The 72089-nt window shown below is 39.0% G+C and overlaps 1 protein-coding gene across 1 annotated transcript; it reads left to right on the top strand.

Moving 5' to 3' along the window:
* Positions 1-24491: 24491 nt before the first annotated feature.
* LOC124291838 (neuropeptide receptor 15-like) lies at positions 24492-50607 on the top strand. The gene is made up of 2 exons (XM_046728911.1): positions 24492-25838; positions 49331-50607. The coding sequence occupies exons 1-2, from the start codon at positions 25363-25365 to the stop codon at positions 50052-50054; spliced, it is 1200 nt and encodes a 399-aa protein (XP_046584867.1). The 5' UTR covers positions 24492-25362; the 3' UTR covers positions 50055-50607.
* The last annotated feature ends 21482 nt before the right edge of the window (positions 50608-72089 follow it).

Genomic DNA, 72089 nt, shown 5'->3' with positions numbered 1-72089 from the left:
GATACACATGGTGACATATGATGTTCATAATACACATGGTGTCACGTGATGTTCATAATACACATGGTGTCACGTGATGTTCATAATACACATGGTACTCTTCTATGTTTATACTACACATGGTGACATATGATGTTCATAATACACATGGTGTCACGTGATGTTCATAATACACATGGTACTGTTCTATGTTTATACTACACATGGTGTCATGTGATGTTGATAATACACATGGTACTGTACTATGTTCATATTACACATGGTGTCATGTAATGTTCATATTACACATGGTGTCATGTAATGTTCATAATACACATGGTGTCATTGGATGTTCATAATACACATGGCAAATGTATACTGATTTTCACATGCTGGTATTTAGTTCGTCACTGCATTTCCATTGAACAATAATTGTCATCCCTGTAAGAATATTATGTTGTGTTGTATTGGTGTGAAAAAGGAACTGGCTTCTTCTTAAAATATATATGACTGTCTGAGTGAGTGGACCAACTTGTTCGAGAAACCGTTGTGCCTTGAATGATTAATGTTTTCGTTTTCCTTGGTTTATCAATATTACAAGCACCTGTTGTGTTAGCATGTTATTTTTGGCATAAGACAAAGTGATAAGCTGCACAACTGCTTTCAACATGACATTTTGTAGTGTGATAATGTTTTCAGTGACGTAAGCTTGGATGAGAGGTGACGAAAGCTTGCAGCGGAAAAGGATATTTACACACAAAATCTGCAATGTTCTAATGTACAGAAGAACCAGAAATTATTGAGAATTTAGAGATAATAATTTTTTAAATTTTTTCACTCATTACTCACGAATTAAATGTGAATATTAGCAGAACATAACTCCAGATTCAAAGACAGGTGAACAGTTAGTATTTTGTCATGTCACCATGGGCAGCAATGCAGGCTTCAATGCGGCGGGGTATACTACTGATCAAAGAAGTTAGAAAGTCGTGGTCCATGCTGTCCCAATATCGGACCACCTCTTCTTTCATTTCAGCAATATTTGTCAGATTTTTCTTATTGACACTTTCCTTCATTAGTCCCAAAACATTTTCTATTGGATTTAGGTCAGTGCTATAGCTTGGCCAATCTAAATCTGGAAGTAAATATCTGTGTACCGCTCACTGTTCATATTCCCTTCAAATACACAGCGAGGCCTTGCCCCTAACACAGATATGCCACCCCACAAGTTAAATTTCGGACTGTACTTTGGGCGCTGATACAAAGGTTTTTCAGTTTGTTTGGTCCAGAATTTCAGTGTATTAGGAAACAGCCACACACAACTTTCATCTGAGAAAATCACATTGTCCCACTTAAAATTTCTATGCTGTAAGCACCAGTTCAACCTTCGCTCCTTTTGTTCAAGTTTCATGATCGGTGATGGAATTCCTCGACTTTTCTGCCAACCCATTGCATGCAGCTCAGTTCTAATTGTCTCCTTACAGACAGCCACAGTTCCTCTATCAATCATATCCAGTTTAAGTTTTCTAAACTCCTTCGTTTGTTTTAGAAACAAGAATACCAAGCCGCCTCCTTTCACCGACAGTCAATTTTCTGGGCCTACCTGCGCTTCCTGCTGCTCAATGCCATATCCATTTGCAATATTTTTCAAAACACGATAAACAGTGGACAAAGGGATGCCTGTTCTACTTGAAATCACTTTAGCTGATCTGATGTCCTTGTTATAATACTCTAAAATCAGCTTCCTCTTCTCTAAATCATCCATACTGAGGATCACTGAAAATGTCGTCTGCTAGCAAGTAAACAAAGGGGGATAACTCTTCACAAACTAATGAAAAGGATTAACGGAGTTGTCTCTCTTGAATGAAACCAAGCACTTGATAGCTGGTCAAAGTTGTTTATACTAGAAATCCAATTAAACATATTCCTAAAATTCTCAATAATTTCTGGTCATACTATATATGACCAGAAAATTGGAATTCAAAACACGGATGATTCTTTGCCATTTTAATTTTGTATCAGGTGTGAAGGGATATTTCCTTTACATTCCTGCTCATCTGTTGAATACAACCGTCTGTTGTATTGATAGTGCTTTGTTAGAAAAAATATAGCTTAGATAGCAGCATCAAAGGGGCGACTAAAGGGATGGAATGGTCAGGCTAGCTAACTTGCTTGCAACATATCATTGTATCTAAATTGATGTTCATGATATCAATGACTGGATTCTCTTGTCCAGACTCGATATGTGATTTATACCCGGAGTGGCCTTTCCCACAGCGGCCCTGTGTTTTCACGCCTTGTTAACAACTCATCCCAGAGTGGCCCCTGGACACGTAAGTGTTCCCGCACTGGCCTCTCTTAATCAAATCAGCTTAATTACTAATTACGGAGGCGTGATGCTTTGAAAGAGCTCAGAGTACCATGATGAAAAAGAAACACAATAAACCACAGAGTGTTGTCCGAAATGGAATAGGCATCCTCTCAAATTTGGAATCAGTTGTTCAGAGACATTAAGTTTTATCAAGTTGAGCGCAACTCGCTGCTCACAGTAATTTTGGCATCAAGGGGAATAACTCTATTTGGGCACGTTATGAGCGGAAGTTGACGGTTGAGAGGAAGACGCGCGGTCTGCGTCATGAAGTGATAATTCTGAACGTTTGTCTTGCAGAAAACGGCAGGTTAAAGTCTGTATTCGCCAGGAAAGTTTCACCTAACCTTTCAAATCACTTTATTCTAGGACTCGCGAATGTTATGCTTGAGTTTCAACACAGTAACACCTATTTCTCATGAATGTTTCATTAAGTCGCAACTGACTTTCATCTATGTGTTGCAACTGTGCTGTAACAGTGAAGGTCCGGATTAAACAATTGAGACTTCAAATTGATATTCCACGAATACGAAAAGGCTTAGCCATACTCCCACCTCGCAAAACATTACAGTTCGGCACAACATTGTGCACAGCTAGTCCACAATAATGGCGTTGGGCGCAAATGACATACCAAAAGATTCAGATCTAGTCTTAATCGAGTAGAGGAGGCGATGATATGTAGAACTCTTCTTGTCTGGCAACAAACAGAACAACTCAGGGAAAGATTCATTGGCAGTGTGGGGATGAACAGACTGCAGTCATAGAGCTGCAATGCTGGGTGCGGCATTAAACAACACTCACACATTACCATGTAACTCTGCAGTTTTGTGAGTACAATGTTAAGAGTTAATGAAATGTATGAGCAAGACATACACTCTTCCACTTTGTATTACGACATACCGCACAGTTATATATGACTTTATCAGGATCATTGCCTGACGCGAAGCCTGCACGTAAGTCCAATTTCGATTCGAATGCACGTCATATCGATCAAAAGGTTTGTTTGAAATATCTGAAAAAGAATACTTTTGTTGGTAAAAAAAATCTACCGCCAGACTCATCAACTTAAAATTTTCCTCAAACAAGGTACAGCATGCTGGAAATACACAAATTAGGGATGTGCATGTATCGCCGTATGTACGTCATATCTTATATTGCCACCAGTGAACAGCCTGTTTCTTGATCTGGTCTAATCAGATGCTTCTCAAAAGATTATCGATTATTTTGAATGTCACGTTCCAGCCCCAAATGGAAAATGGCCTTTCCCCTTCAGTAATTAAACTTGCCTAATGTAACATATTGAACATGTGTCGTCGTTTCGAAGCCACTTTGATTATACCGAATGGCAAGGTTCAACCCGGTAACACATGTATTGAACAATTGCAATAGGCATGCGTTTTAAAAGCAGAAAATGTCAGTCGCTCCACTGTTTAGTCAGATTTAGAAAAAAAAAGATTATATTTGGGCATATGTAGACTGGGAAGCAACTTGAAAGTTCAGTTAGTGCCACATACGTATTAATTGATGAAAATGTTATTATCTTTAATATTTGAGCGTTGTTTTGTGTGAATAAATATGTTCTGATTTACAAGGTCAGGAAGCAATATAAGTATCTTTATTTTTTACCCTATCTGTTACGTTAGTTTTTGTGCTATCAAAATACGAGATCGATAACGTATTTATATGGACATGTGATCAAAGTAGTTCTTCGGTTTTTTTCTTATATTTTCACATAACAGGAAATCTTAAAAGGTCCGTTATAAAGGTGTGAAAGAAAATTTCAAACAAGTGTACTGGCAAAATGCGCCAAAGAAACTCCGTGCCTTGCCAGTCTGCCTTCTGACGTCCTTTTATTGATGGGGTGGTAGGTTAGCCTAGTGGTTACATTTGTCACGCTGAAGACCCGGGTTCGATTCCCCACATGGGTACAATGTGTGAAGCCCATTTCTGATATTGCTGGAACATTGCTTAAAGCGGTGTAAAGCTAAACTAACTCACTCATTCACTTTTTATTGAACATCCAAAATGTATAAACAGTATTTTAAAGCCAATTATATAGGGCCAAAATCTGTTATTAGTTACGTGTAATAAGGTCCCGCAAGTATGAATTAAGTCTGAAACAAAGACAGACATTGAAATTTCAAAATATGTGCACGCATGTGACACATCAAAACAGGAATCTGTTATAACCACATATTTGGTTCAGAATTTTGTCAGTTCTGGAGATTGGCTTGGGTTAAGCCGCTTATAGCAGTAATTGAAATATAACCACTGACATCGTCTAAACTTTCTAAATATCAAGCCAATACACAATGACTGTAATTTGTGTCACGTGTACATTATTCTAATTATACACGCACATATACACGTCACTTGTTTCAAGATGACGAAGTGCACAGCAGAAGGTACATGTTTCCCCGCAAGCAAGTGTTAATTATGGGTTTGGGTACATATGAATATTCTGTACATATGAGTTACAACCATTGGTTCTGGGTGACTGAGTGGCATTTATAGGCCGCATTGGCACTTCGAACGTTTTTCACAGCATGCTAGCTAAATGTGAGATGAAAGCGAAAGGTTTGCTGGACCTGGTCTTAAATGTTTACAACTTTTGTCGAACACCAAGCATATGTACAGGTATTTCGATGACACACAAATGGGCCAGGGCACAATATGAATAGAAAATCCGTCGATAAAACACATTGGTCAAGAGGAACGTGTTTTTGTTTTCGATCAAGTGCAAATGTTGCATCAAGGTGGAGGTTGATGAAGTGATGGAAGTGATGAGGTCAAGCACGATAGCTGCATAATACCCACTGCCGGGTATAACAATTACTGTAAAGGTGCTGTATAATTACATTAAGATAACCTTAACCTCTCATTATTAGATTGTACTTCGTAATTTATTAATCACACACAACCTGCAACAACTCAACTCAACAATACCCTCCACTAAAGCAATTCCAAACTTAAAGTCATCCCGAGTGAGACGAGTTAAGGCGATACATTATTGTTGACGCCAGGGACAGACTTGCTTCCATAATGAATACCTTGTGGAACAAGCTCTAGTAGATCTTGACGACATTTTCACGTGGTGTTTATGATTGAACTATCGATTGCAGCGCTATTTAGACAAACTCTCTGTACCCTTGAGTAGCCATGGAGTGCGGAGCTAATATGAAGACGCCGACCTCTGGGACGATTTGTAGTTGAAGCTTATTGACGCCATGGCATTAGAGTGCTCTTTGGCAGGGGTCACTCATCAGATTAAATGAGCCGAATAGTTTCTCTCTAATAAACCAGTCTGACAACAAGACAGATCAAATTATGCAGAAAAAAAGTCGGAACCGGGAACATGAGCACTGGGTTTTATTCAAGTGTCGTAGGCACGTTGATGGGGTATGTGTTTTATCGGGAAATATAGACATGTTTGTATATTCTCTGAGTTAAGTTAAAGTTGTGTTATCTAAATCTAAATCACAGTGCTGACAATATACATGACATAATAGCAGCTTATTATCATGACCATCAGCACAGCCATGTACAGATCAGCTGCCTACGTGTAATTAACCCTAATGAACCTTAGAGTATGGCCGGTTGGCTACGGAAGTTTAACATTGTGGATGAGGTGCATGCTGGATACTGCAGGTTGACCATACATGTATCGTAATACGATACAGGGCAGCCTGACAGTCAGTAGTATATAGACAATGAATTCTTAATGTAACGGGACTTGACCCTCGGACAGCGGCGAGGCAGGTGGGCTGACGATCGCCTCTGTGATGCTGCCTGGCCGTTGCTGCACTATCATGTAATTGCACAGTTAGCTGCCGAATAAAGTGTTGTGGACCCACTGATGGACTTCTATGCTTGAAGAGACAATTTCCCCAAAACCTTTAACCAGCCCGGGATACAAGCATGAATCGGGCCACCCCTGAGCATAACTTCTTATGGCCAAATGTACGTTAATATTATCCGGCAGTGTATTGCCGTATTTATTTTACATTTCAAGTTCACGATTCGGTGAAGTATGAGAATGGAGTTCCATTTCCTAAGCTTTAGGCCGTGTTGTCCGAACAGGGCCAAGTCAAGGCCAGAATCCGCTCAACTGTATGCAACTTCTACATGTACTCTTGTGTCATTCAAAGCGATTGAAGATCCTGGTGAGAATAAGTGTTTGTCTTCAGCAACCCATGCCATAGTCGAGAACTAAACGCCATCATGTAAAACTTGTTAATTTTCTGCAATGCGTTGAAATAAAGTTCTGTTCCGTTCTGTCGGGTGTATTTTCTGTTCCGTTCTGTCTGGTGTATGTGATCCTCTATCCCAATTCAATGCATGTAGGGTCAATCTCTGGATTTACTGGTTCAGACTCGATTATCTACAAACTGTCGTCATGTAGGTGGAATCTTGCTGAGTGCGCCGTTAAACAAGCCGTCACATAAGTACATGTATACTGTAAGCCATTAAAAACGCAATTGGTATTTGTTGTCCTGAAACTCACAAAAGTTCTATTGACGATTTTTGCCTGCGATACAGAGGATGTAGGGATAAAAGGCTGTTATTCTGGCCCATTTCGAGTTCGAGTCCCGGAGCATTCCTCTCACATGAACTTTGATACTTAAAACTGAACCTTTGACATTTCTCGTTAACACAACCACATTCATGAAACACGTTGTGCACATGCATTACCTGCACCCAGGCCCTGTAAAAGCACAAGGAATTGTGGAACGCAATCACTTTGAGAAAATGCCACACTTGACACAAGACGAAAGGAATCAGTTTATCGGTATGGTCAGCCAAGGTGCTTCAGATGTGATGATTGCCAGGCACTTTAATGTGCATCCATCCACTGTAAGTCGACTCAGACAACGTTTCGGGCTACCGGAAGTGTTGCTGATCGTCCGCGACCTGGTGCACCACCTGTGATAACAGCTCGACAAAACCGCAATATCCGAGTTTCACACTTGCGAAATCGGTTCGAAACAGCTAATGATGAGGCAAGGAAGACAATTGGGACAAGTCAACGTCATTTCAGCGCCCAAAAGGTGCAAGGACGCCTTGCTGCCTTCAACATCCGGTGTCGTCACCCGTACCGTGGTCCAACCTTATTGCATCGCCACAGACTTGCCAGACAGCGATGGGCAGCAAATGGGGCCAATCTTGGCAACAGGACATGGCCAGATGTCATTTTGTGAGATGAATCCAGGTTTAACTTATCCTTTGCAGATGGACGTCCACAGATTTATCGACGTAAAGGAGAAAGACTTGCGCCAAACTGTGTCCTTGAACATGATCGTTTTGGAGGGGGTGGAGTCATGATCAGACCACAGACCATCAGAGGCTGCAGACCATCCAACAGCTGTTCCTGAGAAATGTGTGTCTTCCAATGCCCCAAAGACTGCGAGCATGTCTTGCAGCGCACGGTGGACACACACGATATTGACTGCAAGTGACCCCTCCTTTGTTTGATGTCGTTGTTGCGTCACAAATGTTGTTGTTGACTGGACATTTTCAGATGAAATTATTCACAGATGTTCACTTAAAACATATCTGCCAGTTAGGTTTATATATGTTGAAATTGGTGTGAGTAAAGAAAGTATGAATGTCAAATTGCGTTTTTAATGGCTTACAGTATATGTTGGCACTGTATCGATTGGAACTATGGAAATCATGATTGAAGTGCTCAAGCAAGGTAAACTGAAATCCTGGAAACACACATCTCTACAACACAAGTATAACTGGGTTTTACTGTTTGGTATTTCCAGACCTTGGCTAATCTATAAATTTCACTAAAACGAAAATCAAAGAAAGGTTTTGTAAATGTCTCCTTCTGCGTCGTCTGTCGGTCCATCCGTTGTTAGTTAGCATCGATTTGTTTCTCAAAATGGGGATATAATCAAATATTAAAAGATATGTGATGAAGCTTGAACTAAATGAAGATTACAAAGCTTCTGCAGAATTTTTGAGATTGTCTGGCACCAACATCTGCACTCAGTTTTGGCTGTTATTGCAGTTCGAAATGCCATGATACTTAAACGGATTTGTAACGATAAGTTTACATCCTCAGATCTTAACGGGTAATAACGTAGTCGTGAAATGGGCTATAGTCCCCTCTCCTGGCAACACTGTCGGCAACCAAAGTGTCAAGCCATCAACCATCAATTCAAGAAGGCGTAGCATGATGTTTTTCATTACTATACTTCAATGATACTATTGTTCTGTTGTTTATCTATTGTTTCATTAGACGCTCCTTTCGATAGATAGACATTGCACGTAAGTAATACCTAGAGGCAAAGCCGTGTGTAATGAATGACTGGTTACACAGTAGATTGCTATAATCCAAATGGATCATGGATTACAACTTTGAAGAATACATAAATAAAGCATTATGACCATAGTTGACGTTTACATGGTACAGTGTACATGTGCATTGACTTTATAATATCCACAACACAACAACACTCACGTGAAATGCATTTATGTGACGTTAACATACTGTGTAAGTCTTTCATTAAATAATGGTAAGGGGCACTTGAATTGATTCAAATGAAGACGCTTCCAGTGAGTCCCGGTTTTGTCACTGTGACAGTTGTTCTTTGGCTCCACCAATAATAACGTATAATAGATCATTGTCACATAATTATGTGCTTCCTCAGGAATGAATCCGAGATACTGTTATATGATTGATGTATGCGCCATGAGTGCCCTGTGCGGTGTGGAGTTTTGCGCCATAAAAGTGTCCCTGTTATAATGTTATTTACAACAAAGGGGCGATGGGGTAGCCTAGTGGTTAAATCGTTCGTTCCTCACACCGAAGACCTAGGTTGGTTTCCCCACATGGGTACAAAGTATGAAACCCATTTCCGGTGTCCTCCGCTGTGATATTGCTGGAATATTGCTAAAAGTGGCATTAAATACAAACAATTCAATTATTTACACAGCGAGGTTTAGAACTGCTTGGACATTCCTTGAAAAAAAGGTGCCATGCTGGTAAGGGTCGACTAAACGGGTCGGCGGTCAGGTGATTTAACTGATTTCTTGTCCTACCCAAGTGGTGCTCATGCCTTCCTACACTGGTTTTCTTGCAGCCAAACAAGATCATTTACCATCAGTCGCACTATACCGTGAACGTTGCTTGTTGCGGAACAAAACAACATTCACTCAGAATTTCTAATTGATTTCCAGGGCGTCTTTTATAACAGATGCATTGTTCAACACCAGCCGTTTTGTAATTTCCTCAGTGTACATCAGCCATTACGTCACGGACCAGGAAATTAGGTTTGTTTACCCATTTGCTTGCTTCTTCATGCAGAAAGAACGTGTTGACTTTCCTGCATTCTGATCCAACCCTGTGTTTGCTAATCCATTACCTAACTCTCGGATGCATCATTTTGGCTCAGAAACCTTTACATATGCTTCCTCTTGCATATCAGTGATGCAATCATAATCATAAACGACAGTTCTTAAGCGCTTTAATTCAAACCCGATGTAACTTTATCTACAGTGTTAGACAAAGCGCTGACTCGATTGACCTTCGATTATATAGTGGTTCATTTTAGTCCCAGCTCTTCACAAAACATATTATACATGTGTTTACATGGATGAAGGCTAAGTATTTTCTGAAGATTATCAAAAAGGTAAAGACAGACATGAGGATCGAGTTCTCTCAATGTGTTGGTATGCGCTGCAGGAATCATTTGTAATACCGATGCATGTGTAGAATTTGGTTCACTGGTTATGACATGCACCTAACGTACTCCCATTCAGTGCAAGTTTGGAGGTAAAGTTGGCAACAAGAAGTCTTTCTTTGTAAAATGTGGTTTAAAGATCAGCCATCCATAGTGTGTTTATAGCGCTTGACATCACAACAAAGTGGTTGTGAATTTGAATTTAAGATTTTCCAACTTGTACCTAACTTAGTCTGCATCTAAAGTTAGACCTACCTTCCTACTTAAGTGGAATTCTATTCCGTCTGATTCCCTCTGAGGGTGTTTCTGAAATAATTGCCGTGACATGTATGGGTTTTTATATACTCCATCTCATGCTTGATGCTGAAGCAGTCTGAGTGCAAATACTTGAGGGCACTATTCTGTGAAAACATTTATACATATATAACATTTTCATTTCATTCAGTTGGTTTTGTATTTTGTGAGAAGTTAATCCCACATGTAATTCCTTATTAACATTATTCGCATAAGAATCTAAGACCATTGAACAAAAATAGCGAAATGGTTCTGTAGCTTACCTGTCTGAAAACATGACTACAGAGGAAATCTGCTGTCACCATTCATGTTCAAACAATCTCTGTAATAACTAATAACAAACGATTGAATTAAAGCTAATTAAAAGACATGTGACGAGGAGAATTCATCACATTTATGTATAACATCCTCAGTATGGCAGATGTTACAAAGTAAAATATGGAAAAAGTTAAAACTGACAAAATAAGATAAAATGTACACTTCTGGAAACGCATTGGCAATTTATTTCATCAGGAAAGCGGATTATATGTGTTGATCGCCACTACTTACTATAATATTATCCAAAGACAATGAGTGCGTAAGTGAGATTTGATAATATTCCAGAACATTTTGGGGGACACGAGTAATGGGCTTCACGCATTGTACTCATGTGGGGAATCGAACCGGGATTTTTAGTGTGAAGAGCGGACGCTGTAACCATTACGCTACTACACCTCCCCTCCAAAGTCTGCTAACGATTTAAACGTGTACAGTTAAGAAAATTTGGGTCAGGTGATCAAAGAGAGAAATATTCCTTATAAAAAACGGAATTTATATATTTACATTTGGAATTTAAATACATAGGTTTAAACTTTACATCACCTCTGTTTGATGTTATTCTCGGATCTGTTGTTTGTCATCGTTCGAGTACAGCTGAGACACAATGGTTTGACTGAGGCTTTATTGCATTGGTAGAGCCAAAGGAAACCTTTCCGGCATTTGTCGAAATTGACGTTGAAAGCACGACAAGGCTTAAGGTTGACGCAATACATCATTCTGCTTCCGCGTAAAATAGATAGCATGTGCGATGTTTAACAGTTCAATCGTTATTTCACTTTGAGCAATGCATTTAAATCTCTATGCAATGAATGCTTCAAACAGTTATTTTTTTTATGTTCAAGCTTCTTGTTCATCAATTAAAATACTGAACTCATCATGTGGTGTCATTCTTTTGCGTTCTCAGGTGACGGTTTGATTTCCTCGTCAAATTGAAGGAGTGAGTGAATGAGTATGGTTTTACGCAGCTTTGAGCAATATTGAAGCAAAATCAGGGCGAGGGACACCGAACATTGTACCCATGTGGGGATGCGAACTCGGGTCTTCAGCGTTACGAGCGGACGCTTTAACCACTTGGCTACCCCACCGACCCTTGTCACATTGAATAATGGTTGTTGAGGACCCGAGGTTTGTTGCTGTACCTCCTGTCTCATGCACCTAAGTATAAGAAACAAATGGTGACATATTTCTTTGGACCACCATATCGAAATTCATCCATCCTTGATTAGCAGTGGATTATATCAACAATTTACTATGATAATACCCTTCATCCAATTGCTGCCATATCTTCTGTTCATTGTGATGAATGATTGAAGGAAGCAACGTCACATCTAGTTCTTGTATCGCGTTGTTGCTTGCAGTCAAAATACAATGTCAGCAATGTCTTGTAACACTGGGGATTCCCCTCTACTTTTCAGCCAAACATTCATTTATGATTATTATACACAATCGTGTAAACATAAGAAACAATGCTTTTCATGGTTGATCTATGCCCAAAGTCAATCTAACTATGTGTTTTATTTGAAGATATATTCGGTGAACAGTGAGTTTTAGACGCTCAAGCCACTTCCTAATCGAAGTGAGTGAGTGAGTGAGTATGATTTTACGCCGCTTTAAGCAATATTCAAGCAATATCACTCACACATTCACACAATCGAACCCGGGTCTTCAGCGTGAGGAGCGAACCCCACGTTTAACCACTATGCTACCCCACCGCCCCAAAAGGTTTGGTGGCTAAAGACCCCGGGTTTTATCCCCCAATGCTGATACATAATTCATCCGCTTTCGAAATGATGTGACAAGTATACTCACTTTGTTAACCGTCTGAAGACACACTGCGAAAGCTTGCTCAGTGCTACAGGGCCATGCATGGCAGCGTGTATCTATAATCACAATACAGTTGAAGGCATTACAGCCAAAGTCCTGGCTTGAAATCTGTTTCTTGTACAAAGTAAGCAGACATGATGACGTGTTTCCACAACGTTGCCGTGGTTCTATAGTATTATATGATATTTATTTAGCGCACATATCCATGCAACTAGTACATGCTCAAGGCGCTGTTGTTTTTTCCCTCAATCACTGGATGTCAATCACATCGTATCATCAATCTCAACTCCCTGGGGATCATACAACTCTTGCAGCCACTATGGGAGCCAGGCTATTGGGGCTTTCCCATCCTTATGAGGTACCCATTCACAGCTAGGTGGACTGGGACACTTAGTCACAGTACTTTATCCAAGTTTACTGCACGTTTCTGTACCCGCAACTGGGTGTTTGCACCTATTCATGCGGTGACCATCTCGTCATGTACCAACGGATTCGTGGGTTTTTGTAAGTGCCCAGGGTTGTATACTGTACAATATTAACATTATATTACTACACAGCATTATTCACACGGTTTCTTTCAATCATCGTACATGCAGAGTCTTTATAAACCATACATGTACACACTTCTGAAACTGGTGTCTGAAGATTTACCCTGTTCATTTTTACAAAATCAAACTGTAGTGATCAAGCGATTAAATGGCTTTCGAGTGCCGAATTTTCTATCAATTTCCGTGGTCTGACGAGATGGAACATTATCACATTAATCAACGTCCCTATCTAGGTCTATCAGTATCTGATTACTGTGCTCGAAGTCGAACAAGTTTGTAGACTACATTATCTATCTACAGATCAAGAGTTCATTCTTCCTATTGCTGTCTGCCTGGTTCGATTGAAATATTTTATTACCGGATTATCTGGTATCTGTACCAGAATGCGTAACTATGCGGTTAGTGTGAAGTTGAAACATTCCATAGATCGAAATTCCATTACGCACATAAGTCAAAATAGCTGTGAAAATTGTATAATCACAAAAATACAGCAGTACTATTTATCCGTTGCAGAAGCTCACAATGTTGTGTTCCTGACTTATATGGAGCGTCATGGTTTGGGAAACATTTTGTAGCGACGCGCGGCCTCAATGTATAGTCGTCCTGGGGAATCTTACAGCCTTTCTATATCGGGACACCGTTTTGAACCCAGTCCTTCTGCCATTCGAGCAGCTACATGTTCATTGACAATGCTTCGTCTATTACTGCAGTTCTGGCTGGCAGCTTCTTACATAACGCCAGAGCTGATGACATGCCCTGGCCATCCCGTTTCCCAGACTTGGACCAGATCGTTCGCATTTGAGATGAGCTGAGATGACGTGTACGAGAACAGTTGATTCAACCTATGACCTTGCAAGAACTGTTGCAAGCACTCGTTGACAATGGCTAAAAAGGGCTCCTGTCAATGAAGAAACGCTGTGTTGCAGTCACGGCCAATGGGATCACACACGTTTATGACTACTTTTGTTCCCTCAGTGTGAGTTCGGGGGACGGTATGCATTATTTTCCAGTAAAATGTGAGTGAATGAGTTTAGTTTTACACCGCACTCAGCAATATTCCAGCTATATGGCGACGGTCTGTAAATAATCGAGTCTGGACCAGACAATCCAGGGATCAACAGCATGAATATCGATCTACGCAATTGGGATACGATGACATGTGTCAACCCAGTCAGCGAGCCTGATCACCCGATCCCGTTAGTCGCCTCTTACGACAAGCATGGGTTGCTGAAGATCAATTCTAACCCGGATCTTCACGGGTAGTAAAATGAGACCGCAATCTACTTTTCATCGTCTGTAATCATACCGGGATAATGGCATCTATTGCCATTATGGAATTCAATGTGACAAGTTTAGTTAGGTTTATAATTTAGTTAAGTACAGTATTCGCTTTACACTGCGTTGGTGAAATCTAAATTTAGTTTCATTTTGCACATGAAATATTGTATCCATTGATCCATGAGTGGTCCCTGAGCGTGTTATTCTCATTTCTCCTGATCGTGTTACGAAACGCGAGAATGTATGAGTTAGTGAGCATTGAACAATGTTTTTATTAAATTGTTTGTTTCATGAGTGCTAATCAAGGGTATTGTATATGAATAACACTGTTATATTCATAAAATGAAAAGTGCAATCAAATCGTCAATTTTATTACTGTATTTCTAAAAATCATTGATGACACACGACTTGCAGAGACAGCCGCCTCTCACACAATTCTAATTAGAAATTGTAAGTGGCTGTGGGTAGGCAAGTTAAGATAAAGCCCATAGTTAAAGTTGTTCACTGAAAAAAAAAAACAGTAAAGTATTTTGAATGATATACTAAGACATCGTAGAGTTTTTTGAATGATATACTAAGACATCTAAGAGTTCGTGTGAGAAAAACACCAAAAGTATTTTGAATGATATAGACATAAGTTCATGTGAAAAAACACCTAATGTATTTTAAATTACATAGCACATATGTTCATGTGCCTACTAACCTATGCCTCAGCTTCGCTGGTGGATATTGGACGTCTTGATGTGATCACTTCCAGACCCTGCTCGGCACTTTTCAGAACTCAAATATGTAAAATTGACCATGTCAATACACATACACCTTTACCGAAAGAAACCATGGAACGAGGGAGGAATTAGAATATGATGTCAGACCTATTACATTCTACCACCATACGTTGGATATATGATAAAGCACAGTTGCTGGTAATTCCGATATTAATCTGACAAAATAGCTACTTCTTTATTCGTTAGTACAGTAACCCGCTCGCATGCCTATACCTGCTATGCTGCTTGTCTCGGGAGTGTGTTTAAGCAGCTGTATACACACTGGCCACATTGCATTTACAGAGAAGACCAAGACATTTACTGCAGCGTTTAAGCCAATCTTCTTCAGATGCCGTCTTTATGGAGGTGCATCGCGACATCAAAGGCATACGTGTTGGTAGGAATTAGGTCAGATGCTGAGGATATGATTTAACACTGGGTGACTAAAACCCCTGTTATTGCACCATTCACACCGGTTCCTCGTGTTTTTGTGACACGTTATACCATCTGGACTTTCACCAGTAACAATGAAAGGCCTCTAAATGAGTAGTCTGGTAGTCATGCGCGGAGATTTAGCGGACGGTGTGTCATCATGTTGATGATACCAGTAACTTCTTTGTCTGTTCCGGGCTCAATTATTACAGACCGCAAGACATATATTGACATTCCTCACATTATTTCCGGACCTTCTTCCCACCACATCTGTAAATAGAACCATTACAGTAAACGGTATGCTATCACATAGCACACACAATTCTTAACCTTTAACTTAAAAAGTCACTCATGATCAAGGTATGACCGTAGGCGTCTAATTTAATCCATAAGTTGTCATAGTAATTCATAAGCACATACTGAATTCGGAATCATGCAATGGACTCTTTTGGTAGAGATTTCGTTCGGTTATGTAAATGATTTATGTTGCTTTTATTTATCCAGAGTAAAAATATATATTAATTAAACCAGTCTTGGTTATCCGACGAAACATTCAACTGAGTGCAAAAGGCAACGTTGCAGTGAAAAGTCACTTAAGATCATTGATGACACAAGGTATCAAACCACAACAAAATACATGTTTAAGTAGTTAGGTAATATCAGAAAATAAGTTGTGAGTTCTATTATTTCTACTGTTTCGAGAACCTTACAGTTAATCATTGAAGATTCATGTAGCAATATCCTGGAGTGATTTGTCCCTCTGCAGCCAACTGACTGCAATTAAGTAACATTACCTCAGGATGACATATCGTGTCTGTTGAACAATGTTTTACATAGCCACTGGTGTCAGCGAGAGATCAAACTGACCTGCCTAATTACGCCACAGGGTTCAGATAGATTATGTTATCGATTTCACGTTGCAGCAGGGATGTCTTCAATGCTACAGTGATACTGTGAAGATATTTGTGCCAGGAGCCACATGTGAAACATCCTTCCTAACTGCAGTAAGAGGATTCTTAATTCTGTGTCCTTCCGTAACATCAAAATTTACATAATTATCCTTCTAATGTACCTTAAACGTATACCCAAGTAATGCAACTTCAAAATGAGATTTACTGATCTTGGAAAAGACGGTACGTGTCGAATAAGTATACTAAGTAATACAAGTTCATTTATTGTATGTCGATCTCATACTAACTGGATCAAGATTCGTCGAGTTATGAGGAAAAAGCGTATATTTTTGTTTTTCGTTTGAAGTCAATTTCTGGTCTGAACGGAGTAAAATACGTGTCACTCACTCATTTTGACCGAGTGTCATATATATGAATATTCATGTTTCGTACGCCACACAGACATCTTTCATAAGCAAGTTTATATGTACTGAATACAACATGTACACAAGATCCATTTACACATTTGGAATTTGTATCTTCCAGACATAGGATTTATTATGTTTTAATGTAATTTCATTCTGTTTATAATACTAGCTTATGTGTCATCCCATAAGACCACAGCATACATGGCTATATGAACTCTTCACCTATATTAACTGGACAGTTTATTCCCACCCTGATACTAATCGATGCCCGTCTTTACGGACCATTACTGTAACAATAGTTGTTTTTGCGCTTAAAGTCGAGAGATGATGGCACCACACCCTGATATTTACCTATCCTGCGAGAGCCGTCAATTGATGTTGTGCTAATTTTACTCTCAGCAGTACGGTTTCTGTGGGCAAAAGCTCCCGTCGGAAGCCCTACCACTGCAGCCATCTTCTATTCAAAACAGTCGAAACTGCCTGTAATTTAGGGCTTTAGTGTCTCTTGAAGCACCCACGTGATTTGGCATTCTAAGTCTTCTCGACGACGCTTCCAGAAGACACGCCAACATCACCGCCATTGGGTTAGCGATCAGGCATAAAAACAAAATGCGCATTGGTTCCAAAGACATTGAACAAATAAATCGTGCTAATAAAGGTATCACTTTGGTCTGGAAGGGACACAGCTTGGTACGCTTACTCACAAAAATAGGAATATGACATTTGTAGTTTTTCTTGCCTAATCGTAAGAGTCATGATCGGGCAAAACGTCGAAGTTACATGGCAATGCCATTTGTATCAATATTTGGACGGTTATTGTAAGGATGAAATATTGAAGACATTTATATAGTTATTTATAGTAAGTTTGCCGATGTTTTGCATAGTACATTTGTAGATAATTATAATTTCGTTTAGGATCGCTAAAATTAATAAAGAAAACACCTAATATATTACGGTACAATTTTATATTAACACATACCATTACCCATGAAATATAGCACCGATCTTACACGTTTTCATGACAGCGACCTGTCAGTGATCACGTCTGGACCAGACAATCCAGTGATTTATCATGAACATCGTTCTACGTCATTGGGATACGATAACATACATCAATCAAGCCAGCGAGACTGACCACCTGATCTTGTAAGTCAAGCATGGATTGCTTAAGACCATCTGGAACCCGAGGTTTGCGGGGCTGGATCATTACTAGCGGTATTCTGCAACATGCCCTCACATCACTCGTTTTCCCACACTACAGCTGATCTTCATCAACACTGTATGTGACCTGTTGTATTGTTAACTTTTCTAATTTCCAGACTGGACTAAACTACCTTCCTTCGTCATTTTAAAAAAAATCCTTACCCACGCTAATTGGAATGTCACCCCGCTTTGGATTTTCCAAATTTCTCATTTCATAAAAACACCCTCTTTGCATGGTGCCGGTAGTATACTTCATGACGAAAAGTGACTCGCTACATTTCCTGCATGCTTCGTTTTTCTGCCTTGAATGTCTCCGTGGCCTTACCAATACAGTTACTGTTACACAGGGCGTGAAGCACCAACACGATCACTTCCTTGAGAGGCATTTAGAAGTTGGTGTTTTGAACAACGAGGAGAGTTCTATGGATATACAACTTCTTTATTACTAACATTACCGACGTTTCGGTACAACTACTATCAGCCTTATCAAGCAAGTGATGTCACTCTCCTCGTTGACCAACACGATGCTTCAAGTTTATGAGCAAACAAACGCTTATGCGCAAATAATGAACCGTTTTTGTTCATCTCATTGTTTACAACAGTTTTATTTTCAACGATTATTATTTACCTATACTTCATACATTGTCGGCGGTCTGTCAGTTGGGTAGCCTTCTGGTTAAAGCGTTCGCTCATTACGCTGAAGACCCGGGTTCGATTCTCTACATGGGTACAATGTGTGAAGCCATTTCTGGTGTTCCCCGCCGGGATATTGCTGGAATATCGCTGAAAGCGGCGTAAAACCACAATCAATCACACCATTTCCGTTCGATATATTGTGGTAAACGGAGATGACACCCCAAGAACCTCAGAAACACTGAAGCTGATTATGTGTACGAACAGATGATCAGATTTCCCAACAACAATTATCTTGATGGCAGGGCTTCGAGGATTTGTTGCTGGACATCATTGCTTGGATGCCATATTTTATGGTAAATGCAACCTCCTGACATCTGTTTGCTCGAAAAACATTGTAAAATGGCACTGGATCCTGGTATCTTTGTACTTTGTGATAAGCATTAATGTCATCTTGAAGATTATTTGTGCATTCTCAATCACAAAGACAAATATGCCATTGGTCTTAGGTAAATGGATACCAAATCAATCAAATATTTAGTTTGATCAATATTTGAACAATATCCACTTTGTTGGCCTATCCCAAATTCTGCCAGTTACGCGCTCGGGTTCAGGTAACAGTTACTTAATTAATTATTTAGCCGAGGCAGTGTTTATCACAATAACAACTCGGCACAATCGACTTAAAAATTACGTTTTTTCAAGCAACACATTTACTGTCGTTGTAAAGTTAAATCACATTTGCCTTTAGATTTCTTCATATGCTTTAGTAATGTTTCTCAAACCGTAAGGTGGCACTAGTATATATCACAGTGCACCACTGCTTGGTTACTGACATATTAATGAAATATGGTCACGCTGCGTGGCGTCAGTTCTAAAATAACTGCAACCATCAATGAAGTTCAAAGTAACCTGAATTGCTACCATTCAGAAACATAAGTTAAAAGTTTAACAACATGATATGTCCTTATTTTCCCTTGTGCTACTGTTCTGTTTAAAGCGCATGGTTGCGAACTAAAAATAGCCCAGATAATCGCGTAAATTAATGTGAATTAATATAGATACGTACAGCTCAAATTGACATTCCCTCTGACAAACTGAACTAACGTTTCGAAAAAATATATCCCAAACAGAGTGTACAAGCAAGTCATTATCTACCACAGTTTGTTTGAATGAAAGGTCAAGCTGGTATGTTGGATTGCCACATAATGAGTCACTCAGAATGTGAATGGACTTCATATCTTCCGCGAAGCATTTTGACCCGAACTTAAAACGACTGACAACTTTATTATGTTCGGGCATTTATACGACAATTTGTGTCTGTATGTCATGCTTTGCTTCAAATATATTGAACATGACACATTTCCGTATTCATATATCCGATTTACAACAACGATTCGTTTTGACGTTTGTAAAAATATATACATTATACATTGCATTATGAAAATACAGCGCCCAAGACAACCTAGTCGTCTCAGGCCTTGTCGTCTTAGTCTTAAGAACGTTGTTTTAAATCCATAATCTTGCTATTTCAGCTTACATTTCTCCAAAGTGGGTTTTGTTTTTGGAACTTGTTTCATTAAGAACTCTTGTTTAATCGACAATATACCAACTCTATGACAGCGACAAGAAAGTTATATAATCGAATATGAGAAAAAACCGTAATATATATTATGAGCGCTGATCCACACTGTCGGGTATAATGACACGTTATTAATAAAGTGTGTTAATAGTTTACGACTTGCATCGTTGTAGGGTTTCTTGTAGGATTAAGATTTCTTAGTGCCATCCCCGTGCATGTTGGTTTCGCCAAGGTTTTAAACGTATACTTCGGCAAATTATTGATGGATTTCAAGACAAATTCAATTGGAAAGAAACATCGTATTCTGTGACCACAGCTCATGATCAATAATAAGCCAAATCGATGTCACGGATCAAATTATATTGCACAAAACAAGCAGCGGACTGTTTTCTGATGAAAAAGTTGATGGATCGTTCAAATATAAACTTAATACAAATCCAGTTCGATATTTCGTCAGGTCGTTTAATATAATTTGTAATCAAATTTTATGATGAATTAGGCCTGGCCCGGTACTGCTCATATGAATTACGTCCGGCCTGGTACTGCTTTCGAAAGGATTTATTCAATATCTACATAATCAAAATTAGACTAGTCTTTCTGTCTATGAAGTATCGTAAAAGAATCATAATATTGATTAAATGTCATATTTGACTTTTATCAACAATAAATATAAATATAGATTTGTGATTGCCTCTCTATATTTACAAAGCCAACATAAACATAAGTAATCAGTCATCCTAATATCTATATTGTATGAACATGTAAGCATGTAATATATTGCAGAAGATCAACTATCAATAATATCTGAGTCTAAGTGATAGACAAATACATGATAAATTCTCTCTCGATTTTTAGATGAGAAAACTTAAATTTGGATTCAAATTTATAACAGCCGTATGTATTCACACAGGAGGCCATGTTCCAGTTTACACTACGTTTATCTAAACATGAGTTTAAATTAAGTCCCATGATCCGGGGCGTTACGCTTAACTACTTTAGATATATGGTAAGAGAGGATAATTACAGTAATTATATGGTAAAAAGTCTAATTGGACTGTCTAGATGCAGTGAAGGTACTACTGTGGTACTGTCCTCTGGCAATAAAAATATAATATTCATCTGACTCGTGACAATGTAAAAGAGGGAGCATTGGGGGCGAGGCAGTTATTGACCATCACTTTGAAGATCATTCCTAAGTAATGATGCAGGTCAGAGACAAACAGGAGAATGCCCACATGAAGGACTTCGGGCAGAAAACAAAATGTACATGATATAAATTCTGTTTATGGGCCTGTACCCCACAGAAATGACTGTCAAACCGAGCGAAATACTCACTGGAAACGGCATTAGCTCGATGTTTCAACGGAGGAAACACCACATCGAGTTTAAGTCTGGCTGACCCTCCACACACACACACACACACACCCCACCCCACACACACACACACCCGTCTCAGAGAGAGAGAGAGAGAGAGAGACAGCCAGAGAGAGACAGCCAGAGAGAGAGAGAGAGAGAGAGAGAGAGAGAGAGAGAGAGAGAGAGAGAGAGAGAGAGAGAGAGAGAGAGAGAGAGAGAGAGAGAGAGAGAGAGAGAGAGTCCTTCGATTGGATGAAGTTGTAGCTGGTGCCTTAGATTTGGTACATCCCAATCTGACTCACTTTGGGAGTGCTGCAAGACACACAACCCTTTTTACACTCCAGGTTATGTTGAAGGCATCAGTGTTGTTTGATTTGACATTCTCAGACAAATATCTACGTGTGTTCGAGCAGATTATGAACCAAACATCACGACTGTAGGAGGATCGTACAGATCCTTGCTGTACTTATAATTGTCTAACTCCGATATTGATCAGGTCATTTATATTCCAGTGTATGTCTATACTGCATATTGACATGATCGCATTGCTACGTAATTCTTACGGTCAGTGAATCACTGCGCACCCGAACGTATTTCGTATCTGCTTAGGGAGTAAACAGTTTAAAACGTGACAAAACACCTCCTTGAGGAATCTGTGTCGGTTGTAGGTTGTGTTTATGAATCACTATAAAATAGTGGTGGTGGTAGTGGTGGAATTGGGTTTAACGTCGTGCTTGAGAATATTTCGCTCATATGACGACGTGCATGCGTGTGTATGTGTATGTGCGGCTGCTTGTACTAGCCCAGACTGAAGCTGGTTTTATAGTGCTAGCCCACTGAGATACCATGCCGCAGTGAAGCATGAATACCCCACTCAGACACATTATACTGACTCCGAGCCGACCAGTCCTTGATGTACCCATTTATGCCGACACCAGGCAGGATAAAATAGTGATGATACCAGTCCAGGTGACCGTATCCTGCCCCATCCGACACCCATCACCCGTCGTAAACAAACGTTAGGGCTATTCAATTGTCCTCCTGGAAAATATGGGAACATGTGGCATAAGTCAAAATATGCATTTGCATCTGATATGAGATTTGTTACTGTCACTGGAAAGGCCTTCCTCATGTCTACTATAAAACGTTTGAAATCCTATACTGAGGCATTCAATGCTGTTACGTAAAGACGTTCCATCACGGTGTTAAATATACGGATATTCTGCAAATATGCTTTACTATGACGTATTCAATAATGCATTCGAAACGAAACTTTATTATCAAATTAAATGGGCGGATAAAGAACATTGTGGTATTTTACTGTTAGGTTCGTTCACCAATTCTTTAAGCATGAACGTCATAGGTTATATTCCGTATTCATACCATTTCCATTCCCATCGTGCGATTTCGACTCCATCAGGTGCACGTCAGAAACAAAAACAAAGGCAAGGCACATCTTCACCTAAAGAAATAGGTCCGGGTATATCACGTGACATAATAAGGAAATGACATCGGACATCGTTTTTTGTCACTGAATCGTTTTTGAAAGATTTACTTGGGGTCTTCATTGTTGTGACCGTGAGTAAAGCATTTGTGAGCAGAGTGATTTGACGCTCTTAAAAACCTTCGCTCAAAGAGCATGAAACTAGACGCTACCCTTCTTGTCATACAGTTTTGTGGAGAGTTGCATCGTTATAGACAGGCATGCCACTTACGGTAGACCCCAAAATTTAGCTGGACCCGTACTGTACGTCGTTGGCAGCGACTTGACTGGCAGACGGTCGTCTTCACTGATGAAAGCCGGTTACGAACAGCGGAGTGGCACATTTAGGAGGTCGTGGTGAAATGTGGATGTGGTGATATGGTGTGGGAGGTATTTGTGGGCCGGAGAGAACACCACTGGTCATCGTTAACGTTTGACAACTCATCGCTTCATGGGTGACATTCTTTGCCCAATTGTTATACGTTTTGTACAACAGCTGCCACGTGATGTCCGTTATCAGCATGACAACGCCAGAACCCATACCTCCAACCACGTCAACGTCTTATCGTGGCATATATATATGTCCCCATAGACCACCTCTGCAATGTCATGGATCGTTGTGTGGGACATGGACCGCATCATGCAGCCAGTCGACAATAACTGATCCAGAAACCTAACGAGAATGGCGACGTATCCACTGTGACGTCATCAAACGACAGACTTAATAGGAGAATCGTTGCATTTCTTGTAGCGAGGGAGGCGTGTGTGTCGTGTGACTGTTAATGTGACGAGTCGTTAAAATTAAAATATTTTACATGTGTGTGCATATTACGTCGAAAGCGTGTTCTTGAAATCCCACCTCAAACTGGGTAATTGTCAGAATATAGGCGTCTATATTTCGAGGTTTGTAAACTAAATTGATTTAAGGGTATGATAAAGTTTCTTTTGGTTGTTAGGTTATTATTCTTTTTGACTTCCAAGATTCCTTTTCCATGTATGACCGACAAATACCTCATTATCTATAAATCAAATATTCGGGAGTAGTTAAATAAATCAAATACGCTTTCCTCTATTCACCATCACGTGTGACCCGGAGATCGATAGATAAACCCAATGTTAACACATCTCACATGATAAAGTTCTTCTAATCGCAATAAACATGTACTAAAAAAATCTTATACCACCGGTTTATGACAATATTAAAAATCTCATATCCGTGCACCGACAAAATTAATGAACAGCATGTCTTCAGAATTAATGAAAGTTCTGTGCGATTTCAGCCATCCATTATGTCAAGCATTTACGAACCTATCGGCAGCTCAACCGCATTGCAAACCGCAAATCTATATGTACTGTAATCGCCCTCGGCGGAGTGTTATGTGCAGGACTAAAACGCCCTGACTGAGAGACTCGCAGAATGGGTAGGTTGAAGGGAGGGAAGGAAAGAGACGCTGACAGTATGTTAGTGGTAGGTGGGCTTGGCCGGGCTTGGCGTGGGTCCGCCTCGGTTCTATTGGACAATGGCTGCCTCAGCACACACGCCGTGAAGCGGCATGTGATGACCAATGCTCGGCCTTTTCTACCTTAGAGTTCAATAAGACGTAATCAAAAGGCAGTAATATAGGTTTTGTGATCTTCAGAGGAACCAACAGACTCTCGTGGGATCTGGTTAGTGTTGGATGCACAAAACAAACACGTCTCATTTATTGTTCTTACGTGCTAGCGAAAGTTTACTGATGTCAGTTAAACGTGGATACGGATAATATCAGTGCAATAAGGATCACTGCATGATTAACTGACAGTGGAGTGCTGGACTGTTAGGCTGTAATTCCATTCTGTTAAAACACGGGAAACTTCAGCGCTCACAGTAGCACCGCCAAGGCCACAACACCAGCCCTTTCATCGAATTTTCTTGCCCACGTGGTTTGGGTACGGACGTCTTTTATCTGCAATTTGCATGTGTGGCGAGCGGTCTCGGGAGATACAATGTCAACACGACTGATACGAAGTCTGGCGCTTGTGAATTTGTATTGACAAATACCGAGATGTAACATGTGGTACAGGGAATACAGTGGCGGAGTGTTATTAAAAGTAACGAAAACATTCCAGTCCCGCTGTGGTTGTGAAAGATTGTTGTTTTTGCCTTTGAAATGCAGTTTTCATTCGGCAACGTAATGTTCAAGTGATCGAACAGTTTGGTTATTTAACAACGTGTGTGTTTAATACCCATTGGAACTTTCGGACAACGTAACTGACTTTGATTCCGACTTGAAGTATATTCATAAACAAACATGGCTATGAATGTCAGTTTTGATTACACAACAGCACCACCTGACCTGAACACACCATATGTGACTCCAATGGCCATGTTTGTGTCTGATGACAACTTGACAAACATCACCAACTCTGATGTGGGTACTGGTTCTCACCATGACCCGATGTCTCCAGCTACCACCAGTCTGTGGACTATTGTGGGATTGTCTGTCGTCTTTCTTATCATTGTCATCATTGGTGTCATCGGAAACGGATTAGTTATATTTGTTATTCTGTTAGATAGGAAAATGCGGCAGTCAATAACCAACTTGTTTATAATGAATCTGGCGATAGCGGACTTGTTGATCATGATGTTTGGAATACCAGAAATTATCCAGTTCATGATGAGGACTGGTTGGATCCTAGGGCCGATTGCTTGCAAGTCTAATCGGTTTATAATGACAGTGTCCCTTTACGCCTCTGTGCTCTGTCTTGTGTCCGTGTGCATCGAAAGGTAAGTAGAACATAGATATTGTACGGGTCAATAAACAAACCAGTTGTTTGTTTCTTGTTTAACGCCGCTCTCAGCAATATTCCAGCTATATGACGGCTGCCTGTAAATAATCGAGTCTGAACCAGACAATCCAGTGACTGACATGGTGAGCATCGATCTACCGTTCATTTCTTATCTGACTATCAGTCTGCATCTATGTGTTAACATACACAATACCCAAGATAAATAATGTATGCGGGCCATGCCCACTTACATAGAGAGAGTACTAAACGACACAACTGTTAAACATATGGATGTAAAATATCATATAAGAGATATAGTGAGTGACTGAAATGTTAAATTTCACATCGGAATAATCTTTGCTGTATACGACCTAAATGCACATTCTATTTATTACTGTTCCATTAGAATATATGACATTCGATATATTCACAATTCTGCTGAAATATACCATTTTCACATTAACGTGTATCAACATTATTTCTGCTTAAAGGAACATTGTAAACGAAACCGACGTTATAATGAATAATACAATGGTTATTTTGTAATTCCATACACGTATGTACGAAACCACATATCTGAGAGCAAAACAGGATTAGGATATAAGTAAATACGTAAGATACTTTATGACGATGGTATTATGTCATCGGGTTCTATTGACTTTTCAACAACTATGATTACGTATCAAAGCATCTTTCTATAAACCCTTTTAATGGAGGACAAAATAAACATGCAAAGTAGCGTGAGGTTATGATAGAAATGCTTTATTAAGCAGAAGGGCTTTACATAAAAAAGGTTGTCATATTTTCTTTTCAAAGGTGCCATATGTTACAAGTATCTGTAATTAGTACGCAGTACAGTTCTTTCATTACCTGCCTTAGCAGACAGTGGCATTAAGTCTGTGACGTTATTGCTGATATTCATTACTGATGTGTGTTCAGTCTGAGAAGTTGTTCATTAATCTTAAAGGAACCTTTTAATCCCTTAATCGTTGCTCTATGGTTCTAGACTCGTTTTCATACGTGCTTGTAGTTATAAGGCTCGTTGATTAAAACATTTTGGTTTAATCCTATCTGTGTAGCCATATTTGTTTACCCTTCGTTATCAAAGCATATACAGTATCCATCATAAAGTACGAATGAACAGTGTCTGTAGGTAACCGGTGGTGTATTATTGTGCTGTAAGAGCTATGCACATGTAGCCCATGAAACAGAACAGTTATATACCTTGCTAGAATAGCTTACATTGAAACAGCTGTTGGGCGAACCTTTCCAACAAAGCAGAACATTCCATGTGCATAGAATCAGATCGAAACTTTCATGGAATTTATAGTGTGCGAATATTTAAAAGGTTCAGGTCTGAAGTTTTGACATGGTATATGAGCCATCATAGCTTATAAAAGTTTCAAGTACATTCTTGGTATATCTGTTTCAATTTATTACCTTTAAGAGTTTGCAATACAATATATCTCACATATGACACAGTCCGTGTTTACAGAACACTCACATTGGTTGACAAAGAGAAGTCATAATCTAATATACTCCTGTTCAGGGAGACTGGTTGGCTCGTTCAAGTGAAATGCACTGGTTTTTGTCAACGAGTACTTCTTCAAAGTTAACCTGGTATCAAGTACTTGTGCAAAGATTAATATTAAGTGAAGAGTAAATCAAGTTTCAATAATCGTACTTTTTTCGAAATGGGATTGAAGAGCGGTGATATGAAATTGCTGTATTATTTTAAAAGGCACCAATACTCCATGTACATGGCTTCACATATAGATCGTTCTCTGATCAGTGGTTGTCTTTAGTTATTTTTGTTAATAGTTCGTACTTTACACCCTTGTCGTCATCTTTCTTTGCAATTTGACAACGAGTTACATAAATAACATTCGGAATTTCGTATTATTTCTACTTCGTAGATGCGAAAGTCTGGGACTTCATTTTGGGCAGACAATCCTAAAGTCTTCGTACTTTGGTGGTTCTTCTCCGATATTCAGATTCAGTCTACTCATTGACTACCCTAACATTTTGTTTTATCTTAAGTTAAAACACTACTGACACGATGATTAAGGCATATGGTAAATTTGACGTTAGCGCGTTCTTTCGGGATTACGTAAGGATATGAATACCCCACCCTTGACATGGCACGCGATATTGCGTCTCTATCTTCCTCAGTAAGATAAATACATATGCAGATGAATTCAGGATAAACAGTTATTGAACGCCTCTCGACGCTTTGCAAATCGCCTTACGGACTAAATCATTTGCGCGTATTATCTGCAAGGACAAGTATGCATCTAAGTTAGAATGAAACACATGAGACCTACGTGTCATATTTAGCAAACAGAAAATATCCCTTATATCACTGAGAACGATATTGAGCTGACTTGAATTTGGGTTTGTCGGTTAAGCGTATGTCCTGGTTGTATATTACTGGAGGATGGCTGTCTTGCCCATTTCTCATGTCATCAACGTGTGGTTTTGTCAGCTTCTCTGGCCGAGAAGCCCTTGTTGGTGCAGAGGGGTTAAAACTGTTGGGTTAAGATTGGTTTGAGCAACTCGAACAACATGCTGGGTTTTTTTTACAGATCTCTTCATTCATTCCATAACCAGTAATTTATCTAACTCCACATACTATCACATGGCCTTCAATATGTGTGTGACTAAAGTGTTAAACATTGTTCTAAATACATTTAAAGGATTCAGTGCACGCTTTCAAAGAGTGTACCCAGCTGGACATATGTACGCAGTTGTCTAACACACTTTAAGATACTTTCGGGAAACTTTTGGAAAACGGCGGTGTGTTGTTAGACGCAAAGGGGTTAATGGTTCGGTGTTGGGACAACGCATCTGAATTATAGTGACAGGTCCCTCTTATGAGATTTATATTTTGCAAATTACGTCATTACTGAGGGTTTATTGGGCCGAATGATAAATCCATTATAAGGACGATAAGGCCATAGCAGCTCTGTGTCTAGCTGTTTCTGGCAAGCTAATTTGAACGTAACCCTTACATAGCCTATTCTACTGCTGGGAGGCTATGCCAAGAAGATCGAAAGTTCATTACTGCCCACATGTACGGATCTGGAGTGTGATGGTGTCCATGCGAAACAGATGGCGTAAAGTAGTGTGTTCAAATTGACCTCTCACAATCACACACGTTTCCCTATATATATATATATGTATATACATATATATAATACATATGGAGACACACACACTCTCTCTCTCACTCACACACACACACACACACACACACTCTCTCTCTCTCTCTCTCTCACACACACACACGCATAAACAGGGAGAGCGAGCGCAAACATTTGATTTGATCACACCAGCCCCTGTATGTTAGTTATTGATGAAGGGACAGCTTGGTGGACCGGGCGCTATTGTTCAAATTATGGAGGAATCCATTTGTCAGCATGTTCGCTGAGTTAAACTGGAATGGCTTTCTTTGAAAGCAACGGCTTGTTATTTAACGTTGAACCGATGATTATCAGCTTTCCCTCGCATTCTACTTCATGTCTCGGACAGTCCGATAGTCCCACTTCATGTTGTTAAAGCAATATTAATCACCATGTATCAAACTGTGTTCTCGCCGAGACTTGCATTTAAACAATTACAATCGTGACATGTTGCAGCATTGTGGGTAGATCTATTACCGCACACTGGCGTAGAAAGATGTTCAATGCGCGGCACACTATAGACAGCGGTTCTCTGTGGAGCTTTTCTTCTGAGGGCGAGGCACTGGAAGTTATAAAGTTCCAGCACTCTTGTCTGTAAGTGGATTCGTTTAGTCGATGTCATAGTAAAACCTTTAACAATAAAGTGTGCCCAAAGCATGAAGGTGTTTCTAAGACCAGTTTTTCATGGACTCTATCGGGTTATGTGCTAGCAGACCTTTTGGACGATGATAAATGGATCAACTGGTTTCGAGTCTAGAAGAGGCGCATTGACTGTTGCAAGGAGCGGCCAAATAAATATGAGGCCAAGTTAAAAAATGGTCGATTCACATCAAACCCTTTTGACGACTGCGTTTAAGTAGCAATTCATTTCATGAGGGCAGCTCTACACTCTAAGTACTATCGTAACTGGTTAAAACTTGTAGTAAATCCTGTATGTTTGTAAATGTTTGTAATCGTGTGCCATGCGTGCGTGTGTATATAGTAACATGTTAATTTTGAACTGTTTGAAACACGGGTATAGGATCATAATAACGAGTACCAAAGTTAGGCAATTAGCCAATTTCGAGTTTAGAATTATCTCCCCTTCAATCGATTTGCATTCGCAAAACATCGGTAATTTCCGTACATCATATGTGACTCAATTATTCGAGAAAAAGAATTACTAACACGAACTACCAAACACAGTTCGGCATTGTTAGCGGGGTACAATCAGAAGACGAAAGTACCAAAGTAAGGCAATTAGCCAATTCCGAGTTTAGAATTATCTCACTTCCATCGCTTTGCATTCGCAAAACATCGGTTATTTCCGTACATCATATGTGACTCAATTATTTGAGAAAAAGAATTACTAACACGAACTAACACAGTTCGCCATTGTAAGGGGGATACAATCAGAAGACGACATTTATGTGTGAGGTAAGATAAGTATCAATCACGATTACACCTTTGACCAAGCAGATAGAGGTCAGCACCATCACATAAGTATATACCGGTTTCTGTTTGGTCAAAAGTGTAAGCATGAAATTTGGGGGATATTACCCACGGCTATTAACGGTAGTATAACACTCGCTGGATGTCGAACGTGAAACTGATGTCCCTGCTTGACACGCTGTCCCAAGGCATAATGATAAACGTCGCAAGTGAACACTTAAACTACTACATCATTCTACTGACATAATGTCTGGCGGCGTAAAGGCCCACAGCAAGGTGGCATGGTTGTATTGATGAGTTTTTTTCTATTTTGCCACAAAGAACTGTCGATTCAGAAAATATCACGTGAAATTGACATATGTAATCATGACTTCACATATTGTGCCCATGTGGGGATTCGAACCCGGGTCTTCTGCGTGACGAGCCAACGCTTTAACCATTAGGCTACCCCACCGCCCCCCATGTAATCATGAAAGCTAGTACATATATTATCTATCCATCTAGCAGTTATGTTACGGCTTTTAGAGCGAGTGCATGAGTTTAGCTTTACGCCGCACTCAGCACTATTCCAGCTATATGGCGGCAGTCTGTAATCAAACGAGTCTGAATTAGACAATCCAATGACCAACAGCATGAGCATCGATCGACGCAATTGGGATATGATGACATGTGTCAACCAAGTCAGCGAGCCTGACCACCCGATCCTTACACGACCATGGGTACTGTTCTAAAGACCAACTCTAACCCGGATCTTCAAGGATCAACTGCTTTTAGACTGAACACCTTGACAATTGACAATTCCCTACCTTATCCCTCAACCAACTCCCCCAACACAATCACAAACGTAATTACCTAAATCGCAGGGGAACTCTTATTAGGTATTTGGGGACAAAGCGTTGCCTTGCCAAAATATAACATCCAAAGAATATAAACACCTTTAAAATCTATGTACACTGAAAACAAAACACCTTTCAAAATCGTTTTACACTGAGAACAAACTGCGCCTTCGAAGATAAGAAAGAGCCTTTCCATAAAACGTATTTAGAATAAACTCCATATACCTACCGTAGACAATAAGATTAGATTTGACTTCCACAAGTCACAAGACACAAATTCAGATACTTGACGTACAGCATGCATCTAGTAATAAATCGACAATTCCTTAGTGATCATTCAAATTTTAAACATTGTCCCTGTTGCGGATTGTTTTACACGAGGAACACACCAGGAGCAACCCAAATGGATCCTTACTAAATGTTTATTATTTCGCAATTACATTAGGAGAAAAACGCTAACGAATCGAGCTCCCTGAGAAACATGCTAATGGCGGTAACTGGTACGTGTCAATTTAATGCAATTTCTATCTCGTGGGTAGAAACAAAGGTCTAAACAGAGCACGGCTGCGGAATAAGATGAGCCATCACACAAGTGTTAATTTGGGACAGTTTCAGGAAGATCCTTTGGGACTCCAAACTAACAGCGGATGCCAGGAGATGAATAGTTCACAACTGCTTGTTGATTTGGAAGATTACCATTGACTTTTGCGTGACTTGACACCGCAGATGGTATTGTTCGCTCATTGGCAGACACAATAGGAACTGCCATGTACTCCATACTAGGAATGACAGTTATTGGATACCAAATATGAATTACTGTAACTGTATAGGTGAATATGACCGTGTATGTATCTTCTAAGATCCCATTTTTCGTTACATCATACGTGTATATGATATGAGGAGTTGAGTTTCACGCCGATTTGAGTAATGTTCCAGCAATAACACAGGAAACTGGATACAATTGTACCTACAGCTTAAATCAAACCCAGGCCGTCGACAAGTGAGACACTGCTATGTATCTCAGTCAGATATATCTGATCGGAATTGGTTCTCGTTTTCTGTACGAAATTGTTTGTGGGTAAGCATGACGGATAAAGAGAGCTCCAATCAGTACATTATGCTTGGGTGTTCTTAATGATAAAATTCCCCGCTTTGGTGGTGCTGGAATGTTGCTTAGCGCGTTAACACAATACCCACACACTCAAACCTAGCGATATCACGAAGCGGTAACGATGCTACCTATTGACTTTTTGAACCCCACCCCTTAATTGTAATGTCGGCCCCAAAGTTATAATCGATGTATGATGGGACAATTACAGTGCATAATTCCATATGCCGATATAATCAGACCGAGGCAATGTTAGTCCGAATACATCGAACTCCAAAGATTCCTTAACATTTTACAACTGGGGGAGTGTTGCACATTACACAAGACACACTATCCAAGGTGGCTCAGTTGCATGAGTTCACAACGTCTAAACCTTGTTCGAACCTCCAACTCACTATAACCAGAGAGTAATATGATGAGAAATTGAACTTGTCAATTGGAGCAGAACCCTACTGTGGTTAATTGAAGGAGTAGGAACTCATTTCAAATAGTAACTCAAGTGTAATGCCTTCAGGCTGGAACATCCCTAAACCTTCTTCACAGTACGAGGATTGAATTCTATAAGTGCAGTGAGGTTTAATTACATTAAGATATGCAGAATCGGTAAGGAAAAAAATAATTGCATCCTTGTAATTCTTTGATGTTAAAGGATAGATGGTCGACGGCGCGCCAGAAATCCATTAGGTGCACAGCCTTAAGTTTTAAACAAGTACAGTGTTGATTCAATCCCCTACGTGGTACACACGGTAATATGATTAACAACATTTGATTTAATTCTTTAATGCCTGGATGAATTACTGTTTTAGTGAAATTAAGCCACTTGATCAGAGATGCAATTTTCAGATGTATCTGGATATGCTTAATGCGTGCTCACAGAATTTTTCACTCAGAAGCCGCATGTGCTTTACAGGTTTAGATTTGGTACGTGCTCTGGTGAAAAACTATAATTTCACAATGCAAAACAATGAGTTCAGAAGAGTACTGCCATCATTAAATGTTAAAAATTGGTAATATATTGCCTCGCTTTTGGAAATGCAATGTATTTCATTTACTCTGAATACCTCGACATGACATATCAGTTGAATAATTTACGTATACTAGTAGTTAAATTACATGAAAGTCGTTGCGTTGTGTTTGTAGTCGCGTTCACGTTCGCTGGTATTCAACTCGTGCATTCATATCTATGGGCGCATTATGCCTTTAATTACCCTTCTTCATGGGTTTCGCAAATGTGATAAACGTCTGATATCTTCTTCAACTTAGGATTTCCTCACAAATGCCAGATACAACCGAGATACTGTTCAACGAGGCTGTGACATGAAATCGACCTCACTCAAAGAATTCCGACAATTGTGGGAATTGTAACTAGTAAGCATCAGGTGAACTCCATGTATCAATTCACCTTTCATTGCCCTCAACAGGTGAACTCCCTCTATAAACTCGCCTTTCTTTGGGGGCTGTGGGGTAGCCTAGCGGTCAAGGCGTTCGCTTGTCACGCTGGAGACCGGGGTCGACTCCCCACATGGGTACACAATGAGAAGCCCATTTTTGGTGTCCCCCGACGTGATATTGCTGGAATATTGCTAAAATCGGCGTAAAATCCAACTCACTCACTCACTCACCTTTCATTGACATTAACAGGTGAGCTCCCTGCATAAATTCCATTACATCATAATGCATTTTAGTCCACATCGGGTGTTCAGTTTGGGCGTTCTGAGATAGTCACGCCGAAAACCCTGGTTCGATTCCCCACAAAGTGTAAAGCCAGTTTCTGGCATATTCCAACATGCAGGATACAAACATACTCACTCATTCACAGTTTGATGATCATGTCCAACGTCTGCAGCGATGAGGCATTCAACCGTGCACACTGAAACACTACGTAGCCTGTTTGTGTTTTTGTAATCTGTACACCTTGGTAGTCTGAAGGAAATCATCGTCTTAAGATAAACAAAAACGTTAAGCGGAATGCTCGTCTTTTGCGACCACGACTGAAATTCATAAATTCATTGGCGATACATGTGAGTGCAGCCTCTTGGTTACTTGGTTATGATCCCACGAAGCTGTTGGTCGTCAGCTTGGCTACATTTGACACAGTAACGTCGGCAAAGTAATGAGGTAAAGGACCGGAAAAGGTCTGACCAAAGACGGACCCGTGCGACATCAGAACCCGAGGATCGCGACCTCCTTTTCAGCTTGGTTACCCGACAACCTTTTGTCACCTGTCTGAAGAAGATTTGACGGCCCTTTAGACAACTGTCATCACGGATATTACATCAGAGATATTAAGTCAAGAAGGCTATTGAGATCATTGCATGGACCGTTTGGCATGGTATTTGGCGAGGCTAAGCTGAAACTGAAAACATGAAGGAAGATCCACCAGACGGATTAGGGTAAGTTCTTACTGGTATCAAAGACAGACGTATCGGAACTCTGACCAAGCACACACAGTAAGGTTCTACCAACAGTCCCTCAGTTGACAGTTTGATTATTAGCCTGTCCCTTCTATTCAAGCTTGACATGGACATTATGAAGGGTGAAGGATGGATGTGTCAAAACCTGGATCCGATCATTATATCACATTTTGAAAACCCCTCTGGCTGGCAGACACTGCACCAACTCGAGAACACGCCGCTTAGGAAAGGTAACATAGTTACAGAACACCATCACAAACAAAAGTCACAATCCGATGGAGCCCATCATGGACGGCCTGAAGCTCAAGATACAGAGCGTGGACCATCAAAGACTCAATTTCCAGGAGCTGGTACAGCACTGCATCGAGAAAGAAAACACATATCACTGGAAACTATCAGACTTCTCACCTCTGTCATGAGAATGGTTGAGGCGATATTCAGGGAAGATTCCAGTCATAACGGTCATTATAACTATTAGCAACAGTTTAGTGGACACGACATTCTACGGCACCCTTGGCCTGTAGTTCCATACGTATGGCGCGTTGCAATTTATGCAGTCGAGAAAACAATATTATGAATATTAATTCCTGAAATGTCCTTATTGCTCTCCTTATAACTATTACTCTTTTAGGAAATAACACTTGTTCGGGTATCGTTGCAACTGCATGCCCAAATCAGCAATTTTCAACGTTTTCTAGGTGCATGTATATGGTCCGCCGACATTCCCCAGGATAACCAATCTGCTGTTTTGGAAACGTTTACCTTTGTATTTAGATAAATACACATTCATAAGGGTTGTTTCGTCGTGACTTTTTATGCGAACCTAAACGCATGATGACAAGGCCGACGAAAAATGCTATCATGTTGTCAGGACCTGAAACCAATCGCTTATTATCGTAGCTCCAGTGAATGGAACGTTTCCGTAAAGAGACAATTCTAATCATCATGTTGTTGAAAAACATTCCATGCTTGCATCAATTTACATATTGATATTAGTGATCTACCTTGATATAATAATAATAAGGTAACTGGTATTGTCATAAACTACGGGAAAGAAACTGCATTAATTGCTGTCAACACTTTCGAAGTTTCTACCTTTTTCTTTTCTTTAGTAGTGGATGTTGACATTATGTCCTCTTTCTTAGCTTTTATATATCAATACTCATTCACTTAGTGTTGTTCATTTCAATTCGAGGTTTGCAGAATTTACCGATCTGAAAGAATTCACAAAAGGCATTTAATTAGATTTTACGAAGTATACTTACGTTGGGAAATTACATCTATCTCCAAGTTGTCGCGTCCTTCTTTCAGTAGGGTCACTAAAAGCTCGGGGAAGATCAAATATGGAGTGACCAACAAGTGATGTCACATCGGACATTATGATATCCTTTCAGGCCGCCTACGGGGAGTGGCCACTCAAATTTGCTGAGTGATAAATATATATCATAAATTATTAAGGCGATGCATATATTTTACTAAGACCAATTTTCTTCTTCTTTTTAGTATAGTTCCAGTTCAAAAAACTCAATATGGAATTTGATCGTGGGCTCCTTAAGTGTTTTAAGCAGAATTGATTGCGTCCTAGCCATGAATACACCATCTTCCTCCATTATGTCATTACATTGATTCTTCACAAAACCTCTCAAGGACATGTTGCACTGCCTACTATGAATAAGCCTACTGAGGCGTCGAGAATGAACCCTACATGCCCACACTGGCTCAGATATAGAACTCTCAACGAAAATGCAATTACCGCTTCCTTGTCCTCGACCGGCGTTGACGTTGACATGACGTCATGTTTGACCAAGCAGGATTTTGACAGGCGGATGAAAAATAAATTCCGCTTTCTCAAAAGCGGCTGGAATCAAATCATCCCCCGAACACATGTCTACAAGTCCCGCCGTTATAACAGATTAGTGTGTGCTTGAGTTGATTATAAGGTCACCCGTTCACCACAGGTCTGGTTCAATCGCAACGTTGAAGTCTTCCGTTTGCTGAGACTGGGGGGATGTTTGTTTTGACGATTTGTAATTTGGTTGCACATTCCATGTGTCTGGCACCGTCCTTTTTAATTTATAATAGAAATGCAACTGAAGTCAGAGAGCTCTCAAGCGAAGTGGGCATGTTTCCTACTTCATGTTAGGCATGTCTCATCACCATAAGATAACTACAGTCATCACCACAGCTGACCGCTGCTATTCATCATGTACCATGTCGACGATGTCCACGTAGATTCAGTAGAATATTCATGCTTGTACCAAAGGTGTCTACATATCTCAATGGATTATGTCCTTTAAAACAGTAAAAATGAATTCAATTCCTTGGAGAGACACATTTTGTTAATAACTCAGCTTCTCAAAGTTATCCACCAAAGTCCCAGTTAGGCCTTGGTCTCCTGTGATTATTAGATCATATGTCATTATATATGACCTGTGTACTCTCATCTTCTCGCACTGACAATTAGATGTTGGAAGCAAAATGTTTGGTTGCTATCTATATACAGAGCAGGTCATGTTTACCCTTTACGCGAACGCTTGATGTTATCACAAATTGGCAGTTATCCTTTCATATATATTTCGCTTTTTACGCCCAGTTGTCCAATCGTTTCAGGTTGATATTTGAGACTGATTATTCTCTCGCTTTGACGTGTTGAATTGATAAACGAGGATTGGCAAAAATGTGAAAGTTGTAATTCTATAATTTACGAACCAGAATAACTGAATCAACACACCAAATAATTATAGATATCAACCAAGTTCTATTAAAGTGGCACAAGCACAATTATCAGTTACTGTCGCCTACTTTTTCCATAATATATATTAAAGCGGCAAAAAGCTTTCCACAATCAGACGAAGAATAATTCATTCCTTGAAGCCTAATATGCATCGACATATAGTCTATTACGCTTTCTGAGAGTGTCCAGTCTCCGTAAGCTCATCCTCGTCGTCAAACTGTAATGTTCAATCTTTCAGAGCATATTCCATGTTAGCCAGGCGCTGCAAGTAAACCACCGCAGGTCATAAACACGACGTTATGACCTTCATTCTAATACCATACCGCCTCGAACAGATACTTTACGGTCCTATCTAATATTTAAGTAATGATGTTAGAAGATGAATTTTTCACATCCAGTGACATAAAATAGACAGTGAAGTCACAACAGTGTACTCTTCGATTATTATCACACAAGGGTGATTTCTTCTTGCTGTGAAAGGATATCCTTAAACGTTATGACTGCATATCACCCGCATGTCCGTCCTTGGAGAGAAGGTTGCTTCGTTTTACGAACAGAAAAGCAATGGTTTGGTTATTAATCCGTCTGTGGTGTCTTCAGGACAGATGGTGTATGCAAAGAGATATCAATAAATAGAAAGCTATTACATCTTTGTGATGTGGGATCGCTGTTCGCAATTACAGAGTCATATCAAATCAAAGTTGAAGCTTACTATTCACCATGAAATTATGCCCTTCCAGTAATGTATTAGAAAACCAATTTTCTGCGTATCTCTATTTTCTATTACTGCGTGAGTGACAGATGACTAAGTTTGATTGACAGGTTGTACAATCAATGAGGCAATGTACATATTGAATAAAGCTTCTGGTACAGGCCTGGGAGTCCAAAGCCTAGGTCAACGTTTATCTCCCCTCTACAGTACGTTAATCAATGTTTTCGTCCCAGTGTAACCCCACACCTTTATATTGAACAAGATCTAGTTTATTATTGAAGAACAAATATTGATACATTTCAGTCTGTGTGATATATTTCTTTTCGTCTGTGAATTTATTAATACTAACGTGGCTCTACCTTTTCCCACAAACAGATTTAGAAAATTAAAACATATTACCTTTCGTTACTTTGGTTCAGTATTGATATATTTTTTTACAGTAATTTATCCTCGGTATATCCGTTCATGTCGTAAGGAGTTAATAAACTCAAAGCACGTGATAGTAGTAGGAGCGCACAAACAATTGACCACCTATGAGGACTGTTCCGTCTTATTTCGTGGATTGATGATAACGCAGTATTCAATAAATTCTATACCATTCATCCACGAACACACAGACCTTGGAAACTGAATTGATGACTGAATCTGTTCAGTGATTACATTATTTTCTATCATCTCGCTCCAGTGTTCCTCAATACAAGCGACAACCCATGCTTGTCGTAAGAGGCGACTAACGGGATCGGGTGGTCAGGCTCGCTGGCTTGGTTGACACATGTCATCGGTTCCCAATTGCGCAGATCGATGCTTGTGCTGTTGATCACTGGATTGTCTGGTCCAGACTCGATTATTCACGGACCGCCGCCATATAGCTGGAATATTGCTGAGTGTCGCCTAAAACTAAACTCACTCACTCACTCACTCAATACAAGTTCAATACAATATGAGATATAATCAGTTTAGATTTTGCTATCTCACCATGTCTCATACCCGTTCAACCGGATATGTATTTCGTTGCATACGTTGTTATTTTCATCACTGATTTCGTGTTTTCGTATGACTGCAAAAGTTGTGTTCAGCTTCTGAATGTTTTATTATAGCCACGTGCACGAAAATATGGATTCCTGTCTGTGTTCGGCGAGTTGCTATTGGATCCCCACCCTGTACCCATAAGAAAACGTTATGGTAAAATCTTTTGTAGTGAGATATGACTCAGAAAAAATAGTCATCTGTATAATAGTTTTAAGGATGTTTACAACTACCCACGTTACCTCTTTATCATGAAAACGTTGACAGTATAGGGTATCATAGTGTCCAGGAACGTAAGTCCCAATACATTCATAGTAAATTTAAACCTACTACTATTTTTAATCGTAGTATATATGTTATTTTAGTATATGGCTTGATTTATTTAACTTGCTAACAGCTGACGGGATGGTGTAAATCCAGCTAGGGTCCATGCAGGAAGCAAAAGAACTGTAAGTCCCCATGGTCCCTAGCATGGTGACCTACTTTCAGTTGTTGGCAATATGTAGCCTATGTTTATGTTGTATTGTCAACCATAGTTAAAATGTTTTAGTGTTAATTACTAGTTTTAAATTTAAATCTGTGACAATCTAGTTCTTTTACTGTCCTTCGCTGACAAGATTTTTATAATTTACTTTCTTGTAAAATTATAACTTGTTTATAGTCACGATATGGCTAAAATATTGCCGATGTGACTTAAAATCTTAAGTCACTCACTCACTCACTCATAGTGTCCAGACATGAAGCTTTCATTGTTGTCAATATTTCAGTAATTGAATGTACCATAATTTAGAGCTAATATTCCTCACTCACAGCACCTTCAACGTACAACTCTGAAATATACTGTTTCAAATCATGATAATCGTGGTTGCGCTTCGTATGTTTCATTGTTTTCTGATTCATTGTTTACCTTGTTTGAGACCGTGGCGACGCCAATATAATATCATATTGCCAACACCAATACTAATATATAAAACGTCGAACCAGAAGGGAGGTGGGGTAGCCTAGTGGTTAAAGCGTTCGTTCGTCACGCTGAAGACCCGGGTTCGATTCCCCACATGGGTACAATGTGTGAAGCCCATTTCTCGCGACCACCACCGTGATATTGCTGGAATATTGCTAAAAGCGACGTAAAACCAAACTCACTCACTCACTCGACCAAGAATATAGCCAAGGGAATATAACTACAATGTCTTTACTTATTAATCATCTCCCTGTATCACCATAAAGACACAACAAACAATTGTTCGGATGCATGCGGAATAAAGCTGTGTACAATATTAACAAACCAACAATGCCGCGTTCACGTTGCACACACGTGCATGACCAACTACCGAGCTATTCATTCCTTTGTTATGCGCTACAGGTTTTTGTGTAGCAGGAGTCTGGCTGCAACATATGTGTGTATTCTTGATATGATCAAGGACTCTGCTTACATGTGTGTATACGTGTATATAACGGTACTCAGTTTCAACTAGAATATCTATATATTATTCAATAAAAGAGCTATGGTTCAACAATCTTATTCAGTCTTTGTTTTTAATGACGTTTATAACTAGTCAGTGACAGCCTGTAATGTTTCTATATCATGATAATAGTGAACATGTGTGTAAATATATTAAGTAAATCATATTTCTATTGACGTATCGTCTTGCTTTGTGTATTTAATTCAACCAACACATTTTTTCGCGAGATCTATTCCTATTTTTCGTAGCATACCAGACAGTTATCGGGGTCGGGGCGTCTAATTTTCTACCATCTTCAATAAATTACCATCTCGACAGTCTTAAAGGTCAAAATGTCTTCCTGATGTTTTCCACGTGTGCCTTAAATACGTTAATGTTGTCAATCAAGAATTTAGATTCAGATTTATAGGTCTTGAAGTGTCAAGTGTATCTGTAATTGCGTTGATATCGTGCTTGAAGTAGTGCCTTTACCTGCTTTACCCTACTTATAGAAATGCAGATAGGTTTGATGGTTGTTCTAGACATGTGAAATCTCTGAGACTTGGTATCCGTTCTACATTTTAAACTGGACGAAGCAAATTGAATCGTATCGACTAAGACTAATTGTGATACATGGCAACTGTAGTTTTAAAGGCATTACATACTTTGCAGTAATTGTCCCTGCTCTGGATAAATTAAATTAAATTATTTCATATAATCTATTTGGGGTAGCCTGGTGTTTAGACCCGGGTTCGTTTCCCATGGCAACAATGAGTTGCGCTCATTGTTGCTGTTTTCCGTCATGATGTTACTGCAACATGCTAAAATCGGCATGAAAGCACACACAATGCTCAAAATCATTATAATTGGTAGGAGCAGAGCCTTTACCACGTCCACAAAGAATTTTTAGAAAGAGTGATTGTACGATTTTGACTATATCATGAACATGTGCTTATGAATATATAATCAACAGTGATGGTACTAGGTGATGATACCGAACAATGTCAATGTAGTACCATAATAACAAACAGTGACAACTGTATGTTGTCGGAATCTCGCATATCCCCCCAAAAAACAACAACAAAAAACAAACAAACGAACAACAACAACAAAACAACAACAAAAAACAGCAACATATTGAATCTATCCGGGCAGAAGCCTCTCCCAATGATTATTTCAAAATTGACAAATTTCAGGTTTACGAATCCTATTTCGTTAGTAACGTCTCTTATTTCGTGAAGATGGTCCAATAGAAATGAACCGCGAAAAGGATTACCATAAAAAACGAGAATGTTTAAAAAGAGGTTTCGATTGTGAGTTTCTTTAAATTAGAAATTTCATAATCGGAATACTTCATTATCCGAACAATCAATTCACAAATGATATAAATCTTAAAAGCTCAAAGTCATGAAACATCTAGATTTCTCTTTTACCAAATAGTTTAGCACATACTATCAACCGTTCCTCAAAACAGTTCGAAATAGTTGTGGCCTGTTTATCTCCATTTGACATCCCTTTTGACACTTAAGTTAGTTCAACCAGTTAGTAAGGAAATGGTCTATCGATATTTGGACACATGTTACTTGGTAAGAGTGTTCCGAGTGAGAAAATATTTTATCCAGCAAATGATTGTGTTTTCGCCATCTTCACCGTAGTCGACAATTACCCCCATGGGAATACACGAATGACTTCTTAAATGAATTCAGTTTTCTTGTACTTCGCATTCAAATAAAAATATAATGGATAACTCTTGGTGTTAAGGTAAATGACATTGTTTTTTACCTCCTTGACTTGGGAGGATACAAAGCTTTAAAGGAACGAATTCTATTTGACAAAAAGTCAATGATTAAGTAAAATTGTTTGATAACGTCTAATGAAAGTTATATTGCTTTTACTTCTCACAGATCCTATTTGTAATATGTACCTGAGGGAATTTTGATGTGTCCTCAACGAAGGAATCAATGAGCTTTTCACACCTTGCCTCAAAGCCATCTCTTGCAGTGAAGAAAATGTTAATGGCTGATTTAAGTAATTGTGTCGTTTGACGGTAGATGAAACATGATGCATCGGTGCGGTGTGTGTCCCCTCATAAAAGAATAGAAAAACTCCCCTGCGTTTCACATCTGCAAAACATAACACATAAAACTCAAAGTCAATCTATTCCATTCAGATAGTATCTCTCACTCACAGATGAAAGCTCCAAAACGTTGTAGGCAATTTTGTCCTTCAATTAACAACATGCTGAGGTGTAATGTCAGTTAGTGCAACATTTGTATTATGCAACACTCAATGTGGAGTTGTGCATACGGACTTAGGAAGACTTGAAGTGAAGGTGATGCTTAAAAAAACGTAGCATGTTCAAAATGAAAATGCAAAAGTGATAAAATGTGATTAAGGACACCTTTATCAAAAGTGATAAAATGTGCTTAAGGGTACGTAAAAGGGTGTTTAAGGGGATCAGATGTCGTAAAGGGTATCTGCCACAAGTGTTATTGATGCTTTACCAGGAATCTGGTCAATGTAAAACTGTTTCATGAAGCAGAGGGAATTTCTTCTTTCGGGCAATCAGGGCAATGTTCGTTTTCGTGTCCTTTTTTAAAACTATAATCCTAAATGTATCAGAAGGGTAAATACTGCTACGGATATCATACTACACATGTTTTGAGTTACTGCGTCTGACAGATAAATTGAACTATAATGGCTACAGTGAAATAAAAGCCGAATTTGTTGGTCGCTTGTTATTAGGTTTTGACAAAGGAAGAGGTCGCGACTTGCACGCACTTCTTAGATTACAGCTTGTCATGATGGTAAAAATCCACAGGCTGCTCCATAATAAGAATGTGCATCTATATATTGCCCATACTGGAGTTTCATGCTGTGAAGGATGGGATATTTGGTCTATGTTGTAATAAGTGGATTGAATCTCAGATTTGTTTTTTTGCATTGTTTAATGTTCAACGCCGCACTCAACAGAATTCCGCCTATATGACGGCGCTCTGTAAATAATCGAGTCTGGACACAGTCCAGTGATAAACAGCACTTGCATCAATCTACACAACTGGGATACGATGTCATGTGTCTCGTTAGCCGCATCGTAAGACAAGCATAGGTTGCTGAAGACCAATTCTACCCCGGATGTGACGGGTTCATTGTATCTCAGATACACATACATCACAGTGAGGACGTTGATAAGAAACAGGTGGGAATTACGATTAACAGTGACATATACCACCTGGAACTAACCCGTACCAGATAGCTAAACAAATACGTTTGCCGTTCAGATAGACATAATCACAGACATATTGCTCAGAGAGATCGTATTAACGGTACTATGTAAGCGATCGGATAGACATATTCAATTTGTCTGGCTAATAACATCGCTTCTATACATTGTACAAACATTTCAATCACAACTGTTGGACAGGGCATTTATCAACCTCAGATAATACAACTTGCATTATAATACACGTTGTAACGTTATAACTAAGGGGTGTGGTTCTTACGTATGTGTCTTGTAGTCTAGGATATGAAGCCTGTGTATATGTGATGTGATGTAAGATGTAAAATACTTATGATGATATAGCTGCGTGGCCACTGTATTTTACAAGACGAATTTCAAATTTAAGAAAATACGTATGTGTCAAGAAAAATACATATTCCCAGTGAAACATCCCAACCAATAACGTTTCCCAACCTATCAAGCTGTGGTAATCACTCCTGGGTAGCTTAGAGTAGTAAAGAATAAAAAAGAAGAAGAAAAAAAATATGCTTTAATAGCATTAAATACCATTATTATGATAGTTCGATCGTTTCATAAAATGATTACGCGTGTCTACATTCATTAACTGATTCAGTAAAAACCTTAAAAGATCCTAATTTAAACGTTCATGTCATGTAATTTATTTTTCAGTGCAATTTGTATTCACTTTAACATACTTCAATTGACCGACATGCTGATTGACATGGCCATTAGGAAATTAACCATCCACTAATGTCTGTAAGCTGAAAAAGAGTGCCAGTTAAGTTTGACTTTGAAGCCATGACATTGCACCTATGTAGTCACTTTACTCATCCCTCGTGGTAATCAGGAGGAGGAAAGGTTTATTGGCTAGTAACGATCCTTTATATACAGCCCGGAAATGGTCAACCAATCTATAGTACTTTATCAATAAGGATTAACAAGGACGTGCCAGAAACAAACTAGAATTCCGATTATAAGTGGGCCAGAGATTTCATCTCCTGCCTTGATACAGCAGCTGAATACCTAGAAATCTACTTTCAATGAACGGGGTCCAACCAATGGAACATGACCTCCCTGTCTGGCATGGGATCTCCAGCAGTAATATGAAAGTGTAATCGAGTGGAAAACCCGGATTTGGGACAGGATTGAAAAATTAGAGAAAACACTGAAATGAAAGCGTTGCCCGTGTACGAACCAAGTACAGTACATGGGAAGGCCCAAGGGTTGGCGCTAATATTGGAAAGGTATGGGATTTAAGGATTGAGAAGTACATGTAGTTGGCAGCCTGTAAGTAAGTACTCAATTCATCCGGATGATGACGTTGACAACAACATTTTGCATCATTTTTACTAGACCATATTACAATTATGTTCTAACAGGAACTTGTCTGTGTTTATTTTTGAACGATGAGTTAAGTCTCATACATAGAAAATAATACGATTTTCCACCTTTAAACGTTGTAATCTGTAAACTTACTGAATAAGAACACACTGAAACTAGTTAAGTGTTAATCCACAGTAATTCAAGAAAATATGTTTTTTACAGAAAATCAAGGTATCGCAGTCGTTTGATTCACCGCCAAGATACGACTATTTTTGGGGTGTTGTTTGGTTGTCCTTTTTTGTTTTGTGTTCAATGCCATTGAATTTTTCAGTTGGTATGTAGTCTATTGGTAAATGTATAGCTGTACTCTGTTTAACAACGCCATGACGTGAATGGTTAGAGTGTACATGTAGTTGTAATAATAATGCATCTTTTAGTATACACGAATCAAAGTCTCAGATTATAAAACGTGATCGATTTACACTAACTATTATTTTGATTGATCATTAAAATATGCTATATATTCCTTTCAGTTCTGATACTGAGTGCGTGTACAAGCATAAACCCATATTATACACGTAAAATCATCCATGTTGCTCTTCAATCGTCTCGAACGAACGAATAAGAATATGTGAGAGTCTATGTATTTAGGAGCATAGATATTCAATACTATGGCACTCCGTTACTGACGTTGTGAGGCCGAGTTGATATTTATCAGAATGAATCGGCGTAACACGCTGCCTCCAACTAGTGCATATGTATACAGTTTACTAGCATGTATGAAGCTGCGATTGTCTGAAATAAATAAAAAATGCTTGTAACAATGGTGTTTACGGTTCAGTGACTACACGGTTAAATACACATGAACTCACACACACATTAAGTACCGTTGTACTGTGGTAATATCTAATTTTTCAGTCAGCCATAGGGATCGATTATGAACTAGTTACTAATGTCATAAACAACGATCGATGACGTCATCTTAATGTTGTTGCTAATCACAACCCTTAAAGGGTTATTCGAGAAAGCATTCCTAACATAGAGATCTACACCAGTATCGCTTTTGACTCCACAGATAGCAAGGACCATCCCTCCATTTTGAATATGATTAGAGCGTTTGTTAATTAACATAAAGAAAAGTAAGTGATCATGAATATATTTAGGTTCTTGTTGTAAAGATTGAGCACCAAAATATTAATGATCATATTAACTTTTATGGTTCAGTGTAGTACAATAAACTTGATATGCTGATATTGATTTGCAGACATACATGCAATGTTAACCACTGTAGACCACACAATGCATTTTGAAAAAAATATCCATATCAGTATAATTCTGTTCAGTTTTGTTGACCACAGTTATAATAGTCCTTAGAGCCTGTTTATCTGCCTATAGTCGGGCGTGACGAGACTTGAGGTGTCGTAGAGCTGAATGACTGAAACAGAAATACTCGAAATAACTAATATTGATAACCTTTACATGTCTAAAGCAAACTCGCCTTGATAGAGTGTTTGTCCCCGTTGTCGGGCCTAACGATCCTGCATTGACCAGATCAAAGCACACACACACTATTCTGTGTAATCAATCAAGCATATATGCATGAAGCTCAATACAGATTGACGTATGTTCTTTTGGCAACATGTGTTTGGGCGGTAGTGAAATGTAACACATCTTGTTAACATATGTTTGATATATCGCTTCAATTTATTCCTACGACAGAGATAAAATGACGGGTGTGTCAAACTTGTCTATAAAAATTATATCTTTGTTTCTGAAATCAATAACACACCAAGGCATCACGACTGCAGTACTTTGCTGACAATGTAGAGTAAAATATAAACCAATGAGCCAATATACACTCACAACATTGCATCAATGTATCCCAATTAACTCACATGCTTTCTTTGAAAATATACACATTTGTATTACTAATCTCTATGGCTTTCAACTTTACCTGTTCAGCTAATGATGCACACCCATTAAGTAACCAGCTGCCGTCATCAACCCATCAGCGAGATTGGTACTTATCGAACACAAACTTTTAAGAACAAGGGAGCGTTTAATTTATCATCCAGTGTGTTTAATGACGCATGTTTGGTTTTATTACATTGCTATTTAACACCTATTAGTTCTGTTAAAACGTTCAAATATATATATAACACAGATCTCAATTGAACACATAACCATTTTCCAAATAAGTGAGTGAGTATGATTTTATGCCGCTTTTAGCAATATTCCAGCAATATCATGGCGGGTGACACCAGAAATGGACTTCAGACATTTTGCCTATGTAGGAATTCGAACCCCGGTCTTCAGCGTGACGAGTGGACGCTTTAACCATCTGGCTACCCCACCGCCTCTCTCCAAATAAAATGTTCTACATTTTAACACAATAAATTTTGCCATTATGTCCTATCCCTTCTTATTCGATCGATGTATTTATGTATTTATGTACTTGTACAGAAGATATATGCAATGTCTATTCGTGTGACTCTTATTGAACATAACTTGCAATTAGGTTAGACATTAAATGGCATGTTGCATGAATCAAAATGATTTTGTAATGGGGAAAGGGGTGTCCCTGTAGAATCGAATCTAAATCGAACTTGTTACATAACCATATTTTCGTTTATAACGGACTCCTTCCACTCCTCTTATTTCCCTACTCGCAGCCGTGTGTACTAAATGGATAGACATCTTGGCGTAATTGCCAGTAATGTAGGACAACGCGGTGGACCTAGTAATTCCTGGCCATATCACGTACTTTGCTAATGTGTTACTGGAGAGTAAGATAATAAAACGGAGACAGCAAAGGCATTCTAGTCACGATGGAGAGGATCCAAGGGACCACCGTATTATAACGGTAATGCAGATTTTCCGTGAAGTATTCACAAATCGTGTCAGCTTTCGCGAATGTAATTGCTCGTTTCAGCATACATTTAATGCATTCAGCGCCCAGTAATTGGGTTTCCAACTCCCATGTTTACATGGTTATTGTAATTTCTTCAAATATCATTTCAGGGTATATTAAGGCTCTGTCTAATACTTCAAACTGGATTATACGACATTGGACGATGTGTAGACGAGTAGGGTCTGTATGCGCCCATCAGTCCGAAACTTAGTGTTGACATGGATACAGCTGGTTGAGCCTGTTCTTTAGTTACCCGCCATGAGAATACTGGGAATGTGATTGTTAATATCCCTGTGATATTATACTCACCACCACCAGTCCCTGTCCCACGCACCTCCAGTGCCTTCCATTGGTTCAGAATGAAGACCATGACACTTTGTTAGATACAGCATATATCAAGTCATTTTACAAACTAAATCCATGTACACTTTCTTTACATTTGTATATGCCATCCTTGATTGTTCAAATTATCGTATTATATTATTATAGTATAATTAACAATCACATTATATCGCGTATGTCATAATATCATATGGCGTGTCATGTTAGTGTGGGAGGAAATAAGACAAATCTTGGAATTGCACCACTTTGGTGTTACCTACGGACAGGTGGAATGCGTTGACAAACCAGGAACGATAGTCAATGCAATCCTCCTTCGAAACCTTCAAGGATTGATTTCTATCTAGCGCATAGACTGCAGGTCTGCAAGGCAAATAGCTGCACGTTCTACAACATGACCCGTGCCTTTTACTAAATGTATGGTATGGCACACTGAATAATCGGGGATGTAGATATGCTTTCTGAAATACTTAACTTTATGTTCAGACAAGTGATGTAAACACTGAAAGCATTAACCTATTAAAAGTCGCATGTAGCAACAATTACAAGATTGTCGGAAGAGACGACTAACGGGATCGGGTGGCCAGTATCGGTATTTTTACTGATGTATTTCATCGTATGATAGGTACGTAGATCGGTTGATCGGTGCTCATGATGTCAGTCACAGGATTGTAGGGTAGAGACTCGATTATTTACACACCACTGCCATTAAATAAAGGTTTGCAGAGTACGTCATGAAACAATAAACAAACATATAATTCATATCAAATATTTTATTTTTGTTTTTTCAGGTTTGTGGCGATAGTGTTTCCCATTAAGGCGCATATTGTGTGTACACGGAAGAAGATCCTGTGCGTCATAGCTTTCATTTGGCCCGTCGCTATAGGCTGTGGACTGCCTACATTACTCTTCAACCAAGTCACACCAGTGGCTCCGGGACTTTCATTGTGTCAGATCATCTTTCCAGGAAATAACTTCCAGTTCTTTATTATTTTCAAATATCTTGAATCGGTGTTATTTTATTTTCAACCCATGATCATACAGATAGTTCTGTACGCGGTGATAGGTCGAAGGCTATACGCAAGTACAGAGGAACTGAACACTCGATTCCAGATGCGTCCGGACGCACACTCCAAAACAGAAAGATCCGCTGACACAATAAAGGCAAGAAAGGGCGTTGTGAAGATGCTTATAGCAAGTGTGCTTATTTATTTCATCAGCTACTCACCGCAACAAATTCACCTTTTATACAACACGTTCTCGAGAACACCGTTTCCAGAAAGTTGGCCATTCCTTGTTTTTGTTATGATTATAACCCATGTGAATTCCGCAGCTAACCCCGTGCTTTACAGCATATTTAGCCAGAACTTCCGCCGGAACTTCAAGCGATGTCTGTGTTTCATTTGCTATCGGATGGAGCGGAAGGCATACCGGAGGACAAGATTCGATTCCTTCGACTCCCGTGCTGTTTCCAGAAGAAACAGCACATCCCGCACCACTATGTCCAGAGTGTAGATTCCATGTGGACAAGATTGTACATAATGAGAAATTGGAAGACACATATTCGAGACACACAATGAAATCTGATCATGTGTACTGTTGTGTGATATACATACACTGAACACAACGATAAATGGGTCAGTGTGGTGTAGTTTACACCATTTGTCAGCAGGGATTGTCAGATTAATGTTTCAAGGTATATCATTAGAAATACAGTATTCTTGTTTGTTGTATGAGTTATCTATTTCGGAAATGAATGTACTTATAATTACAGTGCAATATTGGACAATATTGTAGTTGTTGTGTGGTAGCCGATTTGCAAGCACACTTGATGCACAACGTCAAAACGTGATTCTGAAGACTGGCGTATGATAAACTAAAAAGATCATCGATTTGTTATGTTTGTCTCGTTATGAATGTAAAATTATATTTTTGTGCTTCTCATAGGCACTAAGTCGTATATGACGCTCATATGAAATAGACACTTGTGTTATTTGATCATATTTTTTCTGACATGTGCTTTTGCTTTGAGAAAGGGAAATTTATAAAAGTATACAAAACTTTCAAACGTGTATTGTCCTGTATCAGATATATATCGTGTTGTAACTTGTGGCCTCAGTATCAGTGTATGGTCGCATGTTTTGTGTTTTCTTTTCAGGGAACAAAAAACCATTAACATATCGTGACTTACCAAAGTATTCAGATTTAAACACATTAAAATGACATACATGCTTTTGGGCTTACGATTGTATGGACCTGTTTATTTGGGATGCGAATGCCAAACACCTCACTTGTGTAGCTTAACTGATAAATGTGGTAATGGTCATACAACGACAGACGAAGCTTCCCATTGACAGCCATGATACCTACATATGTCAGTGTATCCATCTGTGATGGTTTTATGTGACTTTTCAGGTTTGACAGTGACCATTTAAAAAATCATTTAAATCAACCTTACGCGCTAGAACATCACGCCAATACGACTGAACCCCATTTCACAACGCGATCGTAGCGCTAAGGTGTTCGTAACTCCAATACTTTAACATAGACACGACAGTCGTAGCGCTACGATCGTTTTGTGAAACGGGCCCCTGGTGTTTAATACGGTCTAAGATTCACATTGAAGGAACTGTGGACATAAAGGGATGTGATTCAAGTTTATCTACACGGGTTCTTTGAACTGTTGAGAACATGAATCATTCTGGAATTTGGACTAATCTGTGGAACATTCAGTCATCAATACGCTGGGTTCAAAAGATCCTGATAAGAAAGGCAAAATATGTCTTGTGTTAATCTAGCTCTGTTTGAAGCATATCCAGTAGATTCTGGCAACAATTTGTGACTGTCATGAAGCTTGGTTTGAAATCCCCCAGCCTGACTCTGAACAAGGAAGTCGTGATCACCACAGCCAAAGAAGATAAAGACCATCGTTGGAATAGTTATGGAATTCGTAGTATAGAGATAGAGATAGATAGGCAAAACAATGCCGCACTTTTGAGATAATTATGTTCCACAAGGACAATGCGCTAGTGCATAAATCAGCCCGTGCAAAGACTGCATGTCCGCCTGTATCACCCACCTTATTGTCCTGAAGCCTCCAAACTGGAAGAAACGTCTCGCCAGAACAATAAGGTCAAAGTAGTTGTGGATTACTGTTTTGACGTCTACAAAACTGGGATAAATTCCCTCCAAAATCTTTGGCAAAAGACTGTCAATACAAAGGAACTTAAAAGAAAACGTAAAAAAATTCAATGTCTTTATTTTTAGTTTTTGTAAGAATGCTTCAGAAATGATCAATCACCCACATAGATAATATAGTGATGCTTTCATGTCCACAGCATCAGTGTTGGTCTGTTGGTCATGATATGCAGTTTTAGTAATTAAACCGTTAGTATCGTGAACTTGCCTGATATAGGAATAGCGCTGTGGTCGGACAAAATGTGGGGTGACTTTCTATACAGATACACACTAATAATAAGATGCATGCAACTAGGCCGCATATCATAGTCAATCAGTGTAATTAATTGTTCTTACCCAATGGCAAAATGTAAACAATCACCCATGTAAGGCCAGTGCCTGGAGCAGGGGCGACGCTCCACGCAATTGGCGGACAGCGATAACTCCCAATGAGCTTAGTCACAAAGACTGACCACACGATATATTTTTGTGAGTGAGTGAGTGAGTGAGTGAGTGAGTGAGTGAGTGAGTGAGTGAGTGAATGAGTTTGATTTAAGGATGCTTTGAAAAATTGTATGTGTCAATTCCAGCGGCAGAATGCATGAAGAAGGCCCGATGCAGGCCATACAGCACTTCAGTGAAAGCCACAATCACGATGCTAAAATACATAGCAACATAATCGGAATCAAGCTTGGATTCAAATCAATGATCACAGGTCTCTGGCACGCTTTCACAGGATTCCACAGCGAAATGGAGCGGCTTAGACGAATGAGCCGCCTAATTGCAACCAGGCATCCCCGCTCGTTCAATTACCTTTGATATATATAATTCAAGACTGAGTGAGTGAGACTTTACTCCGCTTTTAGCTATATTTTATCAACATCACCAGAAATGGGCTTTGCACATGAGTTGAATGTAAGAAGGGCCTGAAACTGAAGTTTTGCATGGTTTGGTAAGCATGCAATTTGGAAATGCGCCGAAGTTCTATTTTCCATAATTTGTATCAGAAACATACGTGTTTTCTAATTCATTAGTAGTCTCTTGGGCAGGATCGAATTCCTAATAAGGAAGATGGTAGGACTTCGCATTCTATGTAGGATATATTAGTGTTGTAATTGACAGTTCCAAACCCAGACTATTACGAATTGACATGTGTCTCAGTAACGTTCGACCTACATGTACAACCGCCCGCCGAATCATGAGTAATCTCCTAAATCGATATTCAAAGAATAGGCGCCTTATGTAGGTTCCAGTTTTCACTATTGCTTCGAAACATTAATACCTTCTATCACAGTAAGTAGGGTATTATGCTCCACATCAGATTGATTTACATGTCTCATGTCACGGCACTGCTCTGAAAACAAGTACTTACAGTGATAAATATTGAAGTAAACTGGCAAGAAGGACATGAAATGTTTCAACAATAACACAATAGCACAATTTCACCCGAGACAAAATTCTTGTAAATGCGCCCCGAACATAACAAATCTAAAGTCCAGACAAGCTTTGAATTCTCACTGTAATCGATATCGCCAGGGCGTGGGTTCTCGATGGGAACAGGAATCCCAAATGGATATAACTGTCACGCCCCTGAGTATTTACACCGGTTATTATTTGATATACTTCAAATTTAAACCATAAAGGTTTCCAGCACAACATTTAAACTGGTTTTCATATATGCCATGCCTTTACCTTGAACAGTAAGCCAGGTCTCAGAGTTAATGGAAACCATGGCCACTTTGAGTTATGACATATTGTATGCACACACTACCTAACACTGTCAGCTTTAGGTCTTGGGAGCCGCGACGATTTACACGTGTCTGAAGGGGTTCAATGATCGTGATCTAGACTACCAGTTGCGCATATTTGTTGAAGCCGTGCTGGCTGAGTGGGTTAGATCGCTGACTCTGTGTACTGGTTATGCCTCTCTCTGAGGGTTCGAATTCCGGAGGGACTCAACGTTAACAACGGGACTGAGAAAGTGTAATCTCACGTATAACATACGTTACACCAACCACCAGATCATCATTTTGTCTGACGTTGGAAACTCTGAACGCCATGCTTATGGAATTGTGTATGTCTATCGTCATAGATAGTTAGACGTTACTTTTTTTAAGACCCGATTCGGACAGTCGATTCGGTCACTCTTCCACCTCCTATATTACGACATATAATCTATCATTTCGAAATGGTAGGTCTGAATCATTGCAACCGTTGTGAAAGAGAACTACAAAGGACATTTCACCATGGGAATATCATGTGGGAAAAACATCAAAAACCTTTCTATAATCAGAATTATCAGTGAATGAGTAAAATGTCTCAGAGCGTATCCTATTCTACCGACGACACCCCTCACATGCACAAGCAAAGGCAGGTCAATTGTTCACCAGAAATACCACGGTAAGCTTCTTTGGACATGTCACGTCATTCACTGATGCATCAAATTTGGAAATGTTCTTCACATGGAATGCCATAATGATTATTGATTTCTTCCGTTAACACATCCTCATTTGCTATAGCTGTAAAGCGAAATACTACTTTCAACCGTGTTGAAGAACTGAGTGAGTGATCGATTGAGTGCTTGAGTAGGTATGGTTTTACGCAGCTTTTATGATGTATCTGAGCTAAAATATAAAAAACCCGTGAAGATCCGGGTTAGAATTGATCTTCAGTAACCCATGCTCATCGTAAGGGGCGAATAACTGGAATTGCGTAGATCGATGCTCATGCTGTTGATAACTGGATTGTCTGGTCCAGACTCGTATATTTACGGAACGCCGTCATATAGCTGGAATGTTGCTGAGTGCGGCGTAAAACTAAATTCACTCTCACTTACAATAAAAAACAACAACTAATAACTTTTGCTAATTCAAGAAATTGGCCGTCGGTGCAATGTTTACGTTGTATTCTCTAAAAGCAGTGTCCGTTCTAGAACGATACTGACTATTTCATACGTATGTATTTGTAAGTCACCATCGAATAATACTATGACTACTAGAGGTTTTGCGAATAGGTACAGCATTCCTCCCAGTACAAACAAATGCTGAGGCAAGTCACTGTCCACCTGAAGAAGACCGCCTCCGTGGTGTAGTGGTTAGAGCGTCTGCCCGGAGAGCGGAAGGTCGCGGGTTCGATCCCCGACCGCGTCATACTTGTTGGTCCCTGCCTGGCGCTCGGCATTAATGGGTACAATAAGGACTGGTCGGCTCGGAGTCAGTATAATGTGTCTGAGTGGGGTATTCATGCTTCACTGCGGCATGGTATCTCAGTGGGCTAGCACTATAAAACCAGCTTCAGTCTGGGCTAGTACAAGCAGCCGCACATACACATACACACGCATGCACGTCGTCATATGAGCGAAATATTCTCAAGCACGACATTAAACCCAATTTCACCTCACCTCACCTCACCACCTGAAGAAAACAGGGCAACATATGGTACAATCCAAACTAGGAATCGCATCGACATCAATTTGTTACTGATGCGTCAAATGTGGAAATGTTCTCAACGTTAAACCATTTAACGTTTTGAAAACTTTACTGAGGATTTGAATGTTGTAACCTTGAGTCGTATAACCCTCTTTGAATGAGTAGTATCAAGTGTACATAATAATAGCCTGAGGACCATACGGAAGTTAATCATCCATAAAGACATGTCATTCCTATTACTCACAGCCTTTAGAATGCCTCTCAAACAGTACATGATAATAGTTGCCAAATGTAGACACTAAAGGCCAGATGTGCTGGACTTCAGCTTGACATAAAGGGTCATGACTCCCGTTAGACGGTCTTGTGGGTGTTTTATGCACAGACCTAAATCCGACGGGTATCTTTCATGTCTAGTTCATGTTGGTAAGTTGGTGGAATGGAATTGGCTGATCTGATATCATCAATATAACTGACGCTTTTAAGTTATACGTCTTGGTTACATTCACTTGTTTAGATTTTGCCAGTATGAGCATAAATGTCGATTCAAATGCATAAAGACAACGATTTGGAGCACAACTGGTGCCAGTGTCGTCTCGTCGAGGGATTGACACCCGGTTTGATCTGCAAAGTTAACACTATCTGTATGTGTTCGTACTTTCGACTAAACAGAATGTTCATAACGAACTAACTGAAATATAACTTTATTTTTGTCACGGGCACTTGCTTTATATTTAATCGAAAAAACGGACTACGGTTAACACGACCTAAAATGCGTGGTCCCTTGAGTTCGTTATAACCGTTGTTAACATAAGTAGACTATAACCGAAATATTGTTCAAAGCTGAAACGCGGCTAACAAAAATAATTCATCTCTGGTTTAACAATAGTATTTCAAAAGCAATAAAGCCTGGCGCTTGATGGTTACTATCAGATTTTAGCAACTAACCTAACAGTTACGCAAGCAAGATGGAAGGGCTTTGTTTCTTCAGTTTCAGATTTCCTGGACAGCGTTGATTTTTGGAACTGAAAGTTTCGTTTCATTTAGTTTTCATTTCATCGGCTGTGTTTTTTCCTATTTCCCCTAAATCTGAAATCTTCCCAGGAACTACCAGAACCCCCTGTGGCACCGTGACAAGTAGCATCTCATACAAACATGCAGCCCTTAAAGTAGTTCTTAAGGACCAGTATCTGAGATATTTCGGTAGACGGACCTAGAGTTCCTGTTAGCGGATCCTAATGTAAAAGGAAATCAATGGTAATGCAGCGATTGATCTTACCCTCGTTCATATGAAGGAAAAGTACAGATAACTGCATTTGTTCAAGAAAATTGGTCTGTTCCATTCTCCTCGGCATTATGAATGTCTATGCATCGCCATTAAATCCCCATGATGGGTTCCTGCACTTTGACATCAGGTGACAAGTGGGTCATTCCCCTATTCATCTCCGTGCTCCAAGTCCATTACGTCTATATGGTAGTCACTTGTTTATGATTGTGTCTCCTGTTTATGGAGTGTCACTTCAGTCATTATTTGTAACAATTACCCGAGTGGAAGGTAGGACAAACTCATTAATTCTACAGCTTCAAAGAAAAATAACAAATTATTATGACAAAAACCTGATTTATCTTGTCAGTGACATACGTAAGATTGCCACGCTTTACCACAACAGAAATAATACCATGCTACTGAAAGCACAACAGGAAAGCATATCGAACGTGTTAACTCGTCACAATATACGACCACTATTTCCCGTCATCTGTACTTCCATTCCACAGAAAAATCTCGACAATCTCTATTGAAAGAATATGCGCTGTTCGATCGTGTGATCACGCCTCCAGTCTGACGTCCCATGTAGGAGAAGCTGTATGGATTAATGTTTCGTTACCGCGATCGAGGTTTCTTATGACGGGTTTAGCACAGTGCTCCTGGTGGACAACGGGCACACACATCGGGCTGTCCTATTCCTTGCAGTTGCAGTGCATTACAACATCAACAGTTTACATCATTTACATATGGCTTAAGTTGCTATACAGAGCCTTTGAGGTTTCCGGTACCCCATCTATATTACCCATCAAAATTTTAGACTCGCTGAAAGCACTCACGATCTGTTATGTATAGTATATGGTTACATCGAAAATGGATTTCTCAACTAACTTGGGGGAACCAACTGCAAACGTTATGCAGATGAATTGCACGAGGATCATGCATCAAATTGCTGAAAAGCATCTGCAAATATCGTGCATGTGAACAGCTGAGTTTTGCTGTACAGTTTTGTTAAAAATTCGCCACTGAACTCATGACAATAATCTTTTCAACCGTAATCATTTATTTTACAATACATCAGTTCATGTTTAAACAATACCTTTAAAAAATATGGAACATTCTTTAAAATTTAGTTCAGAACAGTTGACTGGAATAAAGGGCTACCTTTACACTAGTGAGTCCAAACTTTTGATGGGTAGTATATAAAAAAGCAGAAAAATTAGTAATTAAAATTAACACATCGCTTTCAGCGTCATCACAAATGAACTGTGCCGTGTCAAGCTACAAACACATATGACTTTGTCGTGTAAGCGGCTAGTGACACCCGTTAGGAGGACTTGTTTGCCCTTGTCGTGAACACCTAGTATCATCACTGACTTTCACCAATTCATTTTATCCGTTATCCTTTCATCGGAAAGAATCTGTACATGTTTCGTCGTAAAGGACAAGGTATGATAAAGGCCCTTATTGGCCCACAAAATTTCATGATATTCAAAGTTCTACAACATGATAATTTTAGCATAAAAAATGCTAAATGAATTGTTGAAATTACCTCCATATGTTTTTTTTATATGTTTTAGTGCTGTTTTTTCCCTCTTTGAAGACCTCAAAGTTAACCTATTTTACAATATCTTCGAAAAACCTGCATTTTCATATTTTCAGAGTGATAAAAAAGAGTGAGCAAAAGCTTGACCCATCCCAATTTTTTCACCACACATGAAGAGAGTAAATTAGAATGCACTCCTAAAAAATTGTGGTGGGTCACGCTTTTGCTCATATCAAAATGTTTAAAAAAGTACATTTTTTCAGTTGTATGAAATTGCCCCATACAACATCTCAAAAATAAACATTGGCGTAAAGTAATATCTCCGAAAACTATCCGTCACATTTACACAACTATACCATGATTCATTACTATTTTGAATGTTTTAGAGCACTAAAATGAACTTATCAAACATGTTTATTAAACAATTTCAATATCGTAAGGGACTCTCAAGGCTGATTACTTTGAGGTAAACAAGGGTAGTTTTTTGGAGACCCTGTTGATCACTGCTGGAAAAATAAGAAGACATCAGAAGATTTTTCAAAATATGATCAGGCAGCATTCTAAAGGTGAGAATCTTTGTAATTATGCTAGACTTTTATCATATTTGTTCTATCATCTGTTTAGCAAACCCCTCTGTGTCACCTGTCACTGTCAAATAACACTGGCATTCCACTGGATGTAACAGTGTATAAACATACACATTTTAACAAAAATTATGTACCTTGATGTTTTCTAGGATATATCAGGCTACATTTAATATTGTTAGAATAAGAACATTGTATCAAGGTCTAGCAGATTATGAAAAGCAAGCAGACGTCAAGTGACACATTGTTGCAAAGTGTATATATAAGCTTAAAGTGACAAATAATAACAGTAGAATCTGTAGCCTAGTGGTTACAGTGATGGCTTCTCAATTTTTTCTGTTATCAGACATTCAGGTTCAAATCCTAATTGTTTTTTCTTTTCTTCTTTTTTTCTTCAAAAGTTAAGTTAAACATTGTAAATTGGCTGACAAAACTTGTGCACATGAAATACAAATTTTGTAAAAAAATTTCTTAAGTTTGGTAATGTAAGTTACACTGTTCAAACAAACTTGAATTAACATCATGTAAATCTTGTTTAAGCCTGAAGACACTGACTTTTCCACTTTGTTCCCACACAATAAAGAATCTGTAGAAGGTAAGCATTGTTTCAAAATGTTAGTATGGTAATTTCTGTAAGTAAATATTTACAAACTGTCCAGAGCTGTTAATTAGTGGTGCACTGATAAAAAACACCAAATAATTAGTTTATGGATATTTTGTGGGCTGCCAGTCAATTACCAATAACCAATCACATAATCAATTAAAGCGTTCACTATTTCTTCTTAAAAATATGTTTACAGAATCAATGACTATTGGTTTCAATTGTCATATTAAAACTGAGGACTGATTACCTTTGTTTTCAAGTGCTCTAACAGTTGTTTTTATCTTATATCTATAATTGATCAAAAAGTGTCCTCAACAAATTGATAATGCTTTTGGAGGTCAATTCCCTTCCCTATATAACTATCCTATTGACATGTTTAGCATTAGAAAAATTACAAAGCACCAATTTCTTGAACATAATGATAATTCTTTTATGATTTCAAATATTTGTTTTCAGATGAGAGAAATTTGCTTGGACTGATTTCAGGAGTGTCATTTCATGAAGATGACAACTTAAAACTTGAGGTGGAAGGTAAGAATAATGTGAGTGCTAAAAAATAACCAATATTTTTTTCTTCAATTTTCTTATTTAATGTGACAGAATTTCAGAAATACTGATGTCTCAGTGGTGATTAAATCTACATAAGCCTTCAAGGCCAGACTACTGACATTTGAAAATAAATAAGTAATGTTACCCTTGTATAGATTTATAATATCAAAGTTTTAAAACAGGATTTTCTTTTGATATAAAGTCATCTGTTTTTCAGTTGAGAGAAGATCTGGGTATGGCAGACACCAAGACAATATGCCTGTTTCCAGCAACTCTAGTGATACATGGTTGAATGCTGCAGTTCTTGACAGTGATTCAGAAACCGATTCTGAGATTGATGACCATGTGGATGAAGAGTGAAAGTGGATGTTTTATATATATTTGCAGTGAATGAGTTGTGAATAATTACTTTTTGAAGATTTTTGAATACTGACTTTTAACACTTGGTGTCAAAATTAAGCTGTGCCAAGAATGTAATTTCACCTGAAATAGGCCCCTTTGAGGTCAAGACCTGTGCTTTTTAGTGCAACATGATTGGTTATTATAACAACATGTTGAGAATGAGATGTTTACTGTATATATTTGCTAAAATGTTGTAAATACTGACTTTTAACACTTACATGGTGTTAAATCAAGCTGTGCCAAGAATGTAATTTCACCTGAAATAGGCCCCTTTGAGGTCAAGACCTGTGATTTTTAGTGCAACATGATTGGTTATTGTAATAACATGTTGTGAATGAGATGTTTACTGTATATTTGCTAAAACCGGTGTGAATACTGACTTTTAACAATTACTTGTTAAAATCAAGCTGTGCCCAAAATGTAATTAGACCTAAAATGGGCCCCCTGTGATTTTTCGTGGGACATGATTGGTTATCATAAGCACATGTTGTAAAATTGACCTATAGTTTATGTTTGCAAAGAAAGTTGTCAATAATATGCTTTTTGTAATCAATTGGCAAGTAATTGAATTACTGTCCACAATGTATTGAAACCCTAATTGGGCCCCTTGAAGTTAAAACCTTGTGATTGATGTTGACATGTTTCTTCTTCATGAATACCTGTTGCAAAACTGATACCGTTTTATATGTAAATAAACTGATAGTTGTATATATGTCATTATGGCACACTGATATTTCAGATTTCTTGTTATTTTTTCATGGGAACTGATAAAACCCATTTTTGGCCCCTCTGCATTGAAATTATGGCCTCAGATCATTTAAAAAATAGCTTTTTTATGCAAAGCCATCTTGTCTCTAAACAAATAACATGTGTTCAGCCAATTCTGTTTGTGGGACAAAAATCACCCTTATCATACCTTGTCCTTTGCGGATGCAACTAAACAATATTTGCTCTATTGTTATATACACAGGAAACACAGTGATTTTTATGGGTCGTTTTAAAGACGCCGGGTGTAATAGACGTGCTCCCTGTCACTGTAACTCCAGGCTATGCAAATGACATTAGATAACAAGGGTGACCGAGAACTTTTTCAGCAATAATTATCACAAAAAACAACAACACGTGGGAGTTTATAGCTTCAGCTTCCAATTGGACCATGCTAGTAACGAGGAATGAAATGACGTAAAACTCTTGGGGACTGGACTCCTAACGAACGTATATAGAATACAAGCACCGCCGAAGAGCACCATATTTCTGCTCGTTAGTTTCGTTGGATCTGTTGAAGGTTACAATCTGCGTCACCTTGTCAATTTATCCAAACTTACAAGTGACTTGACATAATATTATTTCACTCTGATTAACTTTGGAATAGTGATTAGACTGTTTATACATTATTGATTTCCACGACACTCAGCCAGTACATAACCATAAACATCCATTTCCATATGATTCAGAAGACCTGAAGTAGCATCTATTCCATTACTTCTGAGATATGTTCTTTCCGTTTCAAAAACGCCTGTTTACATCATGACAAAGATTATGAAGCATCACACCTATTTCTAATAAATTCCTTACATCAAGAACATAATTTTCAGATTGATCAGGTTTGCCAATATGAGAGCATCAACCATTAGAGTTTTTTGACAATCGACATGAACACGACAGTCAGCGTAACAAAGGGGGACGGTCCGATATTGGTTTTTGCCAGACAAATGACGACGACGCATTAACCCCAGCTTCAAGAAGGAGCCTATGCTACGTTGGAAGTGCACGTAATCTAACCGAGAGTTCTTAGAGGCAAGTAGACCGGGGTAATCCGGCATTACTTCATTTCATTACGTGAACGTCCGCTATATCCGGCAGCTGGGCTATAAACCTGACAGAGAGATCTAAAATTCCTCATTTCCAACGACAGATCCAGGGGTGTGCAAACATCATTAGCTAGTTTCTGCCCAACCATGGGTAAAAAAACACGAGGCGCTGATTCCCACAATCATGATGCTACATCCATTTAGGTTATTGATAGGGAATATTGCTTAGCATTGAACATCAGCCGGGCGGTCTTCTCAGGCCTTGCTCGTAAATTGAAAATACCAATATTTCCGCCAGCGTTTATGTGCCCCCATAAATCAGAGAACGGGTAGGTGGTGGTCGGGCATGTACACGAAGAATGTTCCCATCGAGTAAAGACACAATTGTTTTCAAAAAACATGTTTTCACAAAGTTCTTTGTTTAGTCTGGGAAAGAAGTTTTTTTACAAGGATCTGTTACGAGGCACGTAGAATGTCAGAGATAATGCAGGCAGTGTAATTATTTAGATTGCTTTCAATTAATACCATCATGATCTTATGCCCATGTTTTATGGTTCCCTTAGTTCGGTATATGAATTTTACCATGAGATGACAGATCAGGGTTGTACAGTGTGTTCTACAAACATTTCTCGGTTTGGGATACCAACAATGCACTAGATTGTACCTATTTCGTGAATAAAACTCAGTTCTTTGTTATCATCAGCAAACTACCGATCGAAAAGCATATTTGAAAAAAGCTTCCTACAAAGTAGAACATTACATATTATTTATATTTCAAAATTTAAAACACAAAAGGTGACGTTGAAATGAGCTACGTTGTTCCTTTCTGATGTAAACGTACATTATGTAACGATATGTCAACGCGTTTTCCATGTTTTATAAGTGCAACTCAAACATGAACCATATGACAAAACCGGTTCCGGAACATCGAAAGGTCTTACTCTGTTCGAGTGCGTCACTTGAAGCTACTGGTGTTAAGTGGTCACACACCCAAGTGACACGTGCAAACAGCGAAGTAATAATGACATACTTCAATCAAATCAGTGTTTCTAGGTGGTACTTTATTGACCGTATTGCTTCTAAATATGTTTTCTGGACATAATTTGAGTGGCATGTGGACACTTGTAGCTCTAAAACAGCATTAGTAGTCCGTTTCGCTCTTCAAATATTGGTGCATGCCTTCATAATTCAGCAAGCTTTTTACGCTTTACTTCACCTGTTGAAGTGAGTTCTTTTACCCACATAGTTGGATTTGTTTAAGCATAGCACGATGTTATGGCAGACAGAAGCTATGTGATCATCTGTCAGATACATCAATCATTTACCCGCTTATGTCAAGTCTCAAGTATCCACAAGCTGTTACAAGCATAATTTTATTGGCATATATTTATGACTGAAGTAAATGATTAACGAGAGCAATTACTAATTGCACGCTTATCTGTGGGGTATCTGAAATTTCAGAATACAGAACCATGTACTAACTCCCTGGTCATTGAGATTTGAAGAACAGTCGCAAATGCATATTACGCTTATTTAGCGAAATCTTACCAAAGTGCAACATTACTACGCCCAACCGTCAGTTTCTTGTGATTTCAGATCAGGATCTGAATTGAAGTAGTCTGTTAACAGATCGAACCTTTGACCTTAGCTATATACAATGCACCATGGATATGAACATGTAACAGTTTCAATATTGACTCAATCAATTACATGATTGCAATTAAGTTTGCAATATAAAGTTCCATACATCAGTTGTGTGGGGTGGTTATTCCCCTCGAGGGTTAACAGAATGTCTCAATATATATATTCCTTCTGTAGCTATAACGACACATTGTCCAATATATCGCTGACCAACAACGTTAATGACCACGGAAGGACGTCTTCTTGTATTATTGGGTACTACATTCTCACCGATGTATTATATGCTATAGCGCCGACATTATGATGCATCCCACGTACTGTGTGTACATATTACATGTCTGAAAGTGGCATATATTGGATCGTTACCCGGAATGTCTGAGACTGTTCGTGTTTCATGTGTGTTGGTACAGTGCTTATTACACATCAGAGACAGGACGAGTGCGCTTTTTGTTTGGGATGTGATTAGTGAGTGCCTCTGGTAGCATGATTGATGATCACTTTGATTCACGGCAATCACACATGAATGAGAGGGTTCGTGACCTGTCCTACATACTGACACTGGTCAGTCGGTTATTAGGGTTTAACGCTACTTTGAACACTGATTGAACTGACTGACCAACGTAAGTGCAACGGGATGATTTACCCAGCTTTCAGCCTCATTGAAGCATCCAGGGCGAGGACACATGAGAAAATGGGTTTATACATTGTACTATACTACCCATCAAAAGTTTGGACTCACTTAAAGCACTCACTATATGTCATGTAAATATATATGGTTACATCGAAGATGATTTTCTCCACTAACTTGGGGGAACCAGCTGCAAACTTTATGCAGATGAATTGCGCGATGATCATACATCAAGTTGCTGAAAAGCATCTGCAAATATCGTGCATGTGATCAGCTGCATTTTGGTGTACAGTTTTGTCAAGAATTCGCGAATTTTCACTGAGTTTCATGATTTATTGAACTCATGACAATAATCTTTTCAACGTTACGAATTTGTTTTACAATGCATTAGTTCATGTGTAAACAATACCTTTAAACAGTATGAAACATTTTGCACAATCTAGTTTAGAGCAGTTGACTGAAGTAAGTGGCTACATTTCCACTAGTGAATCTAAACTTTTGATGGTAGTATAAATATATTTATTATTATTTTGTTATTATCATATATATATATATATATATATGGAAATCAACCTGGGACTTTTGCTTTACTAACAACTATGTGTAACCCCATTTCGGGTATCGCCCAATCTGATATGTTGGAATACTGCTGAAAGCGATATAAAGTAAACTCGGACAGTGTGGTGTTTGCGAACAGCAATTCGTTTGCATGACTGTACTACCAGTTAGTCGATGTTTAAGTGGTTCATACATCACATATTCTATAAAAGAAATAACTAATTACCCCCGAAAAACAATGCGTTTGCATGGATGTAACAGTTGGCCTATTGTTTAGTGGTTAATATACCGATATACTAATAAAAATAACTAATTAAGCTGTGTCTCCAAACTGAGCTGACTGCACACAAGTGTTGGAAACGCGCAACCGATAGAAATATAACACGCACTGTGTAAAACACAACAATAGAAATAACGTGATATTTTTGTCATTGTTGAACGTCTGTTTTATGGCTCAGTCAACATATTTCTGAAATGGCCTATATGTACGTCCTTCGGTGTGCGAAATAGCCTCAGAGATTCCAGACAAAAAAGGTCATAACCCTCTGCTAAGATAAGTCTACTCGATCAGTGTGTGAGTTAGTTTGGTTTTACGCAGCTTTTAGCAACATCCCAGCAATATCACGGCTGGGGACACCAAAATGGGCTTCACACATTATACCCATATGGGGAGCCCGGATCTACCTCATGACGAGGGCACACTTTAACCACTTGGCTACCCCACCACCCCCTACTCGGACAGACATGGGATTGACAGCTTACAGACGGAGGATTTCATAACTCTTTTTTAAAAATATATGAGGAGGTAGAATGTTCTACAATGGGTGAACCAGTCTGAGGGATCTCAAACAACTTGACATAAGCCTTCTCTGAAGCACCAGTGGGATCTGGTTCGTGCCACCGTTGCCTAAAGACGTGGATTTGCTCTTGCAGTCAAACAAGTTTGTCAGGTATTATTTTTGCCACTGCGTCAAAGGCGGCATGTGCAGCATTTACCACTTACTGTGCAAATCGTATTAAAATCTGCCACCGAGAAAGCATCGATTTATTTTAAAAACACCCGTCAGTAACAATTCAGTTGCAAGATTTTACATTATATTTCATGTTCAGAGATTTCATGTCCAATATTGACATCAAGCCATTACGAACAGAACTAGAAGGATCTTCATGTAGTATATTGTTCTGATGTGTATGCGAAAACTGTCAGATTCGTCGCTGTGTTTGACTTGTTACTTGTCCAATTCGTTTGACACTGACTTACCATTATCGATAAACATTTTCCATATTTGATACAACATCAAGGTAATATTATAGTTGGAGAAACTGATATTGTCACAAATGCAGACAATTCTCTTTGCAAAACTGATTCAAAATCACGTGAGTGAAACCTTCTGTTGCGTTGTATCATTCATTATGTATATATCAATAACATGCATTCCCTGACACCGAAAATGTCATTTATGTCATTGTGCTAACATTCTGAGTGCTCTCCAGCCTGAAGGTATCTCCCTTGCATATGTCTGTTGTCTATTACATTGTCCAGTATTTGGTGTTGTCATACATCATAAGTGAAAAAAGTCGTTTAAACGCACATGTGGCTGATCTGTGCTTTTAGCTATATATGTTATATTACCTCATCATTTCCCCTTCATATTATGATTGATTATATTGTGTGACACTGGAAATGTATATCTTTGCTTTTCCACCAGTACATGTTTAAAACATGTAACGGGGATATGACTCTGCATGGCAAAGAATGACATTGTCATACGCTCTCTGAGTTGGTCGATGTCGCAATAAGGCGACATGTTTGATAAAATAATCTATTCTAAAAGTTGCGATAAAGTATATTCGATAACCATGACCGAAAATGATGCTTTTCTTTTCCTGCCTTGACGAACATACAAAGATGAAATCTAAAATATACATTGAGAAATACGACGTTTCCTGCAACTGAATATTTTAATGGATTTGTACTGGATATACTCATAGTTTGACAAGAATGTAATATGTTTTATTCTAACACAGGAACAGCGGGGAGACGTCTTCATAGCGGGGAGAGCGTATTGCTCCTAACGATTGCTCTGAAAAAATGTCAGAAATGTCGAATTGCATCCATGACTTCATTGACAATTGTGCACTACATGAGTGAATTATGTGACATTTTGTAACATATAAATCCACTTACAGCTTATCTCATGTTGCATGACACAAATCTATAAGCGTGTGTTCAAATCTGATTATGTTCCTAGGTTGACAGCGCCATGCCAGTGCTTGGGGGATCCAAGTGGTGTACATTTTCAAGCACTGTTGCTACAAGTTACACTGTGATATGACTGATGTACCAGACATATATGCATGACGTCAGTTGTTCCTCACTCTTAAATTGCCATGTCTTGACACAATTGATATATTGTCCATAGCAGTCATGAATTTATACTACTTTGTGCAGAATAATGTCCTACATTTTACATTCATTGACTGCCAGAGATAAAATGTTTCATTGTCCTGAAGTACTGACTCAAAGATTCGTATGAGGAGAAGGCAGATATGATCTCTCATCTCGTCGTCAACTGTCAGTCAGCTGTTAAATAATTCTCAGAATGGACACCGAATTCTTTTTATGGTAAGGATAGACAGGTTAGATAGTGTGTTCATGGATTATTGGGGGCACGTGAATCCTTGAGACCATCAGCTCGAGCTTTGAGCTGACATAAGCTGACACGCCGAGACATAACTAACATGCTGTTCAAGGTGGCTTCAAACTCAACCCACCCACTCACTCACATGTACATTTACAATTGGGTATGGAAATAGTTAAATGTATAAAAACATTTACAAAATTATTCTGTTAAATAAAATAAAAATGTCACAGCTGATCAGTCGGTGAAGCTGTTCATTCAACATCATCGTAATCATTAATTCAGCAACAGATGAATTCATATTAGCGCAGGAGTGTGTGTGTTATTATACCACTCATTACCATTTTTTCGTTATAATCTTGCTTTAAATATGTTGCTGTGATACACACCATGCTTAGTTTTATGTGTGCGTTCTTGACGTTACTTACTGACGGGTGTTTCATCAATGTAACAGTACAAGTGTCACTTTCAAAATTTGGACTAGGTAATATCACACCGCCTGGAGCGGTAAGCCGCTTACCACTTTCAATAGTCGTCATGTCGTTCGGCGAAGTCAAGTTAGGTTAACCCAGAGACAAGACGACCACAAACAAATTACTTGAAGTTAGAAGTTGCTGAAGGACGCCAATGGCAACGGAAATTCAACATAGCTTTTAGATAAAGACAGCTGCGTTGAGCCACGGATAACAACGGACCAATTAGGTTACAGAAGGCTTCAGAAACCCACGGATAACAACGAACCATTTCCGGGTAGCCGCTGGCAGATGTGGAAGTCCACGGATAACAACGAATTATTGACGGGTTATTTCAGGAAGGTGGCGTGTGGTAAAGGGCATCAATGAAAGCCACGTGCAAAAAGGCACAGTAAGTGAAATAATCGGCAGATCAAGGAAGTCACGGGTAAGATCTGAGAAACCACGGGCAACAATGGACAGCCATAATGTACTGAAAAGTGATGCTAGATAGAATTGTAAGCCAATAAATAGTGGAATATATTTTCGATCAGTGTATGTGAGAACATATGTATTTATAGCCCTCTTACTGTATTGTAATACCAGTTAGTCATGTATCGGTGCATTTTTGGCTTGGCAGAAATTGTATTTGTGATGTTGGAGAGTATTCAAACCTTTTGACTTTTTGCCAAGCGCTTCGTATGCTGTCAGTTTGGTCTTGCTGGAATGTGAAACTCGCCAGTAGAGGATAATTTAACTTTCCAAACATGGGCAAAGGTTGGATTTGTTTGTTTGATTGCTTTCAAATCACCCAGAAACACTCAGGACCGGACAATCAAATGACTGTCAGCGCAAATGGTAAACGATGACATGCATCAACAAAGTCACTGAACCTATTAGTAATATTAGCGACCCAATCCCGTAAGTCGTTTATTTCGACAAGCATGGGTTTCTGAAGATGAAACCCGGGTTTTCACGGGTAGTCTAAATGGTTTGACTCTTACGAGCAGCACAGAGGTTCTAGGCACGTATTCTACTTCGGGTCAAGTCGGAGGACCCTCTATTTCAAAGAAATATTCTTTGAAAACCCGTTATACGATCATGGCTATCATGTAAGCATTCATTTACCAGTCGCTGTCAACATTCCTTTCTCTAGTCGTAATGGGAAACGCTATGTTTCATTATGTAAACATAAAACCGCCTCTATACTTCATTGATGTCAACAAACATTATTTACAAGAACACTATCAGGATAACCCATGTTTATTCACAAGCCGCTGTAGTAAAGGTTATGTCTCTGAAGTAACATCCGATTGCACTGAATATATCAACACAAGGACATATGTAAGAATAACGGTCAATACCTGCAGCTAGGAAAGAAACTAATTGCAGCTTATAAAGAACTTGAGAAGCGGTAACTTTGTTTGTGGCACCTGTGCTTATAAAAAATAACTCAGTCCATAAAGCATAGTATTCATTACTCGGACCCAAGTATGCGTTCGTCCAGTCTGATAAAGCACTGTTGTAATGCCAACATGTCCTACAATTAACGATACTGTTTGTACAAATCACGTATTCAAACGCGGAGAAGGTTCTTGTTAAGTATCATGGATCGGGAAATAATTCTTTCGAATTCTCTATTGCTCCGCCAGATACAGCGTGGCCTAATACTCTTTAATGGACCGCAATAATGACAGCGGACAGCTTCCATTTGTTCCTGATGTGTAAATTTGAACCGGTTGGTCTTTTGCCGCATCATTACCTGTACTGTGAATTCAGAAGATTGAAAAATGTCGTTCGTTTGATTACGAGTCTTTTAGTTTATGTTATGAAAACCCAATTCCAATCTTCACATTATATTCGTCAAGGAACATGACATGGATTTTCAACAGTGGAAGGCGAAGACTACAAACGAATGCTTCCAAGTACTGGTGACCGAGGCACTGTGGCAACATAACTAGGGGAAATACATGCATCTTCTCATAATCCATAAATGTTCTTTCATGAGAATGTGCAACATCACGGGAGAATACCAAACCACACATCCTATTTGATTTGACAATGAATTTGTTAAACAAAGAAACAAAGAGCTTAATTCGGATCGCGGGACCTTGGTTTATTGCTTAGCCTGTATGGACATCCGTAGTCTTCACTTCGTCCGTGTTACAATTTGCAATTGAGGTTTACACGTACAACTCGTTTTTCCTGAAAAATAACTTTATTTTCCAAGCATATGTGTAAATCTTGAGGAGTTTTCATTAACATGGGTAAACACATCTATTTGTTCTAAGGTGTTCATTGTGCTCCGTTGTTGATCCGGGATGGAATAGATTTTCAGCAACCCATGCTTTTCCTAAGACTAATGAGGTCGGGCGGTCAAGGATCACTGACTTATTTGATGCGTGTCATCGCATCCCAATAGCGCTGATCAATGTTCGTGGATTATCTGGTCCAGACTCGATTATTTGCAGACCGTCGTCATACAGCTGGAAAACTGCAGAGTGCAGCGGTAACCATCAAACAAACAAGACTAGGTTGAGACCTTTAATGGGGAATGATTAAATTATTTATGCATGGAGTAGCTATGGAGTGTGCAGAAGTGGGACGATCCTTACGTGTATGTGTGACAGCTACCTCTGTCAGATTCTCCCTTACAACAATACTTGGCTCACTGTGCCACAGCTGTTGTCGTGGGGTCTATAGTGGGGTTTATAGTATGGTTAACCTCTCTTCCCTGAAATATTTCTCTTGATGTCGTTAATGCCAACTCATATACCACTATTCGATGAGTGATGAAATCTATTGGTAACATGTTTGCCTCTTCCGGCTGAGATAAATCGATTCTATGGAAATGTTCGTTTCTCTGCTGAACTGCTGAGTAGTATTAAGCGTGAAAGGAATTATGTTGAAAGTTCAAAATGTCAATTGCGCTTCGTCCTGCAAGGCAATGCGGTAGCCACTGCTAACAATGCAATTAATGTTTTTTAATTTGTAGTAACCACTTCAGGGAGACCCAGAAATTAGGAATGGCGTTGTTCAGTTATCAGGCTCTCATTAGAAATTCAGAATGCAGTCCTTAAATCGAACTCATTACAAGGTTATATACCTTTGCCGTGATCGAGATCGGAAAATCTTGCTTGTTTCTCTGATCACCTTTGCGCCATAACTAACACATACTCATGGTGATCTTTCTTTCCTTTTCTGGTATGTTGTTGTGCACTGACAGAGAGTTGAGATTTATTCTCGCTTTCCCTCAATATTCTTTCAAATACTCATGAAAATTAACATGTAACAAAAATCAAAGAAACGTCAAATAGAGATTCCTAAACAAACGATAGCAATCCTCGAAAAGGAAAAGACACACAATGTTTTTAGGAACATTTTATCCCTAGAGTTCCAGTGATGTGTTCTTGTGTGTTAAAACAATCTCGTATTTCAACACTGCCTTATTCCCATGAGCTCAGTCACAACACTCAAGACATATTTCCTTGGCTATGCCATACTTGCGTTTAAAAGTCACATAAATCGTTAACTAGGTGTTACAATTATGTGTTTTTGTCAATAAGACCACTTCTTGCTGTCTTCGACTGAAGTCCAAAGGGGACTGGTTTTTAATAATGGTATGTTAAACAAGTACAAGGCTACCCCACCCCCACATTTTGTTTCGTAAAATTCTGCTTACTTGTATGTCATGGTCATATTTGAAATTGATATTACAGTTGTAACAGTTGCATATCTATGACTAGCTCATTAAACTTACCAAATGAAGAGTGGCATGTATCAATGTGATCTAAAGGTGTGTCAACGGCGATTTCACTCATACATTTACGTGATGGAGCGAGTGACCTACTGACATTTGGCATTCCAGGTTGTAATGCATAGTACATGTTCCTAAACTGTCAGTATCCATTCGTGTGATTAACCAATTTCTCGTATGCTATGTCTGGTGTGACACTATTTGCAACACTGTATGCTGCATGTTGCGCTATATTAAACATGATATGTTGGGTATGGCACCACATACAACACCCTATACAGGCTGATATTTCACTGGTCTAACTATGTTACATCCTGGTATGCTGGATATCTGATTATGTTCATGTATTTGTATATGTCATTATGTAATGACCACCGTTTATGACGGAAGACTTTGGTTGAAATAAAATAAATTTAAAAAAAAGAAGTTTGGTACATTTTCTGACCGTTTCCAAACCAAACTAAATAGAATACATAAAGTTGGGTGCAAGAATGAAACCATTGTTTCTCG

Source organism: Haliotis rubra, unplaced genomic scaffold (genome assembly GCF_003918875.1).
Source record: "Haliotis rubra isolate DU_JTF1 unplaced genomic scaffold, ASM391887v1 Scf50, whole genome shotgun sequence".
Lineage (NCBI taxonomy): Eukaryota > Metazoa > Mollusca > Gastropoda > Lepetellida > Haliotidae > Haliotis > Haliotis rubra.
This window is presented reverse-complemented; position numbering and strand designations above follow the sequence as displayed.

Excerpts from the sequence above, each read along its gene's own strand:
- LOC124291838 (XM_046728911.1), top strand. The coding sequence starts at position 25,363 with ATGGCTATGAATGTCAGTTTTGATTACACAACAGCACCACCTGACCTG. Across the intron at positions 25,839-49,330 it reads GTGTCCGTGTGCATCGAAAG|GTTTGTGGCGATAGTGTTTC; the intron begins GTAAGTAGAACA and ends TTGTTTTTTCAG.